The sequence below is a fragment of the Micrasema longulum genome, unplaced genomic scaffold, assembly GCF_059751315.1.
Source record: "Micrasema longulum isolate JH-2025_06_02 unplaced genomic scaffold, ASM5975131v1 h1tg000784l, whole genome shotgun sequence".
Classification (NCBI taxonomy): Eukaryota; Metazoa; Arthropoda; class Insecta; order Trichoptera; family Brachycentridae; genus Micrasema; species Micrasema longulum.
In genome coordinates this window covers 55,033-127,121 of record NW_028277977.1, presented here as the reverse complement: position 1 = coordinate 127,121, position 72,089 = coordinate 55,033, and the positions used below count along the sequence as shown (strand labels likewise).

Sequence of the window (72,089 nt, the reverse complement as noted above, 5' to 3'; positions counted from 1 at the left end):
TCAATCTACACCACGCTATTAAACTCACGCCCCTCCCTTCATCTCTTCCCTCTCTTTTTTCAACTATTTATCCCACAACATAAAATATTATCATGACCTAATCAGTACATGCGAGGGTTGCCTATTAAAATGCATGGCATGTTGGTTTTATATTTTTTTGCTTTTGCACATAGGTTTTGCTGTAGTCGGGCAAAACGCACGAAATATCATACGATTTCGTCATTTTAAACGATTAATTTTTTTTTAATCGCGCAATAATCAAAAATAAAAAACCTTAATTAGATGAGAGCAATTATTTTTTAAGGTATTTCTATTAAAATATATACTTAAAAGTCTTATATAACTAAAATGTAATTACTTTTCGATCAGTAGATAACGCCATTTCAAATTTAGAGATAACTTGGGTATCTCGTTTTTCATATAAAGACTAAATATTGAACTATTTTTTTTTCTAATGATTTGAAGATAATAAATTTAACATTAAAATAGCGAAAGCAAAATCCTTATTTTTTGTTTTTGAAAAGAAATACCACCATTTTAATTCACACAAATTTTGTGAAATTTTCCTTTATTTCTACGTAAAATTATGCCTTCGGTAATACTTAAAAAAAATGGTATTTGAAATCTTTTAGTTGAAACCTTTATTTTTAGAATTATATTCTCTTTTTTTATTCTGATAATTCTGGTTAAAATATTTAATTTCTAACAATATCTTATTTGGGTTTTTATTACCTTCATACCGGCCCTTAGCGGTATTAGTGTGAACGTTATTTAAAATGCTGGTATTTCTTTTCAAAAACAAAAAAATAAGATTTTACTTCCGCTTTTTTATATTTAATTTATTTTCTTCAAATCATTGGAACAAATTTCAGTTCAATACTAGTCCTTATATGAGAATCGAGATACCAAATTTAGTCTAAATTTGAAATGAACGAAGTTATGTACAAGGCAGCCAGCCATAGAAAAAAGAAACTGAGATAATAGAACTTTTTATGAAAAGAGTGAATACTCAAATCTGCACAATAGGTAGTTGCAATGTTTGACTTTGACAAATGATAACAATTAAAACATTCATTTTTTTAAATATTACAAACAATAATCTAATTATGTATTTGACCATTTTCAATAATTTTTCAAGTAACCTTAGATTTTTCTAGTATTTCGGGTGTTTTCTGTAAATTGAGAAATGTTTTTCTAGTTATCGACACTATTTTCAGAAGGTGATTATTATAGTTTTTTGTATGAAAGCGGTCTGGCTGTTTTAGCAGAACATAAAATCAATCTTACTGCACCCGATAACACCATTTTCGGATTTTTTCAAAATTGTGGACTGGCTGCTTTCTGCATAAGTACGTTCAAATGGCATGGCGTAATCTGCCGGTCGAAAAGTAATTATATTTTAGTTATATAAAACTTTTAATAGAAATACCTTTAAAAAATATTGCTTTTATCTAATTTATGTTTTTTTTTTTGTTTTTTTTTGTTTTTATTATTGCGCGATTTTTAAAAAAAACATTTGTTTGAAAAATTATTTATTTATTTATTAACGGACATTACAACAAAAGAATAGTTTAAAACATTTTTAAAAAAGAAAAGAAGCATTGACAAACATAAGGGACATCGATACAAGATTTAGTGCTCGTTTAAACCGTTGTAAACTTAAACAAAAAAGTCCAGATCTTGTCTTGAGTTAACAATACGACAAAGACGGGTCATTGGAGAATTAAGGCCATAGTTTGTTCTATGCTGATCGATGAACAGTACTTCATTGTTTTCAATCTACAAGTCGAAATATTGAACTTTACTTGTTCCAGTAATGATGGAACATCGATTATACCATTTAGTATGCCGAACATATATATGGAGTCAATATTAGTTCTACGTTTTTGTAGACTAGAAATATTTAAAATTGACTCTATTTCAGCATAACAATAATTATCTCTCTCTAGTCCGAGCATCCACGTTATTTTTCGAAGCAAGCGATGTTGGACTGATTCAATGGGATTTATGTGAAAATGGCGAAATCGTATGATTTCCTCATTTTTCGTGCGTTTTACCCGACTACAGCCTTAATCGGTGACCTGACGAAACCGGTAGACATAGAAAAGTCGGTAAGTGGTTATGTTATGATATACAAATATGTAATAACTTTTAGTAAATAGGAATTAATTATAAATAAGTACTGCACTCGTTGAAAACTAAGACAAAACCACTCTCAGTACGTGAGAGCATAGTAACCTTGTATTTTCTCAGTGGGTCTCTGAATAGTGCCAAAATAAACGACACGAGATTTACATAATATAAACATTCCCCTGGAAAAAATGCATATCTACTTGTCAGTTAATTGCACGTAATGAAATGTTTATTATTTATTTGTATATTCTTCTTTTTCCACGTACGCTCCTAAGTGGAGCGTGTGGATATCACCAGACGCCTCCAGGGCCCCGATTACAATGAAAAGTTAACAAAGTTATCTTCGACTGTCTAAAAAGAAAAACCGATATTTGTGTACGAAAATGAATATATTTGCATGAACATTAAAAGTATTTTCATCGGTAGCCTATAATTTAACATGTTAGAAGAAAAAATTGTATGCATATTCAGAAAACTTAATTTTACTCTGTAGATAAAATTGAAGTTAAATGGTAAGGCTGTAGTCCGGTAAAACGCACGCTAAACGAGAAAATTATACGATTTTGCCATTTTAAAACAAATGTTTTTTTAATCGCGCAATAATAAAAATAATAAAAAACTAAAATCACATAAAAAACATAATTTTTAAAGGTATTTCTGTTAAAAAATATACTTAAAAGATTTATGTAACTAAAATATAATTACTTTTAGACCGGCAGATTACGCCATTTCAAATTTAGACTAAAGTTAGGTGTCTGGGATCTCAATAGACTAAGTATTGAACTAAAAATTATTGTAATCATTTACACAAATAGTAGTTACAAAAGTTATAAGCTTAAATCAGCCAATGACAGGTCGTAGGCCCTGTAAATGCCTAGACTTCCATATTCTGTTCTCCATCTTTGTTGTAATTTATTAATTTTATGACTCCCTAGAGGGTGAAATCTAGTATTTTGTGTACAAACATTTGGACAAACTCAAAATATTGTAATTATATCCATAATAATTTTTTATCGCGTCGGTAATTACCGTCAAATGCAGCTATTGTGATTGAGCTGCAGGAAACCCTATCGCTAGCCAGCACTCTCGCCTCCTTCCGCGTCAATTTCACAACCCTTAATTCCACCGAAAAAGCCGAAAGATCGTCATCGGCGGCCTTTCCGGGAGCAAGAGCCCGCAGATGTAAAGAAGGGGCAATTTGGGTTAGGATTCTCTTAAGGCATCCATAGCACGTGTCCAAACCTGGCTTACCGTTGCACTTTCAAAACGCTCGTTATTGGAAGCTGCTGCGTCCGTTCTCGGACTTCAATGTTAGGAATGAAATCGAACCTTCTTATACCTAATATTCCCCCCAAGCCCTTATCCTCAAAACTCAGAAGTTTGGTGTTTTGAGTTTTGGTAAAGTGCCAGGATTGGCATTTACATAGGAGTACTGATATTATAGAAATTTACAAGGCATAAGGTTTTCGACGTTCTGGACGTCAGCTGCTTACTTTTCGTCGGTAGTTTATATTAGAACTCCGGGACGCTAGCCTGACTCGGGAGGACGCACATGAGCTAGCAGCCAATAGAGATGCATGGTGGCTCTTTGTGGACACCACATGCTCCAACTAGGAAGCGGACATGGAATGGATTGGATGGATGCAAGAATACTAGGCATTTCGTTTTGACGGAGAGATTAGTAGCTGTCACATCCGAAACCACGATGATCAGTATGAGCAAGAAGACATATTGGCACATTAAAATACATTTTTAGAACGAATAAATTTTTTAAAAATAAAATATCAAAAAATGCAAATGGTTGCTAACTTCTGCAGGGGAGAAACGAGGAGTGGGGGGGTGTCCGATACACTGCCGACCGTCCGGCCACGCCCCCTCGCTTCATCCCTGCAGAAGTAAGCAACCATTTGTTTTTTTAAATATTTTGTTTAAAAAAAATATTTGTTTTAAATATTTTTTTTAAATATGCTAATATGTCTTCTTGCCCATACTGATCATAGTCATTTCGGATGTGACAGGGTTTAAAGAACACCCGATGTATATTTTTTTATTTTGGCTTAGATTGATAAATAATCTATTAAGAATTATTATTTTTCAAACACTGAACTTTCTTATTCTTCTAAAATCGACTACAGATTTCACAAAATTCGTGTATTGCACGACACAATATTTTTTGATTGGGTCAAATCTTGTACCATTTTCTGTCTCATATAATACGAGCTTTAGTCCCATGGAGTTGGAACTTGTGTCCACAAAACGTATTTAACTAAATTTGGAAATTGATGAAATTAAATAAAAAATGAAACATCTCCAATCACCCGAAAAGCGTGTGTATTTTGTTTATTTTTCTGGATACTCCCATTTGGCCAGGGACTGTTTGTTCAGCATATTTTGAATAACAATTGAACAGAAAACAATGGACAATTCACCGGGGCGTGCAGAAAGAAGAGGATAAACTGCGAAGATAAGAATAAACAGAGGAAGTGAAAAATAATACATAAAACACGATAAAGAAAACAGAAGACGCTTTAGCTTGAGATGGTCTGGGTATTGTAATGTGTGTGAAAGGTTAACTCAAAATTTGATTAATGACAGCAAAAAACATGGCAGAAAATTGTCGAAACAAAAGTAAATTCGCAAACTGAAGTAATGAAAATAATAATGGCGAGGTGGTCAGCAACCAACACTTGGGACATAATAATAATATCTGTACCTCAGAGGCAGACGGATGCAAATCCAAACATCAAATTTTCAAAACCAACCTAAAGAATCTACGTTATCTAAATAATTTCAAGTATTAACATATTACAACAGAGATGAAGAACATTTAAGAGAAGGCAATATAGAAGTCTAGGCATCTACCGGGCTTACGACCTGTCAATGGCTAGTTTAAGTGGCCACTTTACAAACTGTGTAACATTCACAATTCTGCCCATATTTGAACATCTACGAGTATATTCCTTCAATTCTTTCATATCTTGGTGTTAGTGAAGTTAAAGAGTTGAAACCTTTATTTATGCGGGCGAGATTCATCTAATTGAATTATTTCACCTACATACTAGGCAACGCCTGAAAATGCTATTTTTTCAATTTCTATACTTCTTCATGGACCAGGTGGATTTATCAACAATATTTTAAGTTTGTCATTTATGTTGTAATCTGTTTATATAAACAGCTCCCCAGGGAGTTGAATCCAGTTCTTGTCTACAAAAATTTGGACAAACTCAAAATACTGTTGATAATTTCTAATAATTTAAAGCATTGATTTGTATTTTCAGTATCTTAATACATTGGTTCTTTCATTTATTATATTTCTTTAATTAGATTTAGAATCAATTTTTTCATTAACAATAAAATACCTCTACTATAGTTTGGTTTCAACTAACTTAAATATAAAGCCTTCCTTTCTTCAAAATCAATGGACATGATCATAAACTGGATACGAAAATCGAAATATAATTTCACCAAATTCTTTTTTTTTAACTGGCGGGAATCGAACCCGCGACGCCAGTTTAACAGTTGGCAGTTTAACCAACTGAGTCACAACGCCTGTCACATAGTTTCTAATTTATATTTATGTTTCATTTTTCAACTATTAATGGTATACTTTTTAATTTAAACTTATGTTTCAATTCTTTTTATTACCGGAACGCTTTCTTATTTTGAATTTATATTTCATATTTTTATATTATAATTGTTATTTTATTTTTTTAAGCATCATAAAAGGGAAAAAAAAACACATGTAAAAAAATAAGCTCCTGCCTATACATGGGAATTTTCTAGCTAGTCGGGACCTAAAACAAAGAACCTATATACAAATTTATTTCAACAGAGAGGGAAAAAGTTTTCGAGAAGGGAATATGGAAGTCTAGGCATTTACAGGGCTTATGCCCTGTCATTGGCTGGTTTGAGTGGCCACTTTACACACTGTGTAACATTCACCATTCTGCCCATGTTTGAACATCCACATTTCCTCAACTTTTCCATCTGTTGACTTTTGTGAAGTAAAAGAGCTGAAACCTTTATCACGTGGGTGAGATTCATCCGGCTGAACCAAATCACCTACTAGGCAACGCCTGGAAACAATTTTCCAATTTTTATACTTCTTCTTTTACCAGGTAGTAATTCAACAATGTTTGATTATGTCCAAATGGAATCTCACCCACGTGATAAAGGTTTCAGCTCTTTTACTTCACAAAAGTCAACAGATGGAAGAGTTGAGGAAATGTGGATGTTCAAACATGGGCAGAATGGTGAATGTTACACAGTGTGTAAAGTGGCCACTCAAACCAGCCAATGACAGGTCATAAGCCCTGTAAATGCCTAGACTTCCATATTCCCTTCTCGAAAACTTTTTCCCTCTCTGTTGAAATAAATTTAAATACGAACAACTCCCTAGGGAGGAAATCCAGCCAGTCTGCAAGCATTTGGACATAATCAAACATTGTTGAACCTGTATACATTTTAAAACTGTGAAATAAATCATTCATCGGCTTCAAACTTTTCTGGTTGGCCAGAGAGTTTATAATCTGGCCAACCAACATCAAAATCATGATTTTTTGAGGGTCGAAACCAATCCCCTCATGTTGTTTCCGAAAAAGCATGGTCACCGTAAGTCTTCCACGAGAATAGGAAAATAACACATACTACGAATACCGATAAAAATATATGAAATGTATTTAGAATAATTCATTGTATTTTCAAAATCAATAGAGATATAGTGAAGAAATGTTTTCATACATAACTTTAAAAAAGAAACCGTAAAAAAAATACGTCACTAGAAAACCGCGACATGTTTGGCATTGATAATTGTGACGGCGAGATTCGTGACGATGTTCTATAAAAAATTCAACGGTTAGGAATAAAGTTGAAAATTAACACGAATCGTGACGTACTAGGTGCGTGGCCAATGCATTGACCGTTTTTGCGGGAATTCGAAATTACAAATTAAAAAAAATGATTAAGCCACTAAAGCTAGGGTTTCCTAGGACAGCGGTGCCCGTATCTTAACGGCCGTAGTGAACGGTGATGCGGTGAATAGCCGTCGTAACGTCGTCTAGAGAGTGGTTTCCTAGGGAAACAGTGTTAAATGGTATTGATAACACCGTTTTCCTAAGAAACCACACTCTAGTCACCGTTACGATGATTATTCACCGCATCACCGTTCACTACGGTCGTTAAAATACGGGCACCGCTGTCCTTGGAAACCCTAGCTTAATAGGTAGCGTAAAATTATTTTTTTACTTGACAGTATTTCATAGATCCTTCATACTTGAAAAATGTAATGAAACAAAACGCAATATTTCCCTATTTTACGTGCTTCAACTACAGATTTTTTTTGAAAAAAAATAATGCAGTAAATTCCACGCAAATACTATTTTTTGGCACGAAATTCGACATGTTAGCGATATGAAAAAATATTTTGTTTGCACTTCGGCGGAATAACATATTATACTGCCATTTCAAGTCTAATGATGGATCTTTACGATAAAGTTGGCTGTAGCATTGCCAGATATAAAAAAATGTTAAGATAACACCATCTGTTGGGAAACAGCTAGAAATTGTTAAAATTTTAAAACTAAGAAAACAAATTTAACACAATTAAATTGAAAAATTGCAAAACGGCTTAATACAGGAAAAAAGGATACAAAATAATTATGGCGGTCTCATCAAAACAAATTTAAATTGTGTGTTCTCACCGGGAATCGAACCCGGAACCTTCCGTGTATGCGTCAAGCGTCTCAACCACTACACCGCGGAGCACTGCGGAGTAACATTTGCAATAAATAATAAAACTAACCCGTACCCCGAAGAAAAGAGAAGCAATCTCTTGTGCTTGCTGTGGGATTACAATATTAATAATTTGAGTACAAAATACACATTTTTTTCAAAAAATAAATCAAGAACATTTTACAACAGAGATGAAGAACATTAAAGAGAAGGTAATATGGAAGTCTAGGCATCTACAGGGCTTATGACCTGTCAATGGCTGGTTTAAGTGGCCACTTTACACACTGTGTAACATTCATCATTCTGCCTAAATTTGAACATCTATATTCCTTCAATTATTTCATCTGTTAATGTTTGTGAAGTTAAAGAGCTAAAACCTTTATTTATAAGGGTGAGATTCAACTAATTGAATTATTTCACCTACATACTAGGCAACGCCTGAAAATATTATTTTTTCAATTTCTATACTTCATCATGGACCAGGTAATTTATCAACAATATTTTGAGTTTGTCCAAATTTTTGTTGACAAGGACTGGATTCAACTCCCTGGGGAGCTGTTTATATTAACATTTTACAACAGAGATGGAGAACATTTAAGAGAAGGTAATATAGAAGTCTAGGTATCTACAGGGCTTATGACCTGTAAGTTATTTATAACATTTTTTCATTAATAAGTGCATATACATATGCATGCAAATGAGCATACGTGCGCACGAATGTATAATTATACACACATATACACGCACACGCACACTCACTCACACGCACATACACATTCACCCACATACACAATATAACATGGTGAAGAAAATTATTTTAAAAAGTTACTTAACATTCAAGTACTGTAGAAAAAACATTGAAGAAAAAAAACATGTACAAATACAAATGTAAAAATAAAATAAAATTTGACATTAATTTGACAAGAGACAGATTAATTATTATCAATGGAATGTTCTGACAAAAAAATTCCCGTTATTACTGTACATCGGTATAATTTTCACCGCCTGCAAAACGGGTCCCTGTCCTCAGTTGTTCAACTACGGCCTTAAACATTAATAATTAATGATGGGAACGTCCATAGATCTAAAATCGGATGTTTTTGTGTTTCAAAATGGCGTCGGTAAAAGTAAAAACAACAACAACTGACACTTGGCATTTCACGGAGACGCAGCCGTGGGTCGTTGCAAGATGGGAAACATTGTGTGGAGATGACGAACAGACGAACGAAAAAAGATTTTGCAATTGGTGGCATTCAGAAGTGGAGTAATCATAACATTCATAACGCTGTCTTGCCTAAAGACGGCATTGCTGCCATTCGCCATTTGTTTAGACATAGAATTAAGAATAGTCCAGAAGGAGCGTAGAATCATATTTGAATACATGGGACTGTGTCCGAAAATCTCCCCACTATGCCCCACTTTCGCCGCGCGCATTCGTGATGTCGCCGCGTAATGTTGCACGATGGGAAAAAATATAATCATAACACAAATGTAAGGTTAAAAAAAAAAGCAATCTCTTAATTTCTCTAAAAGTTTATTGTGCACGGGAAATATTGATTGACACGACAGATTAGATAAGTAAAGGGTCATTTAATAAGAATAATTGAATTAATTAACTTTGAACTTATTTATTTTAGATAAAACGGATATTTTTATGTTATGTTAAATAATATTTTATGTTTTAAAGATAATGTCGGTCAAATGTCCACCACAGAGTTGTTTAATCCGAGGTCCAATTTTCATAAGTTCTCTCATTAGATGAGAAAAGTAGGGTAAAAAATTTACTGCTAACGAAATGTCCATTTTGATTTCTTCGACAATCTGACAGATGGAAAAATAATTCAATTTTTAAGTAATGTATTTGCTACTTACACATTCATTTGATAATTACACATGAAATGCGATCCCATCCTGTTTCTTTAAGATGCTAGCAGTATTTCTACACTTTAAAAGGACACAACACGGCATAGTTAAATTCAAATGAGGAGTTGCGTACTGAGCGACGTCTACAAAGCATCTAATGGGTCAAAACGTAAAACTACTCATTTATGAGAAGTTTAGTCGCGTCAAATATTGCTTGAATTAGTAAATCGCGTGCAATCGAACATTTTCTACGGTAATTTTAGGAATTGTTAATAAAAAAATACATACTATTTCTTTCAAATATCAAGGGATGCGCCGCATCCACAGTATGTATGGACGGAACGCGCCTGATACAGACATCAATCAAAAATTAAAACCTAGGAGTGCCAATACAGTTCCCTATGCACCACTGGGTGTGGATATGACGACGATTACAATGAAAGCATCCACCCCTTTCCCGAAACTGTTCATAAAGACTTGAGTCTTTCTTCAGTTTCGCATATCAATATCATTTTTTTTTTTTTTTTTTTTTAAACTAATTAAGCGAAAATTTAATATTTCTTTACAATCAAACCGCGAAAATAACAAAACAAATAAACTTTAAAAACTTTCATTGTACCCCTCACTGCAGTTTTGTCAGTTTGTGATCAATCAAATACACATGGTCAGCACAATCACCCTTTTCTAATTTCCCAGTATTACAGTGGAGGAATACAGTGTTAGTTCTAAATTGAGACCGCGGCCGTACGCTCCAGATCCCGCATCGGAAAGGAAGAAGAACGTAGTAATACAAACAAATCAATCAAACGACACGAAACCCAAATACATATGGGAAACATTAGAATAATTTGCCTATACAACATGCACTCAATCAACAGATCTATAACAAATCACAGTGGAACATCAAATCATCAAGACACTACCGGCAAAATCCTAACACAGATCCTAACACGATCCCTATCGAACTCAGGCGAAATTACTTTTCTTCATATGACGACGATTAACGTTAGTCTGAAACAGTTGACATGGCCTAGCTTGTACAACGTAATAGCAGCGGGAAAATGCGTCACATAATTACTAATTAGTAGGCATAATTAAATTTTGACATCAGTGTGTTACCACCAGTGACAGTTAAACTAAATTATGTTGGCATCCTACACATTATCAAGAGAAGTACCAAGCCGCACCTGTATCAATTAATTAATTATTATTACCTGACTATTTTGGGCGAGGTATCTTCTTCCTATAATCTAATGAAACAGGCGGAAATCAAATGGGGCTGAATCAGATACTTAATTATCTCGGATATCTAACTGCTTACCAAGCACCCTCGAGGAACATAAATTTATTTATTTATTTAATCGAATATAAATTACAAATACATAGTTTTAAAAAAAAATTATACAATAGGTAGGTACATTCAAAATATATTTTTTTTATTTATTTATTTTATTTTTTATTTATTAAGGAAAAACAACAGTTGTTATATAAGAATACAAAATATAAAAAATAGTACATACATCCAGTTAAAGTTTTGCACATATTATATATTGAGAGAACATGTTACACAGTAAAGAGAAAAATAATATATTATATAAGACATGAGAAAAAAAAAAGAGCTCTGAAAAAGATGAGGAAATACAGTGGAGGAGTGAAAGGGGGGGATTTTCATAATATAGTTGACCAATTCAAAATTTTGATATTATAATGAAATAAACAAAATTAAAGGAACATTAACTTATTACGCACTGACAAATGTTTTATTTTACAGTGTTTCAAAAAGTTTTTTTTTGAAGTCACAAAATTTTGTATTAAAAATATCTAAATGGGGACTAAGTAAATTAAATTTGGAGCAGCTACGATAAATAAACGAGTTTTGAACATAATTTTTTTCGGGCAGTAAATTTTTAAAAAATGAACTTGTCGTGTTGACTTTACGTGACAATTGATTGAATTACGCTCCAAGAGATATGGACTATCGATAAAATTGTTTAAAATTTTGAAGAGGAAAGACAGATCAGAAATGCTTCTACGTTTAGTAAGGGAAGTTACACTATGAAAGGAAGAGTCTTCATACGAGTCAAAATATGTAAGAGATTTACGATCCAAAAGTTTAAGGAATCTATTCTGTATCTATTATTTATGGATATAGACACTCCACTGGCCTACAGGCACGTTCCAGAGTGTCAGTGTATTATTTATTTATACATAATTGTACATAATTTCACATCAATTGTGTAAAAATTCAAAAGAAATAGAAAATAAAAAAAAATTAAAACATCAACAAAACGAAAAAGGATTTTCAAGAAAATAAAATTATATTCTTATATATATGAAACATATTCCTCAGCTTCCTGTCTAGTCTTTTTAGCAATCCATTTATGTACTCTAGCTTTGAAAATATTGTTTTTCATTTTGTTCGCCAATATGTCCTTGATTAAAAAGTTGTAGAGCTTAGGGGCCCGAAAAGTATAATGCTTTTGTCCGTAATTTGTTTTTTTCTTTGGGAGCTGAAGTATTGTCTTTTGTCTTTGCCTTGTGTCGTAAATATACACTTATTTTAATCAATGTTATTAAATATTTGTAAATAACGACGTACCGATGTCTACAGGTTTCGAGGCGTACCCGCTCCTTCACCGGGACATCAACTAAACCAACATGCAAAACCCACTATCCACCTTCACCATAGTTGCACAAAAATATAAAACCAACACGACATGCATTTTAAAAAGCAACTCTTACGTGCGCTGATTAGGTTATGAAAATATTTTATTTTGTGGGAGAAATGGTTTAAAAAAGAGGTAGAGGATGAGGGGAGGGGCGTGAGTTTAAAGGGTATAGGGCGACCATTACAATGGAACATCGTATAATGCGCTTAAAAGGTTGTTAGATTTATTTTTCATTATAAATATAATTCCTTTGTTCGTGTGATGTCGTGATTTACGTGCGGTTTTTAGAGAAATATAGATCTTTGCGCTGTGCGTGTTCGTAGATATTAAAATCTTCAATCTAATGTGTAAAAAAGAAGTAAGGAGCATAAATGTTTTATTCATCGATCTACTACGGTTGCATTCGAGGAGAATGCAAGTACAAAAAAATGGAAAGATGTTTTTTTGCAAATAAAAAAAGTTTGTTTTTGAATGTTTACAAACACCATTTGTTTTTTGTGGATCTCAGTCAGATTATTTTCTGAAATTCCTTTTAATTTCTACCCATTTATTTTTTTTACTGGATTTTTAGTAATACTAAAATAATATTAAATTTAGTACATTTTTTAATCGTATTCCTACATAAGTACACCCCTATGGTGGTGAGAAGATCGGAGTTTGACGTTTGCAAAAAGAATGCCGTATTTGAAAAAATATGTATTTTATGTTTTAGAAATCAACCATAAACGAGTACCTAGGTACTAGGTACCTATTTAAATTCAATATTTGAATATTAATAATTTTTAGTTTTTGAATTTAATCACAAACATGAACCTAGGTACCTTCTTATCAATGAAAAGTATTTTTCCAAGCTAATAGCAGGCAAGCCAACGTTCGGGCAAGATAACGTCTGACGGGTCCGCTAGTTTACGTATAAACGGTTTGATTTAAATTATTTTTTGACAATTCTAGATGGAATTCCATTGTAATGATATATGTGTATATCATCACTGTCATACGTATTATTATATAACTTTTGATTCCATTTTCGACATGTATTATACATTTTTATTATTTTAATTTTTCTATTATTATTTTGTATATTTTTCTATTATTATTTTGTTTATTGTTTTGATTATTTTGCATATTGTTTTGATTACCTGTATATTGTTTTAATATGTAAATAAATATTTTTGATTTATATATCGAAGAGTCCCGACTTAACACGGAATTTTCTAACAAGTCGGAACATAAAAACATATAATTGTGTATATGTAAAATTGTGTATTTTGTGAATTAAATAAATAAATAAATGATGTCATAACTTATATTTACATATACGATACTAATTAAAAATACTTGGTACACTTTTACTTATTTGTCAGGTCAATCAGCGCTTTCACTCTCTAATGGGCATTCTTAGACTGGTGAATATTATATTTAGTTTTATATAAATTACCCTTACACTGTATAATATTCACCAGTCTAAAGATGCCCATTAGAGGGTGAAAGCGCTAAATGGTCAAACGCTAAATGGTCAAGTATTTTTAATTAGTAATTTATATAATTGGATAAGATAATTGGATGGGGATGTGCAAATGACACACTGATCAAGAAAATAATAATTGCACAAAAAGCTTTAATAAAAATTATCTCATGAGTCCCAATCAGAACTAGCTCCCTCGGAATATTTGAAAATCTTAATGTCAAATCTATAAAACAAGTTTATGTAAAAACTTTGTTACTATACGCACGTACACATTATTCTCTACCTTTTGTTACAAATACAAGAGTTACTAGATACTCCACCCTGATGCTGCAAAAAAAAAATACAACCTTCGGTCAAAGAGGATTTACCTACTACTCGATTGAAGTGTACAATCTACTTCCATTATCCATAAAGACAATAAGTAAGTTCTAACAATATAAAATTGCTATTAAGAAATGGATGGTAACTTAATGTTCTTAAAATAAATATCAAAAAATTCTTTGATTATTGAAAAATATTTACGAGTACATGAAAATAACATTTTTATATGCATAAACTTATATATATTTATTTGATATGTAATATATTTTCTTTACTAACTTTGTATACTTTTATGGAAATCTGTTATTAGTTCTGAGTTTATACACTATATCTGTTTGTTTACTATAAATATGTATGTAGAACTGTTGATTTCCCAAATAAAATAAATAAATAAATTGAAAAACATATACGAGTACGTGAAAATAATTTTTTTATATGCATAAACTTATATGCATTTATATAATATGTAATATATTTTCTTTACTAACTTTGTATACTATGTTGAAATCTGTTATTAGTTCTGAGTTTATACACTATATCTGTTTGTTTACTATAAATATGTATGTAGAACTGTTGATTTCCCAAATAAAATAAATAAATAAATTGAAAAACATATACGAGTACGTGAAAATATTTTTTTTATATGCATAAACTTATATGTATTTATATAATATGTAATATATTTTCTTTACTAACTTTTTATACTATGTGGAAATCTGTTATTGGTTCTGAGTTTATACACTATATCTGTTTGTTTACTATAAATACGTATGTAGAACTGTTGGTTTTCTAAATAAAATAAATGCCACGTCTTCCTTGGGCGTCCTCATCTCACGTTACTTGTTTTTGCGTAGGAAATATTAAAAGTAGCGAGTAAGTAAGAATGGGGATTGTGTGTCTAATTTACACACATAACTGTATTCCTTTTTCCGTCAAGATACGGATTGCTTCCAACCGCAACAAAGACAATAAATAATATTATGACATTGTTAACTTACCCAAATTAACGGCACATTAATTCAAATGTAACGCACCTCACAAAACTGCGAGATCCTTTTTAAAATTAGTAGTGCTTGCGTTAAAATATTAAACCCATACCACATTCGATCAGATGCACATTAACACCTTCTCACCTTTTTTTAAAATTTGAATAATTATCAGAAACTACTTAATTATTTCAAACTTAAAATTTATAAATAGGGATTAGAATTCCAAACGTCTATGCGCTCTGTAGCTGCAGGATGTGTTGTAATCCAGCTCTTATTTGCTAATGATTTTGAAAAATAATCAGAAACACCAAAATTCAATTTTTAAATAATGTAAATGGACACTACGCTTCATACCGTCCATGCGCGCTGTATTTATTTAACTTTTTGTCCATAATGTTATTTGAACATTAGCGGGCTTATTGCCAAATGGCAATTTCTTCCAACCAACCAATAAAATTAAATATATATTTTTATAATTTAAGTTACAGAACATATTCAATAGAAAAAAAGATTAAAAAGCTAAAGATATATAAAAATATAAATAAACGTATTTGTTTATAAATTACCTTAAATAAAAACAATTACTAAATGGGAAAAAAGAGTAAAAAAAAAGAGATTAAGGAAGAGAAAGGAGATGTTTCTTCAGACGTGATTTAAACAGAGATAATGTAGTAACATCTTTGATGGTGGATGGGAGATGATTCCACAATCGAGCCGCATGGACACTATATGAGTTAGAGAAGAAAGAAGAATTGTGGATGGGTATTAAAAGAGTGCCTTGAGAATTAGAACGAAGAGGCAAACCATGAACTGATAAGCGTTGAAATTTTTCACGCAGGTATATACCTCCTTTATAGGAGCGTTAGGAATATGAAGTACATTGAACAGAAGTGAGAGGGAGTGATAGTCTCTCCGCTGTCTAATTTTGAGCCATTTCAGTCGCCTACGATAATCAGAAATGTGATCATATTTCCTAAGACCAAAAAACAACCAACAAATTTAGAACTGATTGGCTTCCTAGGGAGGGAAATCCAGCCTGTCTCCAAGCATTTGGACATACTCAAAACATTGTTGAACTATAAATATATAACCTTATCCCAGATTCATGGAAGTGGCGGGATCGCCAGGCTGAGGAAGGTGTTGACTGCATTTTTAATCCACATTGGTCGGAGGGAGTCAGATCAACTGTTTTTTTATTTTTTATTTATTTTTCAAAAATATTTACAAAATATTCTTAAATTAAAGTCCTGCTGAGTTGCATACATACAACTCGTCTGATTTCTAGATTTACTGGTAATGACTTAGGATTTAGGATATAGAGATTTTGGTATTATTTAGGTGTTCATGGTATATTTATTGTGTACTTAAATCTGGAAGTAGGACACATTATTATTTAAGCTCTAATAATAAGAATAAAATGTTATTAATTTTTAATATTATACTATTATAAAACACATTATTTACTGCCTTAGAACGGGGAAGCTATCCCTAATTAGGCAGTTTAGATAACTCACTAGCAAATGTATATATGTATATATATATATATATTTACGTATAGTTTTACTACTCAATTAATCTATTGTATTAATAATTCAATGTAAATTGCTGTAATAAATATGTAAAAAAATACATATATATACATAAATACATATTTAAATTAGGCTGAGGAAGGGTTAAAAGCATTTGACTGTGTTTTACATATACCTAACAGCTGTTTATAAAACAATCTACCTAAGATTATTTCCCGGTAAACATTATAATAATACTCAGTTTTTGTTTCAACATTAATGATTAATTATTTGTGATTAATTTTAGCATTATTCATAACACTATTGTTGAGAAACAGTTTTAATTTGCAATAACGATCGCTTTCAAAACAGTATTGTTCATTTTATTTTCACGTGAAAGAATCACGGGTTTTCACATTAGTTAAAGTGGCCACTTTAGACACTGTGTAACATTCCTTATTCTGCCCATAATTAAACATCTATATTCTTTCATCTGTCGATGTTCTAAAGTTAAAGAGCTGAAACCTTTATTTATGCGGGTGAGATTCATCTGCTTGAATTATATCACCTACATACTAGGCAACGCCTGAAATTTTTATTTTTCATTTTTATTACTTCTTCGTGGACCAGGTGGATTTATAAACAATATTTTTAGTTTGTCCAATTTTTTGTAGACAACTCCCTGGGGAGCTGTTAATATTAACATATTACAACTACGATGAAGAACATTTTAGAGAAGGTAATATAGAAGTCTAAGCAACTACAGGTCTTATGACCTGTCATTGGCTGGTAATATGTTAATATTAACAGCTCCCCAGGGAGTTGAATCCAGTCCTTGTCTACAAAAAAATGGATAAACTCAAAATGTTGTTTATAAACACAGGTTTGTTAAAATATAAGTTTTCTTTAATTTGTAAATTAGTAAGTACATAATATTATTTATGTTTAAATCATTAACTTTGTGGTCAAACAATTTAACCAATGTTAGTATATAACCACTAACCGACTTTTCATGACTACCAGTTTCGAGACGTGCCTACTCGTCTCTTCGTCGGGACACTCACAACACCAACACGCAAATACTAAAATACACTGTCATCTCCTCACCAACTCCTGTATTCTTATTTAACCCGTGATTTGAATTGATGAAAAAAATTAAAATGGAAAAAAAAAAGTGAATATTAAAGCTGCGTGACGTTCCTACAATATGGCTTGATGGACACGTGTTGCATTGTAGTTGATACACCCCTGAGTTGTCAAATATATTAATTTTATATTTAAAATTTATTAGTAATTTTTCAAAATTATTTTTTAAGTAGAAAAGCAGGTTTTATATTTTTCGGTAAGAATTTAGACATTTTAGTTGACGAATTATTTACATACGCAATTCTCCAGCCATAGAATAAATAATAGTTCAGGAGCGTAGAATCATATTTGAATACATCGGACTGTGTCCAAACCCCCCCCCCGACTTTCACCACGCGCATGCGTGAAGTCATCGCGAAATGTTGCCAGATCACGAAAAATATAATCATTACACAAATGTAAGAATTTTTTTATTTTTTTTAAAAAGCTATTTGTTGATTACTCTAGAATTTTATTGAACACGCGGATACATTGATTGACACAACATAGTAGACAAGTAAAGGGTAATTTAATAAGAGTAATTTAATTAACGAACTTTGAACTAAAAAAATTAAACAAATCTTATTTTACATAAAGCGGATATGTTTATGTCATGTTAAATAATATTTGATGCCATTATGTTTAAAAGATAATGTCGGTCAAATGTCCACAACGGCGTTGTTTAATCCGAGAGGTCCAATTTTCGTCAGTTCTCTAACACACTAAAAAATGTTAATTTTGTTTTCTTTGACAATCTGACAGATGGAAAAATAAATATTTTTTAAGTAGTGTATTTGCTACTTACACATGAAATGTGATCCCATCCTGTTTCTTTTTTTATCCCAGCAGTATTTCTCCACTTAAAAACGACACAACACAGCATAGTTGAATTCAAATCGGGAGTTGCGTACTGAGCGACGTCTACAAAGAAACTAACGGTCAAAACGTAAAACTATTCCTTAAAGAGTAGTTTAGTCGCCATCTGTTTGGTGCGCGTAAGCGGTTTCTGGACTATTCTTAATTCTATGACTCCAGCTAAGGCTACCCGATTACAGAGAGATCCTTTCGGCAGATTTTCTCGCTCAGAAACGAGCAATTTTTCAGTGTATGTGGGCACCGCCAAGGAGACTCATGTCCCCAGATGCGGTGTGCGGTATTTATTTATTTATTTGTGTACGGCATTTCTGCCATTTACATATATGTGGTATAAAGAGTGCTTAAAAATAAAAATATAAAAAAATCGAGTATGAAATATTAATATACTCGCACTGTACACATTATAAATTACTTGAAATACATATATATTTTAAAGAAATTATACAATAACAAAATACATTAATCAATCAAATTATAACTATTCCAACCCAATCTTCTGAAGTTGATTTGCTCTTTTTGATAAAAATATGTTGGTCACTTTATTTTCTAAGTTAGGCAGAGATAAACTAAATATATCAAAATATGGTGCATATTCATTCCCGGTATTCTGTAATCTAACAATAGGTGAGCTACCGTTCGAGAATTTTGACAATAAAATATTGTAGATGTTCTGCTTAATCTAGGTGGTACATAGAATGAAATCAATTTCAGTAGATTAGGGGTATCAAACATCGGTTTTATTATTTTATATAAAGTCGTAAGATCGGTCGATGTTCTTCGTTCGTGCAATTTAGTTAATTTAAGAGTCTTAAGTTTTGTTATAATTTAATTGATTACTAGAAAAACCCATCTTAAAATTAATACATGTAAGAAACTTATTCTGAATTCTCTGAATAGAATCTGAGAAAGTGATTTGATAAGGTGACCGTATTGGAGAATTATAATCTAGTTGGCTTCTAACTAGAGATGTGTAAAGATATTTAATTGTGTTTATATTGTTAAAATCTTTTCCGGTTCTAAGTACAAATCCTAATAATTTCGAATCGAACAAAACACCCAGAGCGCTCACGGTAGAAACATCAGTAATTTTAATTTGATTTAACATAGAATTAAATATAATAGGATTATTTATTTTATAGAATCTCATAGCTTGAGTATGTGGTGGGCGAGCTGTTGTTACGTAGATGTAGTAGAGGTATTTTAATATAAACTTATTTAAAGGGTTTAAATGCTTATAAATTATAATAATCCCAAGAATTTCATTTGTTTTTACGGTAATTCTATCGATATGTGGATAAAAAGCAATTTCCCTAATGACCAGCATAGCGTGGATATCCATCCCTGTCTGGCAATGGCCAGTGCCAGTAAACATGTCACTGAGTAACTGGAAACTGTTGTGGAACATGATACTTCCATCAAGTTCGCATAAAACGATATCAGAATACAGTAAAACCTCGATTTAACGAACTCAAGCGGGCGACGGTGAGAGGAAAAACGCATGTAATGAGGAAGTTCAGTGGTTTTTTAAAAAAAAAAATATTTGTTAATAGACGGTTAAACTAAGTCAAAAAATTTTTGTTTTAATTTTTATATATCGTATTATCGGCGCTACGATTTTTCAAAGTTTTGTATTTCTGAAATAACTCCGCGTGTAACGTCAGCGGTTCATTTCCGCTTATTCTCATTCAGTTCTTCCCATTGGTCCAGAAGCGACAAGCAGACCGGAAATCTTCCATAGCTCTCAGATCATAGGTTGATTCACATGGACCAGTGACGTCATTTAAAGTAGTGCGTTTTTATCAAAATATTTTTTCTGTACATTTTCAAGAAATTTAGCGTTACAATTTAATGCTCTAATTTTTACCCCGCGTAAGAAAACATTTTTTGTATCCAATTTCCCGTAGGGCTGAAGTTCCTCATTGTTATGGATAAGGGGGTACCTAATATTATACCGATAAACGTCGCTTTACGCCGGGGTTCCGTCCTGAGAGACACCGGTGTAAAAAAAATCGGCGTAAAATGAACACAATCATAGAGGTTAGGTTCCGTGTCAAAATTCTAAGAGCAATCTAACATGTTTATTTAATACTTTTTTATTTATTTATTAACGGACATTGTCCATGTATACAATTTATAAGGTTTAAATATTACAATAAAAGAATAGTTTAAAACATTCAAAAAAATTAAATAAAAGAAGCATTGACAAACATAAGGGACATCGAGACAAGATCTGGACTATTTATTTAGTGCTCGTTTAAATCGTTGTAAACTTAAACCAAAAAAGTCCAGATCTTGTCTTGAGTTAACGATACGACAAAGACGGGTCATTGGAGAATTTAGGCCATAGTTTGTTCTATGCTGATCGATGAACAGTACAATACAAATCCTATACAGCGTGTGATGAACCACGATGATCAGTAAGAGCAAGAAGACATATTGGCACATTAAAATATTATGATAATAAAAATACTTTATAGTTTTATTCCACTTTTATTTATAATTATTTTATTTATATATTTTTTTTTACCAGTGACCGGGTTTTGTCATGACCGACATCGTCAGACTGGCGATGTCGGTCACGACGAAACCCGGTGACTGGTAAAAAATTTATTAAATAATTATAAATAAAAGTGGAATAAAACTATAAAGTATTTTTATTATTAGAATTAAAATGCAGTTCCACCAAGAAATGTCAGTAGAAAAACTCAATACATTAAAAAAATTTTTTAGAACGACTAAAATCTTAAAAAATAAAATATTAAAAAATATATATGTAGACTTTTGTGACATAAAAAATCTGAAACCTTTATGGACTTAGGTGAGATTCATCTGGCGAAATTATTTCACCTACTAGGCAATGCCTTAAATATGTTTATACCAGTTAGTTTAATCAACACAAGGCCACTTAAACCAGCCAATGAAAGGTCATCAGCCCTGTAAATGCCAAGACTTTAATATTCCCTTCTCTAAAATGTTTTCCCTCTACGTTGCAATAAATTTCAATCTTAATATCTCCATAGGGAGTGAAATCCAGACATGTCTACAAACATTTGGACATACTCAAAATATTGTTGAATGAACAAATGATTTAGCTTTTGTGTATCTTAATATACTTACAACATTATATCAATACTAAGTGATTAGAATATAGAAGGACATAGTATTTTTATGAAGACCATTATTCTGATATGAGTATTACATTAGATTATAATATTACTGTAAGTATAAAACCCTCAAAATGATTATTGCCTATTTTGAGAAAAAAACATTTGAATGTTTGACTCGACACAAGTCTTTTCTGGTCTTCCTTATTTATATTTTGGACCTGCATAATGTACCCAAGGTGTTAATTATAAATGTAAATTATACACTTTATTTTTTAAAAACCTTTTCCAGGCCATTAAAAAACATAAATACATGTAAGGGGATACTTTGGAGGTTTTTATCAAAGCACAATATAGAACTGTGAGCTCGGAATGTCAAGCTAATAAAAGCCTCAAACGTCATTAGAGAATTTCAAATGAGTAAGGAGCTAGTTGATTCTTAATTCAGAGTCGGCTCGTGGTCCTGTGGCTAGTGTCGTGGACTCACGGATCAAAGGTCTGAGGTTCGCACCCCGCTCTACCACGACCGGATTCACATTTTCTAATAGTGAGTTATTTACAACTCATTGAAAAGGGCCAGCAAAATTAAAACATTTCGGTTAATCATAAGAGCCCAAATGTTAATTTAAAAAAATATGGGGTAAAACAAATTTATTTTAAAGTTGCTATAATGTGGTGGGAATGAAAAACTTTTTTTTAACAGTGGTGTTAACAAGTGAAACAAGTTTTAACAAATAAAATAGTCAAGTAGAGTGTTTTAACAGAAAACATTTCCACAAATGTTTTATGAACAAGTAAAAGTCGCTAACATCATTTTTACCTTTATTTGTTTCATTTTTAATTTTTTTTATTTTTATTTTCATTTCATTGTTACATATTTATTACAACAATTTACATTTAATTAATTATACAATAGGTTATTTGAGTAGTAAAAGTATGCATACATATAATTTGTTTTTGCTGTTGAGTCATCTAAACTGACTAACTAGGGATAGCTTCCCTGTTCCAAGGCAGTAAATAATGTATTTTTTAAAGTTATTTTTGTCATTATTTTCATTTACTTAAATAAAACATTTTTATCCACTTGATAGTTTTTCAAAGTTAAAGTTAATACAAAATACATATAAAATTATTTATAAATGAGATACACGTTTATACAGTATTATTACTAGAGCACGCATAATAATATGTTTGTGTGTGCCCTAATTCCAGATTAAAAAATAAATGATAAATATACCACAAATATCTAATTCCTTTTGTCATTACCAGTAAAACTGGAAATCAATTTATCTATCTATTTACATACATCTATTTCTTTTTGAAAAATAGTACTAAGCTGTCTAAACTGCCTGCTTCCCGTTTCAAGACGGTAAATATATTTTCATTTTAAATAAATATAATATAAGAAAATTAGAGCACACATAATTATTATATGGCACAATTGCCTGAAGAGATGATGAAGAGATGATTTGAATTCACAGATTATTGATCATCCTGACTCAGATACATACTTATGCATGAAATCATCTAAGTTCCCAAAAATTGTTTCAATGGTTTTTACAGGAACACGTTTGTAAAAAAAACTGTACGTTTAGTGGTTTTTTTTATTTATTTATTAATTTACACGCCCTACGGGCTTTTACATATATTGGAAATTACATTCATGTGCAGCAGTGAAACATAAGTAGGTAAATTTAGTTAAAATTAAATATAACACAAGAAAAACTAAAAGTTACAATAATAAGTAAAAATAAGGAAATGTACCAACATAGGTATATGGGTACATAGTTACATAGAAAAATATTTAATAAATTTACATATGAAAACATACACACACATGCATATGCATACATACACACACATATATACATACATGCATGTACATATATATATATATATATATAAATACACATACATGCACATACATATACAATATATACATACACATAAGTTATTATAGAGATACATGAGAAAAAAAATAGTAAATAAAGAACAATATTAAGAAATTTTGTATAAATTAATTTATAACCTTTTGAATACTTAACCTATATTTATATAAAGACAGATGAAATATATCAACTTCACCATACTCGTTACCTAGCCGGTGAGGTCTAGGTATTTATGCTGACTTTAACACAGAACCACGAGGATTAAGGGGGTTTTATCGGTCGATAAAGCCAAAAAAAATGGCATGTCGTTGTGCCTGCCACATCTGTTAAGTGGCATTTAAAAAAATAATTAAGGAGATAATTTAAACAATGAATTTATTGTTTTTCTACATATTTTTTTATTGATAACAAAAGGAACATTGTCATTTTATTATGAACAAATATTTAAGCTTATTTGTTGAAACAAAGTTGAGTAATCTTCATGAGAAATTAAAAATACTTTTGAAAAATAAATTTCACTCAAGGGATTTTGCAGGCTAAGGATGATACAAGTATAAATAAATTTTGACATTTAGAGGGTTTTATTAGTACACTGAGTATAGGTATTCCTAAATAGAATCAATTTCACAAATGCTATCATTTAAATCATACATAAAATTGATAAGAAACAATTAATACAACATAAAAAATCAATTAAACTGTCTAATTAAGCACTTAAGATAAGAAGTGTGTACTACTTGGAAATGTGCAAACAATCCATCATTCTCAACAAGTTGATACTGAGTCATTTTAATTCTACATTTTCATGGTGGCTATATTATTGCCGCGTTTTTCGGTCAAGATTAACAAATCTACGATTAAATCAAATCACGACTTAACAGATTTGACAGTTGTCCCGAAAATAATTGGCAGTAGTGACCTTTCGAGTTGTATAACAAATATAACTTTTAAAAAATCACTGTGGATTGATTAAAATGTTTGTTTAAAAAAAAAACAAAACAATCTATGGGAAATTATTTACTGCCAAGGATCGAGGAGTCGTCAAGAGATAAAATAACGATACAGGAAGTAAAATTTTGGACATGTGGGTCGGACATTCACTATAATTTAACGTTTGATTTGTCTTAAAGGACACAATATAATAACGATTAAATCGGGGAGCGGATGAAAAGTATCAGACATAATTTATTCGATGTTATTTTGGGCATTTATACACTTTAATTATATTTTTAAAACCAAAAATAGTTGGCTGTCACTCACCACAAAATATTTCAATGTCGATGCACATCTCTCCCGAAACGTATGCAGAGAAATCCACACTGTAAACACTTGAGAAATGCTGATTGTATCATATTATTTGTTTACATTTAAACAATCATGCCGCCACTCGCGCGATATATAACAAATTATTAGACCGTGGATCGAACCGACGAGGAATCTCCGCGGAACATGACGTCACGCACAGATGACAGAAGACAGGACCGCCCCCGACGAGACAACGCCGGCAACTGAATAAAACGAAATATCAGTCATAGCAACGTAAAAATTACAAATCAGAATTAGAAAATGGAGGGAGATGAAAAACCAATGAACCGGTATTTTATAAGCGTGCCATGTATTTGTATACAAATTGAAAATAGATAAACTCTAAACACTATGCGTAAATTAACTCTTAACATTTTACAATCGGTACTTAAATTTAATTTTCGAAATAATCGATTGTAGATTTGCATTACCTATCTAATTTCGTAAAATTACTTAGACTAAAAATGCTAAAATTTCAACAATTAGCATCTTTACATGTATGTTTTTTGTGCTATTATGGGTTTTAGTCATTTCGAAATTACCTTATTGATTTGATAAAAATATTGCTCTATTACAAAAAATTACCTTTGACTAATATTATTACTATCGATTAAATAATACAACTTTTAAAATAATAAAAAATTGATGTATTGGTAAAACTTTAGAGTGATAATTCGCTAGAGAAGCCAATTAGCTCTATTGCATAGAACAAAACTGTTTCAAAATTGTTGTTTGGTTTTAAGTTTACAGACGGTTTTGGTTTGAGCTTACAATTCTCGACCTGAGTACCTACGGCATTTCTCTTTATTGTGGCCGATTTCATGGTTGATAACCATAAAATAGTTTTTGTCCATATGGGCGACTCTATTAACCAGTGGCGTATTATTATTCTAAAGGTAAACCAGATTATGCTATGAAAAGTTATGTTTCGTAAGGTATAGTGGTAAGTGCATTTGACTACCATGCTTGAAGTAACAAGTGTGATTCCCGACATCATAATAATAATAATGTTTGACTGATTTATGAAGCGCTGTTTTTTGTGAAAAATCACTTCAAGGGCGCTATACGCCATTTTGTTTTTGTTTATTAATGGATTTTTTTTTTTTTCATTTTATAATTGTAAATTCCCGCGAAAATGGTTTATTGTATTGGCCACGCCCCTAGTACGTCACAGTTAGGTTAAATTTTGAACTTTGTTTGTGACCCTTTAAATTTAAATGGAACATCGTCACAAACCTTGACATCAGAATAATTGTCAATGTCAAAAAGGTTGCATTTTTAAAGACATAGTTTTTAACAATTTCATTTTAAAAATTATGGATGAAAATATTTTTCCATAATATAAAAATAGATATTTGTAATTATTTTTTTTAAATACCCATATTGATTTTAAAAATAAAATTAATATTTCTAAATCCATTTCACAATTTTTTATCCGTATTTGTAGAGTGAGATATTTATTTTTTGTCACTCAGCTATGGTCCCTAAGTTCTTTTATGGTTATGGGTTTGATTACAATATTTGTTTTTATTCCTTTTCATTGGCCCTTTATTGTCAAATTGATAATTATTTTTTTTCATTTATTTGACATTGGCGGGCTTATTGGCAAATGACAATTACTTCCAACCAACCTATAAAATAAGAGTTTTATTTTTATAGTTTAAGTTACAAAACATAAGTATTCAATAGAAGAAAAAAAATTTAAAGTTATATAAAAATATAAATAAATGTATTTGTGTATAAATTATTTTAAATCAATACCATTACTCAAAGGGAAAAGGGAAAAAAGAGGAAACCGGAAACAGGAAAGGAGGAGAGATTAAGGAAGAGAATGGAGATGTTTCTTCAGACGTGCTTTAAACAGAGATACTGTAGTAATATCTTCGATGGTGGATGGGAGATGATTCCACAGTCGAGCCCCATGGAGACTATATGAGTTGGAGAAGAAAGAGAAATTGTGGATGGGTATTAAGAGAGTGCTTTGAGAATTAGAATGAAGAGGTCAACCATGAACTGATAAGCGTTGAGGCATATAGGAGTGTTAGGACTATGAAGTAAATTGAACAGATGTGAGAGTGAGTGATAGTCTCTCCGCTGTCTAATTTTGAGCCATTTCAGTTGCCTAGGATAATCAGAAATGTGGTCATATTTCCTAAGACCAAAAATATATATTGTGTGCATATATTCTAAAGTCATTCAAGTTTATCGAGTTGCTCACAGCTTAAATCAGTCACTGAAAAATTATCTTAATCTAGAATGGGTAGTGGTGATTCTTGTACGAGAGTGCATTTAGAATTAATGGGTAAAAATTTTCGCAACCTTCTATGTGAGTGTCGACTGAAAAATATTTTGCTGCTTAATTCATTGGTATGAGCTGGCCAGTATAGATGTTCATCCATTAGTACTCCTAGATTTTTTATAGATTTCCTGTATTGGATATTGGTACCATTGACATGAGGAGGATTAAGTGAAGATACGTCTAACTTACTACACAGTCTTTGACTACCCGCAAACATAAATAGTGTTTTTTCATAGGTTTATAGGTAAACCATACTCTTTTGTCGTGTATGTTGTCACGCCATTTAATGTATTGGACATCGATTTTATTGCTTTGCTAGTACTTTCAGATCTGCAATAAAGATATAGTTGTTAATTATCTGCATAGAGATGATATGAAGAATTGAGACATTCTGCTATCGGATTGATAAACAGGGAAAATAGTAATGGTGATAAAATTTATTTAGGTGAGAACAATTAACTATGGCAGTTAATATTATTTTAATACTAAGAGTCTACGTTTTTATTTAATTTCATTTAAATAATATAATTATAAATATTTTCCATTTTCAAAATTTCAATTGTTATATTTTTACTAAAACTAAAATCCTACCAAGCCACTTTCTGTAGCTTGTTGGTGGAGATTATATTTGTACTAGCCTATATAACATTATCTACATTTATATAAACAATAAATAACAGATATAAATTAATAGCCGGAAAGATCTGAATATACATGTATAAACAAATAATAATATATATATTTTTTAAATACAAGAAAATATATAAAATATTAATTTTTTTTTTACACATAAGGCACTATTCGTATATTAACTTTTAAAGGAGTAGCCACTTTCTTATTTTGCTCTTGTTACATTGTGAGTTAAATTTAAGTTCTTTCGGCAATAAATAAAAAATGCTAGGCACTAAATATTTGAGAGTTCTATAACCATACTTATTACATACTTTTTTTATATTTTTTATTTTACTACCTTGGTACTACCAAACCAGCATTATACGTGAAGCGTGTATTACGGTTATGTTTGAGAGGAAATTTGAATGTATTACTATTAAATTGTTCTAAAGTGATGCAAAGCCACAGTAATCCTCGAACATGCAGAGTTTTAATTGTTATTGTGTTTTTTAATAGTTATTATGTGAGTAATAGAGTATAGTAATAGTAATAGTTCCAATAACATTATGTCAGCCTCGTGGAGTAATGGTCAGCGCGTTTGCCTACAGCGCAAGAGGTCTCGGGTTCGATTCCCGACATGGTTGATATTAAATATTTATTTAAAAGAGTGTTATCTCACTAGAATATTTTATAGTCCCTGAACTGGTGCCTGAAGAGTAAGACTGATCACCTCACCTTCTTGAAAAAAAATTGATCAAGATTCACTGCGATTAGTATACCAATCCAGTGCCTTATACACCATTAGGTCCGGAAAGGGAATACCATGCAAGCGAGGCTGCGGGTAAAAACTAGTACAAATAAAACAAACAAATGTTTGAGATGTAAAAATTGTAAGAAAATATTTTTAGCAGCTTCACCAGATACAAAAATACCTGTTCTAAGGCTACACATTATATTACTGTATACGTATATATATATATACATATGTATATATATATATATATATATATATATATATATATATATATATATATATATATATATATATATATATATATATATATATCTCTGTTGATAAAGTAAAGGGAGTTAAGTCAATAAATGTATTATACTATATTCGTTGGCTTATCTCCCTTTAGCTTATCAACACAGATATATTGACACTATAGTAATAGACTATAATTTATTTTATTTTATTTATTATGGTTCACAAACAATAAACAATACATACGACCTATAATCACAACTTGTAATGTTTAGATATTGTTCATCAATTATACCTATGTGAACACAACATGCACACATAGGAAAAAAAATGCTTTCAAAGTCGGCTAGCTTAATTAAATTCTAGAAACGTTATGAAAGTTATTACAATCAATTATACTAACAGGTTATAACAAATTATTTTACCTTACTATAAGGGAATATCTTCTTCTTCTTCTTCTGCAGCCTTATTCTCTCCACTGCTGGATAAAGGCCTCTTCCAAACGTCTTCATTCCTTCCTATCACCCGCTTTCATAATCCACGTTTTACTGGCAATAGAGACAATGTTGTCGACCCATCTTTTCTGTGGCCTTCCAACACTTCTTTTTTTTGCCCATGGTCTCCTCTTTATTATTCTGGGTGTCCACCTGCCATCATTTTGTCTCGCCAAGTGCCCTGCCTACGACATAAGGGACTATATGATTTTTTTAAATTGCTTTACAATTTTCCTATAACTATTCAATGTATCGTTAAAGATATTTATATAAATAAATATAAATATATTTGGATAATTTATATAACGCCATTTTTGTGAAAATCACCTCAAGGACGTTGTACAATAAAAAAATATCCCAGCACATCTTGCAGCTACAGAGCGCATGGACGATTGGGATTCTAGTACCTCGTCTCCAATTAATATATATTACAATTCTGATTTATAGGAGCTAGATTACATCACGTTTTGCAGCTACAGAGCTCAAGGACATTAAGTAATCTAGCCCTTTTTTGCATTTTTTATTTTTATTTTATGTGGCAATGAAGTTTAGAGTTTAAGTGATATTTTTAAACACTAACTTAAAAACAATTTGTCAAAATAGAAGTTAGATTACGAGAAGTCTTGCAGCTACTGAGCGCATGACGGTTGGAATTCTAGACCCCATTTACTAAATTAGGGTATTTAATAGTTGATAACATTTGCCTATTGAAGCAGCTACTATTATTGTGGATAATATGTATATAGTGCCATTTTTGTGAAAATCACCTCAAGAGTGTTTTACAATATCCAAACACGTCTTGCATCTACATAGCGCATTGACAGTTTGGATTTAGGTTCCTCGTTTAAAATTATAATTTAATTAAATAACAGATAACAGATAGGAGCTAGATTACTTCATGTCTTGCTGCTACAGAGCGCATGGACAGTATATGAAGCCTAGCCCCCATTTATATTATTTAAAAATTTAATTTTGGTTTTTCTTTTCAAAATCCATTACAAATAAGATCCGGATTACTACATTTTCTGCAGCTACAGAGCGCATAGACAGTTGAAATTCTAAACCCTATTTATAAATTTTAAGTTTGAAATAATTCAATAGTTTATGACAATGATTCAAATAAAAAAACACACATTAACAGAGTAGAAACTTAGTCAAGAGTTCACAATAAAAAGTAATCAATAAGGAACTAAATAAATAAAGCACTGTTTTCACATATTATGATATTATTGTTCACAAGATGAAGCAACTACAGATGTCCGAGGGGACCTGGTAACCGAATTAGCCACATCTTTCCGGGTAATTTCAGGTTGATGCAATGCACATGTGCACCAAGGGAGCAGACCTTTTGTTCCATCGGCCTTGTGTCCATTTTGAAACGCAACTTTAGAGTAGGTAGAATGTATTTAGTAAAGGACGCAAAATTCCCGGTCAAAATTTTCGAATGTATTTTTTTGCATTTTTGTCGAACGTTTGTATAAGGTTTGATATTTTTATCATTTTCTATAGTATATATTGCTAAATAAACGTATGATCACTTTAAGTAACACTGTTCGCGATATATGTATATGTACTGTTATAATAATTTATTATGACGGGTAGTTCTTTTGAAAGTTAAATTTAGCCACTTCCGAGTCACAAATAAATAGATTGTTTAACTTTTCTAAATTTATAATTTTTTATGATCTTGTTTTAGGAGCAAAATCATTGAATTATGTTTGAATATTACTATTAGTTTAGAATAAGTGTCCATAATAATAAATTGTCTAACACAATGCAATAAAATTATATCAATATCAATATCAGCATTACTTTCTACATATTCAAAATAAAATCATAACATATGTGATAATGCATTAAAATGCGCCATATTATTATTGAACGTTGGAAGATAAAATGCAGCGTACTATCTTAATCGCTAACTGGCGACATTCAGGGGTACATTCTTTAAACAAAATGTAGAATCAAAATTACAATGAATTATTTATAAAGATTAAAGATACATCAAGTCTAAAATCTGTCTCTTTAATTCCAACTTATCTAGACCATAATAATAATAACATTACCATATTGTAATAAAAATGAAGAGATTGGAGAAGTAAAATACTTTTAACATTTATGATAAAGTAAAAAAAATACTAACTAATAAGTTAAATTAAATTAAAATTAATGAATAATTTTAAATACTTAAAAATTGGCAACTAAAAATCGAATTCAAAAAAGAAAACTATAAATTATTAAAATAGTACAAGAACAAATGAAAAATAGACATTGGTTATTGAAAGCAGCATTAAAGTCTTTTTCTTGTGCTCCAGCTGACTTCTTCCAATTCTGAGGAGCCACTCTTTTACTTTATCATGAAGATAGGTTAGCCGTTTCCAAGGCAACACTTCTAGACATTGTGTTGTTTTCACTTAAAACTTTTAGCTGTTTGATAAACCGCAATCACCCATATTGCTTGTTTAAGGTCTCTCTATTGTATCATTTTGTTAAATTACAAACAAAACAACACCCTGTATTAAGCGTCTAATATTTATTCAGGTGATATAGAGTAACAACTGCCAACTATTATTTGTATTATTTAATACCTATTTGAGTATAATAAAAACCTTGGTTAACCCTATTGTGGTTGTTTAAACTATTAACTCTTAAAACAATGTGCTAAACAAATCATTTTCGTGCGGTGATATAACAGACTGCTGCATCAAGCAAAGGATGGAATATTTTTAAGTTGACATTTGAAAAAAAAACACGAAGACATGCTGTTATATAATTCTCCTGGCTCTTGCCAGAGCATAGAGGACATGCTCGACGGATGCACTCCAGATTCTAATGGGTGTGTACCCTTTGGATCTGGAGGTCCAGTGGCGATCTTCGAATTTCCTCGATTCTAGCGTTCTTCGACGTTGATTGCGTCCGTCTACTCCCAACTGAAGGAATATCTCAATCGTATGTATATATTTTTTCTTTAAATGCTCTTTTTGATGCTTGGCAATCGCGATGGGAATCTTTCTCTTTAGGGGTGGTTTTCTGAATTTTCTCTACCCCCTCTAGAGAGTGATTAATTCGAAGATTTTTATTTGCTTCATATAATGGCCACATTGATGATTAAATGTCAAACAAATACGAACACATGAAAATGTTTATTTAGACCATTATTGCGACGTTAAGCATTAAGTCGCATTTAATTAGGTTGAATTGACCAAACCATATTTGTTTTGTTCAGTTTTTGAATCAGTTTAAAACACCATTTGACGTTTAATATCACTGTGGCCATTATATGAAGCAAATAAAACAATAAAAATTATTCACTTTCTAGGGGGGGTAGAGAGGATTCAAAATACCACCGCAGGGAGGGTTACCTTTCTTTTTATTCCTTTAATCTGTCAGGGCTTATAATCTTTTCGGGTTATCTCGATCACTGGACGACGCAGTTTTTGTTGGGTCATGGTAAATTCAATGACAAATTATTTGTTTTCAATATTGTTGATTGCCCTTCCTGCTGCTACTGATATACTAATTAATCATCTTAACACATCGTGTGATCTTGTCCCTGTCTCCCTCTCTATGAATATTAAATGGAGCTTCTTGTTACTATTCATGGCCCTGTTATAGGTATCTGAAATACAGATCTCGTGACTTTAAAAAATAATTTCAAGGCTTTTTAAAAGTTTTCTTATCATTTCGGCGAATTGATCATGTCCAATCAATTTAATCCCAATCAGTGAAGAATTCACTTCCCTCTTTTCTCAATTCAATGAAGTGCATATTATGTACTTCTGGATTACCTTCTTTCAGGCTACCAGATTACGGAGAGCTCCGTCGAGCAGTTTTTCTTGTTTGGCAACGAACAACTTTTTCGTGTGTGTGTGCACCGCTAAGGAGACTTATGTCCTCAAATGCCGTGTGCGGTATGTGGTAGGCAAGTTGTTTAATATTTCTATAACTTATAAAAATAAAAATATAAATTTGGCCTGTTATAGCAAAATAATACTGAGAGAATCTGTAAAGAAAAAAATTGAAGCTTTCGAAATGTGGTGTTAGCCACGAGTGCTGCGGATTCCGTGGACAGGCAAACATACAAATATATCTACATTCCAGAAACTAGACATAAGAGAAATACTTACATCCAGGTGCAAGAAAAGAATCTTACAGTTCTCTTGACATATTTCTAGGGGGAACTCCCTGGGAAGTATCGAAGGAAAAAGTCGCTTGGATGTTAACCGAGAAAATTGAGCAGCTTGGTCACTGAATTATCAGCTTGGTCTCTGCTTACAGAAGAGCACACAACCGTTCCAGATAAAGGGAGACGGTCCACAGATGAGCCATGCCTGGAGTCAGGCGTAATCACCATCCTCAGACATGGGGCATGGATTGAAGAGAGAGATGGCAAAAATAAATTAAACATCATAAATACGCCGACCACAAAACAGCGTCTCTGTTTTGCTTGTTTCAAGTTCTATCTTTGTGCTCTCTGTTATACAGTTAAACAGATTTATTGTTGTATTTAAATAATTATTATTCTTCACATAGCAAGGATAAATATTGTTTTGCATCAAAATCTTGCATATTTATGCAAATTTTGCTTTTCAAATCAGGTGTGAAAATGTCTATTTGAAGATTTCACAAGATTTACAACTTCAGAATTTTAAAATATATATATCTTTATCAAGTCGCACCCACATGAGTTAATATTTAAAAAGTTGTCATATTGGTATTGTAAATCTGATATTTTCTGAGGAGCAATGTATTTTTAAAAAATGTTTAAAAATGAAATTTTGGTTGTAAAATATTACATTTGTTCAAAAATATTAATTACTAAACAGAGATGAAGAACATTTAAGAGAAGGGATATTAACGTCTAGGCATTTATGAGGCGTAACATTCACCATCCTTTGTCTCTGTCTATCTGTTAACTTTTGTGAAGTAAAGAACTGAAATGTTTATTGGTTTGGGTAAGATTCATCTGACAAAATTATTTGACCTACATACTAGGCAACGCCGGAAAAAAATTGTCAATTATTAATATTTTTAAGACCAGTTAAATACATCAATAAAAATTTCGACCACTGCAGGGTTAAACATAAGTTCTTGTCATAAACTTATGATTATTATTGACTGTTAACTTTAAGTGTGTCAATGTACCTCACAATCATACATATATCAGTTATGCAGAATCAAAGTTAGCTAAACTCTCAGTAGTTTCATTCGTAAAAGACATATTGTTGTGAAGTGAGAAGCTGCTTTCTGTTCCCACTTAGAAAATAATTATATTCAATTTAAAATGTTCGTATCAAATCTTTTATTGTGTACCTTTACAATATTTGTTTTATTACTCACAAATATTTACTGCCAGGACTGTATTGACTATGGACACAGAGTAAGTTATGAGTGGATTTTTTTCTTTAAAAAAAAATAATTTAAATTCTCCAGTATTGTATGTCTTTTTTTATAACATTTTGTTGTTTATTGATTTGTTTTTTTTTTTTACATAATGTTATTTGTACATTGGCGGGCTTATTGCCAAGTGGAAATTTCTTCCAACCAACCAATTTGGACAGACTCAAAATATTGTTGATAAATCCACCTGGTCCTTGGAGAAGTATAGAAATTGAAAAAATACAATTTTCAGGCGTTGCCTAGTATGTAGGTGAAATAATTCAATTAGATGAATCTCACCCGCATAAATAAAGGTTTCAGCTCTTTAACTTCACAAACATGAACAGATAAAAGAATTGAAAGAATATAGATGTGCAAATATGGGCAGAATGGTGAATGTTACACAGTGTGTAAAGTAGCCGTTTTAAACCTGCCAAAAAAAATCCAGATACTCTGCAATTGGTATACCAATGCAGTGCCCTATGCACCATTAGGCGCAGCTTTTCAATGTTTTAAATCTGTTTTTTTATTTTTTATAAATTATGGTGGAAAAAAATAAAATAATGGCAGGTATATTTTTAGTGTTTCTATTATGCATTTATTTTGTCTGAATAACAAGCCTGCTTGCATGAAAAGATGTATTAATGTAGAGGAAGGAACGAAGGAAGGTTTGTATACAAATACAGAGTGATATAGCGTTCTATCCTTTCTGTCTAACCCTAAGGAGAAATGGGGAAGTGGTTTGTTTGTTTGTTTTTTTTTGTCCGAGTGGAAGAAAAGTTGAGTTCTAATAATATATTGTCAAATTGGTAATCTGCGTCCAGGTGGGTGAAGAAGACAGTTTTGTGTGTGAAACAGAACCAGAACCCTGGATTAATGTTTTGACTACTACTGTATTACTCGTTACTTCAAAGCTGTTATCTTTTTTCATCATTATCAATGGAACCGTATTCTTCAATAGCCTTGATTGATTTTACATGGTTTTTTAGTGACCACTCAACTGAATTTTTTGTTAATGTTTTGGTTCCATTGTAACACTTAATTACATAGCCACTAAACTTTATCTTGATTTTATTTTTTATTTCGTTTTAAAAATAAATATGTAGTTACATTTCACTAAAAATGAAAGAAAAATTGATAAATAACTTTTGATCAAGTCAATGTTTTGAGTATGCCCAAGATTTATAGACAAGGACTGGATTCATCTCCTTGGGGAGCTGTTAATATTAATATATTACAACATAGATGAAGAACATTTCATAGAAGGGAATATAGATGTCTAGGCATCGACCGGGCTTATTATCTGTCATTGGCTGGTTTAAGTGGCCACTTTACACATTCTGTAACATTCACCATTCTGATTTTATTTTAACATCTACATTACTTAAATTCTTCCACAAGTTTGTAAAGTTAAAGAGTTGAAGCCTTTATTGTTGTGGGTGAGATCTATCTAATTGAATTATTTCACCCACGTACTAGGCAACGCCTGAAAATATTATTATTTTTTTACTTCTTGGACTAGGTGCATTTATCAACAGTGTTTTGAGTTTGTCCAAATGTTTGTATCAAGGACTGGACAACACCAGCAGATGGAAGAATGGTGAATTTTGCAGAGTCTGTAAAGTGGCCACTTAAACCAGCCAATGATAGGTCATAAGCACTGTGGATGCATAGACATCCATATTCCCTTCTCTAAAATGTTATTCATCTCTGTTGGAATATGTAAAGGATTTGATCATGATTTGATTTGGGACTATTTAAAAAGACTTCTAAACGGGAGCTAGGTATCCTGTTTGCGATCAGGACATAGTGCGTTTCTGAAATACTTTGAAGTGACATTGGATTTGTGTATGTATTGCCATAATATACAAAGTTCAATTGAGGAATTAGTCATTCCAGCCTATAACCCAACTGAATAGAGATTGTTCTTTGATATTTTATACAATTTGACTCATAAAAATAAAATAAAATTATTCTCTGTGAACAGTATGTTTTGTATTTTGTTCATTTATTTTATTAACATAATTGAAAAAAATAAGAAAAACAGATTTAAATATAAACTTTAACCACGATTCAAAAAAATAAGTTATTTAGTGTGCTAAAAATGTGTTATTTTTTTTTTTTAAAAGAAATATCTGCGTTTTTATAATATACCCAAATATTTTAATTTTGGTGACGATTTTCAACGAGTTGTGAATAATGTTGGAGTAGAGTGGGGTCCGAACCTCGGACCTCTGATTCGTGAGTCCGCAACACTAGCCACGGGACCACAATCCAATTTTATGAACATCATACAAGAGGGTTTCTTATCTAAACTCAAAAATTTACGCCTGATACCCATGAGTGTTGCTAATACGACACCACTTAAATTCTGAGAAAAGTGACACATATAAGTCAATTTTGGCTATAATCAACTACATGATCTTTTTGACATCATTGTGATATGGAGCAAAATATCCAAGTAAATACACTTATTTATGATATCTTGCTTAAGAGACTTAAGAGTCCTAATCAGACCTAGCTCCCTCGGTATATTCGTAAATCTTAATGTTACATCTGTAAAACAACTTTATGTAAAAGCTCTGTTACTGTACGCACACAAACATTATTCTCTACCTTCTATAACTCCTTTCACAAATATAAGAGTTACTAGATACTCCACCCTGATGCTGCAAAAAACAATTTAAAATTCATACAACCTTTGGTCAAAGAGGATTTGGCCTACTATTTTGTTAAACTGTACAATCAACTTCCATTGTACATAAGGACAATTAGTCAGTATTCACAATATAAAATTGCTATTAAGAAATGGATAGTGTGGGTGGTTGCGCACGGATCGATGAGTGGATCAAGCCAAATAGGTAAAAATTTGTGTTCTGTTTGTGACATTTGGTCTACAAGTCTATATGAATTTGTAAGGTTTGTATGATTATTTTGAGGCAACATTATTCTGTATAAAAAAAATAGTACAAACATTGTAAAAGCATAAATAAATATGATTATTTACACATTATTATGTAATAATTTTAGTGTTCTGAAACTGGTCAATGCTGTGGAGGCTGCTGTGCTGAAGGAATTTGTATTGATAGTAAGTATACTTCTAATAAAATTAAAATACTGATTTTCTTTTAGGATATATGATATGATCTTCAATATCCATGATAAAATATTATTTTTAACGCATAACAAGAAACAAAGGCAGCTGAATTCAACATTTTACAGAAGGGAATTTCAAAGTCCTAGCATCCACAGGGCTTATGACCTGTCATTGGCTGGTTTAAGTGGCCACTTTACTCACTGCGTAACATTCACCATTCTTCTTATATTTGAACATTTTCATTCCTTGGACTCTTCCATCTGTTGACGCTTTTTTTTTATTCTTCAAAACATTGTTGATGAATTCACCTAGTCCAAGAAGAGATATAAAAAATGAAAAAAAATTTCTGGGGTTGCCTAGTATATAGATGAAATAATTCAATCAGATGAATTTCACCCGCAACAATAAAAGTTTCAGCTCTTTTACTTCACAAGCGTCAACAGATGGAAGAGTCGAAGGAATGAAGATGTTCAAATATCGGCAGAATGGTGAATGTTACGCAGTGTGTAAAATTCCCACTGAAACCATTTAATGTCAGGTCGTAAGCCCTGTGGATGCCTGGACTTTGAAATTCTCTTCTGTAAAATGTTCTTCATGTCTGTTGTAATATGTTAATATTAACAGCTCCCAAGGGGGTTGAATCCAGTCCTGGTCTACAAAAGTTTGGACAAACTCAAAACATTGTTAACCGTAATAATGTTTTTTTTGTGAAATTAATCATCATGATTCCATGTCCGCTCCCTAGTTGGAGAGATCTTTACGAAGATCCTCTAGTCATCTCTGTCGGCTGCCAGCTTCAGTGCATCCTCCCAAGTCAGGTTTGCGTCCCGTAGTTCTGACATGAACTGCCGACAAACAGTCAGCAGTCCAGGACGTCGAGAACCTGATGCCTTGTAAAGTAGGCAAGCATGGTTAAGGCTCTCGGGAGGCATCCGCAGTACATGGCCAAGCCAACCGTATCGCCTCCGCTTGATGACAGCTGTTACTGGAGTTTACTGCGTTCGTTCTCTTATTACTTCATTCCGCACAAAGTCAAACCACCGCACACCCAAGATTCTTCTGAGACACCTATTCTCAAAACTCAATATTTTGCGGTTTTGGGCCTTAGTGAGGTGCCGCAATTCGAATCCATAGAGGAGAATAGGTGTTATGCAGGCGTTATGTAGGCAGCATTTGGTTTCCACTGAGTAAATATCCGATCTCCAGACAGCTTTCATACTGTTGAATGTGGCGCCTGCTACTTCTAGTCGCACTCCCAGTTCTTTATGCTGCCATTTTTCATAACATATACCCCCAGGTATTTGAAACTCTCGACCCTTTCAATGATTTGGTTTGACAGATTCAGGGGATTTTAGATTTAGAAAATTAATAGAGGGCGTAAAATTGTTTTACGGTAACTCCCCACCCTACAACTATTCTATACTGTAAAATAGATAGTATTATGGTAGAATACAAAATACCTATATATTTCATACTTTATACAAATAGCATATTTCTAAACCTAATAAATATGTGCGTAAGTTTTTTACGGTTATTAAAAACCTGATTGTTTTATATTTCAGCCTACAGACCTTGCTATGACTTATCACACCTCTGTAGAGACCATTACTGCCCGGCTGGAATGAGCTGCAGGCTTTTCAAACCTGAAGATTGCCCAGAATGTGAAGTGCAACCAATTTGTGAATAACCACTGCCTTTCACATATCTGAAAATGGTTTTTAACGCCTTCCTATTGGTTTCGCTCATACTTTAAACAGTTTTCTTGCTGAAAAAAAATGTTTCTTTTGAAATTCCAATTTCATAAACTGCAAATACAATGAGGAAGTTCAGTGTCTTTTTAAAAAAAAAAATATTTGTTGATAGAATATTAAACTCAGATTTTTTTTTTATTTTAATTTTTATATATCGTGTTATCAGGGCTTTGATTTTTTAATGTTTTGTATTTCTGAAATAACTCCTGGTGTGACATCAGAGGTTGTTCACTGACAGTTCTTCCGATTGGTTCGTTTACGGTGACCAAACCGGATATCCTTCAAAGCTCTCATATCATTGGATGGTTCATATGAATCAGTGACGTCATTCAAAGTAGTGCCTTTTCATTAAAATATTTTTTTTTTTTTTTTTCGTACATTTTCAAGAAATTTTGCATTTCAATTTAATGTTCTAATTTGTACCGCGCACAAGAAAACATTTTTTGTTTCCAATTTCCCGTAGGGCTGGAGTTCCTCATTAAAAAAAGTAATACTGCTTTCACTGACCTTCTGTCTATGAGTTTGGCAATTTGTATGGAAGGTTTATGATAGATATCGTCATTCTTCCTGATAACTGTTTTGAAATAAAGTACACAAATGGTAGAAAAAGCTTGATTTGTACACTTGTATAATCCCGTTATAAAAACCTAAAGAAAATTTAATTGCGTTATTCCAAGGTTGTTCAATGATCTCCCACAAACCATCATTAACATGAAAGATCTTCAAATGAAAAAAATAGAACTGAAGAAATATCTTCTAAATACTTTATTGTACCTTTTAATAAATACATTTGTATAATATGTACCTTTTAAATTTATTCAAAATTGTAAATTCAATATGGGATTGCCTTGAACTATTATCTCTCATCAACTTCAAGGTGCCTAGAAGAATGAGTAGACAGGTGCTACTGTTTTGTAGCAACAATTCACGGACAGTGTATACTTGTAATGCCGTATTAAACAAACTTCATGAGCTCGGCCATAGTTATTCCCAAGTATCTGATATATTTAGTGTGGGGTATTTTTCCAATAGAACAAACCTTTTGAACTTTTTCAAAGATGGTGAATGGTAATTATATTTATTTATTTATGCATTTCATAGTATATACAATTGTTTGTTCGCTTTGCCCAGCTGTATGAAACAGTACTTATTTTTTTTCTTGTTATATTACTTATTTTCTTGTTATATTACTTTAAAATATTTTATTATTTAATTTGTTTTTTACATTTCTTCTTGAATTATTTAAACTTTCTACTGAATATGTTGTATAATTTTTAGGTTAGGTTAATTTTTTTTAAATGTAAATATTGTATAATTTTGTTTATAAATCTTGGGTAAAAGGAAATTTATGTTTTTAAAATATATATACATACATATATTATGCCAAATATGTTAGTATTATAAATGTTTTTAAAAGGCAGATTTGCCGTTTATGGTAATAAAATAAAAATAATATAAAATAATGTAAAATTAAACTGTAATAAAAAAAAAATTTGTCCCACCGAAAAGTCTTTAGGCTTAGTGGGTAACAAATTGTGATATGTATTTTAAAATATCAAATAAACGCTATTTTGCAGCACTGAAAACTAAAAAAAAGTGAAAATCCTGAATAAGGAAATCAATTAGAGGTCAGTGGGTGTCATTATGTAGTAGTTGACACATTCAACTTCTATTCTTGAGGACTTGGGGTCCACACTTGAAGGATAGACATGAAATATTGATTTTAAAAGTGGTTTCTGCTGTATTTTATTGTTCCCGGACTGGAATCTGAACCGTAAAACTTTACTGATCACCTTACCTTCATGCAATAAATGATAGAAATACACTGCATTTGGTTCGCTAACGCAGTTCTGCATGTACCACTGGGTTGGAAAGAGGAATAATATATGTTGTGATTGGCTTTGGCAGTAAAAAACAAAATATAAATAAAAAGGTAATTTACAGGAATTTTATTTATTTAATAAACATACCTCATATTTAAAGATTAAAGATAGTACAATGAACATTGCGAGATATGTAATAAATACATATAATTGAATAGTTGTTATTTTAGTGACAGTTGTTAAACCTGACTCTTTGAATTTGAAGACCTGGTCTTTGAGTAGGAGATTTAGTGTCAGATATGATGTAACTCGCCCTTCAGTAGCACAACTCTAAAGACCTAGTCTTGAAGGGCGAGAATCAACTTACAGGGGCCCGTCAGAATAGATCTACATAGATTACAGTGACACCAAGAGTTTTTTTTAGCAATGACCGCCATAAATAGGAATTAGATGGTTTTTAACATTTTTTCAATGCATTGGATGTATATTTCGATATATATGGAGCTATAACCCGTAGAATAAGAAATTAAGAAATTTGGTGCCGAACTGGAGTCGTAGATATCATGGATCAAGCAGCAATATTATAATGGCAGTGGGCAAGAAACTCTGTGGGACAAAATGATGACAGGTGGACACCCAAAATAATCAAGTGGAGACCATGGCCAAACAAAAGAGGTGTTAGAAGGGCACAAAAAAGGTGGGGCAATGACATTGCCTAGATAGCTGGTAGAACATGGATGATAAAAGCGGGTAATAAAAATGAGTGGGAACGTTTGGAAAAGGTCTTTCTCCAGCAGCGGAGAGAACAGGGCTGAAGTCGAAGATAAAGAAGATATGGAGCTACTCACATAGGCCATATAAAGCAGTGCAATAGGCTCTCTTTTTCTATCTTGCTTCTGCCTTGCTGCCTAGCTCCCGAAACAAAAAGTAATAATTGGTCTCCATTTTGGCAGGTTCCTGGAGTACCAAAGCCCTCCTGCTTTAAACTTTAATCTTCTAAGAATAACTTTCTACAGATAAGCTTTGCGTTTTATTACAGTCTACAGATATAGTAATATAAATAGGAACCTTTTAAGCTAGGTAACACCGAAATTAAAACAGATTGTGGTGCCCTGGGTAGTGTCGTGGACTCCGGATGAGATAGTCTGAGGTTTGTACCTTGCTCTACCGCAACTTCATACATAATTAGAATTTTTAACAACTATCCAGAGTGACAAATTTAACAGGAGAAAACTTCATATACATTTATTGCATTTGAAAATGTTATTAAAAATTTGACTTATTATGCGAAAAAGAAATGATAAATTAGCTGGACACATTAGGAACATTCAGATAATTTCAGTAACATTATTAGATAATCTAACAAACATAACCATATTAAATAGGTATACTTAATTAAATTAAGTATTGTGGTTTACTCGTACGTAGTTCCATAAGAAGACATGCTAATGGCTTGGTTCAAATTTTCACAATCACTGCTGTGAGAATCCAGTAGCCGTGTACTCTGAAAATGAAAATAAAGTTCAATATTTTAAATATTTACAAATCTTCTTTAGCAAAGATTAACCTCTTTGAGTGTACCACCTCAGCTGTGGGGCGATATAGAAAATTCCTATCAAACAGCGTATGGCCCCACAATTAGGACATGGTTTTCATGGACATGGATCAGGTAATGATTTAGACTGTCAATGACACATATTGATGATACTACACAGAAAAAACTATTATTTTATTGATTAACCGATTTTTCTACAACCATTTTTAAATGTCTCATCAGAAGACCTTAACATTTAGTCGTCAAATACTTAAGACGTGACATGATCAGATAAACCATATTCTCAAGTTGTTTGGTCATGTCAAAAGCAGTCACAGTCGAAGCGGATGTATGACAAGATATTTGAATGTAGAAGAAGTTAGGAGAGAATGTCAGGATAGATGTGTGAGGCAGTCCATCCACTCCGACTACCCCTACGGAAACTCCGTGAAGCAAGTAGTAGTAGTAGAAAATAACTCACTCTGAAAAGCACGACTCTTTCACCAAGAGGTTAAAAATATTTTTGAGAGGTCATGGTATATACGAGGCTTGTGACCTGTTATTGGCTTGTTAAAATTACTTTACTCTGTGTAACATTCACCATTCTGCCATATTTAAAAACAAACATTCTTAGGGTGATTCTAAATGAAAATATGAAACTAATTATTCATAGATGGCGCTTTTATAATTTTTTATTGAAAAATGCCATTTTTACGTTTATTTTCGATGGAAATTTAACAAAACTTGGTTTGCGGAAACATTACACTATATTCATTGCAACGAACACCATAAAAATACAATTTCGTTCCTTTTCACAAAATGGTGTACAAAACAAAAAATTGCTTATCTTTTTTTTTTGTTTTTAAAGGACCGAAATTATATTGTATTATTATATTGTATTTGTTACAATCAATAAAGTGAAATGTTTCCGCAATCCAAGTTTTGTAAAGTTTGCATTGAAAACAAACATAAAAATGTCATTTATCAATAAAAAATTATAAAAGCGATCTATGAATAATTGGTTTCATATTTTTGTTTAGAATCACCTTAAACCAACCATTCTTTAACCATGCCTAGACTTTCGTATTTCCTTTTAAAAAAACCATCTCATTTTGTTCAAATATATACAGGGTGTTCTTTAAACCCTGTCACATCCGAAACCACGATGATCAGTATGGGCAAGAAGACATATTGGCATATTTAAAAAAATATTTAGAACTAAGGAAATTTGTAAAAATAAAATATTAAAAAGAACAAATGGTTGCTTACTTCTGCAGGGGAGAAGCGAGGGGGGCGCGGACGCGCGGTTAACGGTGTGTCAGACTCCCCCTTCTCCCTCCTCGTTTCTCAGAAGTTAGCAACCATTTGTTTTTTTAAATATTTTATTTTAAAAAAAATTTACCTTTTAAAAAAATATTTTAATGTGCCAATATGTCTTCTTGCTCATACTGATCATCGTGGTGTTGGATGTGACACGGTTTAAAGAACACCCTGTATAAATGAAGTGTCAAATAGTTTAAATGTTTGTAAATAATATGTTATCTATTTGATTCTTTATTATTGTTTGGTTTACTCACTTGTATACAAGAGTTTAGCTTCCATGCCAAAGCTGCAAGAAGTGGACTATACAGGATGTTCATCATTCCTAGTCCGCACAAAGTCCAGCCAAATCCAATTCCCCTTGCCAAGGCTCCCCCAACCAATGGCGCTTAAAAAACAATCACCATTTGTAACATTATATTTTTAGTAATCTTTAAGTAGTTATGTTAATGTTAGGACATTCATAAATTATGCATGTATCAGTTTAAGATGAAATAAATAAATAACACAGGCAATCACAAATAATTGTCAAAAAAAACTTATAAAACTGAAACGTCAAAAGGTTTCTTGGTTTTCTAACCAACTGAGTAAGCCAAGCTGACAGCAGTTTGTTGTAGGGAGAATACAGCCCCATAGCATGCTCCATGTCTGGTTTCCACAAGAGTGGCCAGTAGAGGTACAAGTGCTGCGTCCAGTGCACCAATACCAAGCCCGAGGCTGAAGTGAGGAAGAAGAAGCTGGCCAAGAGAGGTGGCCGTTGGAATCTTTAAAAAAATAACAACAACGCTTAAGTGAATTTTTATGTACCAATGGATAAATAGTAACACCAGGGCCCCGATTACAATTTATCTTCAATTTTATGTACAAAATAAAACTAAGTTTTCTTTATGAAAAGCAGAATATGCAAACATTTTTTTCTTTTAAACATGTTCAATTGTGGGTTACCGGTGAAGATACTTTAAATGTTCATGCAAATATTCTAATTTTCGTACACAAATATCGATTTTTCTTTATAGACAGTCAAAGATAACTCTGTTAACTACCCATTATAATCCCCAGTACTTAAAGACTATTTAGGTTATCCATGATCTTATATTCTACTTCTAAAGGGGTACTCCCAAAATTGAATAAACAGATCGAATAAATATCTAGAACTCTAGAATGAACCTTTCAGAAACTTCTGATGTAGGTTTTGCAATGTAAATAATAAAACACATTCTATGTGAATTTAATGCTTTATATCACAAAAGAAGCATCCTCGGAGGGCCACTGGTTAAACTTGAGAATGTAAAAACGCTCACCTCTTACTTAGTAGCCCGATACTTTAAGGATATTTAAGAGAAGATTTAGCAATATAAGAACACTCGCCCTTTTTTCAGTAGCTTGAGAAATTAAAAACCTGGGCTTGGAGAGCGGGAAGTAATTTAATGGGACCCGTCACAGTATTATATCCACACAGGTTGCAGTGAAATCAGGAGTTTATATAGCACTGTACCCCACTTTTTAGGATTAGAATATCATTGATCACTAGACGAACCAGTTTTTATTTAGTCGTGGTAAATTTAATTAACAAATGTTTATTTAGAATTTTGTTGATTCCTATTCAAATGTGAATAATATTAAAATAAACACATTTTGTGGTATTGTCTCGTCCCTTTCCCTGTCTTAATGAATGCTCAATGGAGCTTCTCACTACTTTCTGGGGCCATTTTATTGGACCTGTTGGATTTACAGATCTGGTGGCTTCCAAAAAGAATTTCAAGGCTTTTGATAGGTTTTGGAATCATTTCGGTAAATTGATCATCTCCAATCAATTTAAATCCCAGTTAGGGATAATCCAATGTCACTCATTAGATTATTGAGAGCTCTTTCAAGCAGCTTTTTTAATTTTGCAATAAGCTATTTTTCCTCGTACGTATATAGTGTAACTTGTGTACTCCATTAGACGAGTATTACTGAACTAATATTATGAATGTAGAGTTCTATTCATAATGAAACACCGAAATAATTAATAGGTATGTCGAAGAGCAAACAGGTGTAAGGTTGGGAATGTTAGCATAAGAAAGTTAATTGATATACAATAATTTATCATAAAGTAGTATAAAACTAATAACGGTAATTTAATCAACAAAAAATTATATTTAAAAAATTCTTACAATAATGGCAGCTATTCCTATGGTAAGAAGAGCCGTGACTGACACTTTCCATTGTCCTACTTTACATGCCACTGCTCCAAACAAATTAGTTCCCAGCAAGTACCCCAAGCTGTCTGGAATGAAGACTGTTCCAACTTGCCATTTCTGTGGATTTCAATTAATATTCATTTATACAAAAGACGAGTGTCCGTATAATCCAATTTAAGGGCCAATCACTGACCCCAAATGTGAGAAATCTCGCAGGGCAAATATCTTTCCTAGAAATAAATTTTATGATAATAGAGAGGAGACTGGAGAGGTGTTTGGCTGTCAGGTAAAAATCCTGAACAAGGAAATTGAAAGAAGATAAATCATAGGTTTGATTCCTAGTAAGATGGAATATAGATTTCATTTTTATAAAAGCAAAAATATTGGTAACCACAAAATCACCCTTTTTTCCCAGGACGAACTGTTTTGTAAAACCATATGGTCTCAGAAGACTTTTACAAATCATGGTTTAAATAGTGAACATCTGTGAACAGCTGTGTATTTGCCGGTCCGTCTTCCAGATACTATACGAGTAGTAGTCTGCAGGAACATTAATGTTTTTATTTTTTAAACATCTCAATTCTACGTTCTGCTAAAAACAGAGATACTGCTTTCAAACAAAAAACTGTAATAATCACCTTCTAAAAATGGTGTCGATCACAAAAACGGTATTTCTCAATTTGCAGAAAACACCCACAGCACTAAAAACATCTTATGGCACTTTAAAAATCATTAAAACCGGTCAAAAACATAATTAAATTCTCGTTTGTAATATTAAAAAAACTAATGTATTTATTCTTTATCATTTGTCAAAGCCAAAAACATTCTAACTGTTGTGTAGATTTAATTATTCACACATTTCACAAAGGTGCTATTATCTCAGTTCAACTTTTTTTATAGATGGCTGATTTCTACACAACTACGTTCATCTGTTCTTTTATAATCGCTCATAGGTTAAATGATATTATAATGATGAAAGAATAATATGTAGGTAATGTTATGTAACATAAAGAACTTACCTCTGGTTTCAAATGTGTCATAAGCCATATTGGCAGGCAGGGTTCTAAGATTGCCATTGCAGAAGTTGAAATAAAAATAGCTCCGGTAACAATAATAATTACCCCGTCTGACATTAGGGGCCACCAAACTGTGTTAGTCTCGGACTCTATTATCTGGAAAGTTTAGTTAATGGCTTTAAATGACAACAAACACATAATAACTTGCATTTGATGAAATTAGCATGGATTCATTAAATTAAAAACTTCAATCGATAATATTTTGAGCTTGTCCAAGTTTTTGTATACAAGAATGATGAAATCAAGCAAGATTGTAAATCTGAGCCAGGTATAATTGATAAGATTAAGAAAGGGTCTCCGAGATGGTTTGGTCATGTATTCAATTCAATTTTATTTATTCATATATATGTACATTACAAAATGGAATATCTTAATTTATACATATAGAAATAATTATAATAATAAGGTAAAATTAGGTATATATAAAAATAACACATAAGTATACATATTATCCAGAGAATAATATGTTAAAAAAGTAAGAGAACTTTGTAACGAAAAACTCAGTCAATGTCCAAAGTAATATTGTTCAACATAGAGATGGCCCTTCCAACAGGCATAACCATCGGCAGGTTGGTCCTGTATATTGGAATGTGAAACAGTATATGCTGACGCTGTCTGAGGTAATTATCCAGAACATAAAAGCTAATGCTCCGCATAATTTCAGGGTTGTTAATAATACCGCGCAACAATGGAAAAAAGTGCGTAGTTAAATACACATTCCTTCTGGTCTTCAAACTGCTGTAACCGAGCATACCCTGGAGGAACTCAGTGGGATAAAGCCATGGATAATATCCGCACTCCCTCATGTAGAAAAAAAAGAAATTTCTTCTGAACCCCTCCACCATGCAGAACGATGGATGACGAAAGAATGGTAAATAGGTATGTCTGACAAGAATGTGGGACTAGGACGACCAAGGAAGACGTGGCATGATCAGATAAACCAAAATCTAAAGTCTGGTCTTGTCAAAGGCAGGCAGAACCAAAGGAAGATAGAGAAATGACAAGATGTAAGAATGTGGAAGAAGCCAGAAATGTATGCCAGGATAGACGTGTGTGGTGTTCCATTATCTCTGCCTACCCCTACGGGAAAATGGCGTGATGGTAGAAGTAGTAATAGTAGTAGAAGAGAAATGTGAATTTTGTTTCTATACCTCTCATATCCATTTTAGAAGTACAGTATTTTGCATAGATCCATCTAAAGGTCTTACCTCATAGGATGCATTGAAGTCAAAGAACAACAGTTGAAGTACTGAAACAAACAAAGTTATATTAAACTCTTTGAATTACAAAATGGTTTGTTAAAGTCCTTTGGGCGTGTAAAGTGTATACGTAAAAAACTAATAATTATTATTATTGTTACCAAGTGTCAAGAGTACTAGAACTGCTATGATGAAGAAAGGCGCAGTTTTCCCAACAAATTCATACAGAAATCCTCCAATCGGGTAGCCGGTAGTTACTCCAAGAGCACCTCCTCCAAGAAGGATGCCCATTGCTTTGGATCTATTTAAAAATATCATTCATAATTAATATAATGCGATTCTTGTCTTTGAATTTTGATATTTATTTATTTATTTACATACATAAGTTTATTGTACATTATTTGAGACATAAGTCCCAACTCCATGGGACTAAAAGTCCTGTGTTGAGACGGGGCTAGCGATTAGTTGACACAGACACATGAGGCACATCAATATGGTACATCAACATTTGTATTAAAGAACATGAGGTGTCTTCACAATAACAATTTCTCCGAATTTATAAATCACCGAATTAATATTTTGATCATGATTTTAATAAAGACATAGGAGTTAAAATCATACATTTAAATAATAAAGGGGTAAGTGTTAATTATATAGAAACGACAATGTTTTGAGTATATCCAAATGCTTGGAGACTGGCTAGATTTCCTCCCTAGGGAGTTATTCATATTTAAATTTGTAGAGGTCGTAAGTCCTGTAAATGCCTAGACTTCCATATTCCCTTCTCTAAAAATTTTTCCCTCTCTGTTGCAACAAATTTAAATATGAATAACTCCCTAGGGAGGAAATCCAGCCAGTCTGCTAGCATTTGGACATACTCAAAACATTGTTGAATTAACTACCTGGTAAAAGAAGCAGTATAAAAATTGGAAAGTTGTTTTCAGGCGTTGCCTAGTAAGTGAATTAGTTCAGCCGGATGAATCTCACCTACATGATAAAGGTTTCAGCTCTTTTATTTAATTTATTTATTTATTCATATTTCACTCTTACAAATTATAAACAATAATAAAAAAAATATGCCCTCACTGTTACCCGTGCCGAGGACACTTAACAATATATATATTTTTAAAATGTTTTTACATTTGAGAATAAACAAAGTAGAATAACTTAATAAATAGAGATAATTAACAAAATATTCATACTGTTTTAAAACTAGGTATAAATATACATCTTTATTATTTATATTACAAAAACACACAATGAAAATAACAAATACCTAACATAAACTATACACTTGTGGAGCAGTTAATTCAATATTGGTTCGGGCAAATGAGACAATACATTTTACTTCTACCTAGTTCCACTATCCATTTTTTAATAGCCTTTTTAAACATTTTCTCGTTACTAATTGTTTTAATAGACAGTGGAAGAATGTTTTAGATTTTAATTGAATAATACTCTAAATCTCTTTGTCCAAAAGTGGTGTTAGTTTCTATTTGTTTAATTTGTCTTTGTGTTGAGAATCTAGTGATTATATTCTAATATTTTACTTCGCAAAGGTCAACAGATGGAAGAGTTGAGGAAATGTGGATGTTAAACATAGGCAGAATAATGAATGTTACACTGTGTGTAAAGTGGCCACTTAAACCAGCCAATGACAATCATAAGCCCTGTAAATACCTAGACTTCCATATTCCCCTCTCAAAACTGTTTTCCCTCTCTGTTCCACATCAGGAAAGCTTTAAGAAATAATGTTCCTTTGATCGATAATCAAACAACCTTTCAATATAGTCCATTATACGATGTTCCATTGTAATGGTCACTCCATACCTATGAAACTCACGCCCCTCCCTCTCTTTTCAACTATTTTATTGTTTATCAGTTCATGTGAGGGTTACATGGCATGTAGGGAGGAATTAAAATCTGATGATATTTTTTCAGTTTTCTGGTGCATCTCGCTAGAACCTTAAAATAAAGTTTTATGCGATTAATATTTTTTACCTTTGTCCAGAATCTGTTCTGAATGTGGAAGCAGCCAAGCACATCCCAGATACACCGATGCAAGCTGATGATACTCCTTGTATAGATCTTGCCAGCAACATTGACATGTACGATTCTCCATATGCGAACACTAAAATCAGAACTCCAAGTGTAAATTAAATAATATTGTAAATAAAAATAAACAAACCATCACGGCGTTTCCCCATAGGAGTAGGCAGAGAGGATAGAACGCCACCTTGGTCTATCTTTGAAAAAAAAAACTGTGTTGGTGGAGTTCACATAGTGACTGCAGTGTAAAAGATGTGTTAGCGTAGGCATTATTATCTAGCGACTACTTTGCTACATATTTTTTAATGCAAATTTTTTTTTAAGAGTCCTCTTAGGAATACCTCTTCTATGTAGGATTGTACAGGTACTGTGTTGAAAATTGAATGAAAAATATTTCACATGTCACTCATATATTTTTAAGCTTAAGGCTTAAAGCTTAAGTCAGATATGTCTGATCCGTGACAAAAACGATCTCACGTATTCTAGTTACAAAAATCCACATTCGACAAAGAAATTATTTGTAAAAGTTATTTAAAAAAGTGTCCACTCTTCCGTTTTAGATATAAAATTGTTATATAAAAATTATTGTTTGCTTCAAATACATAAAGACAAAATAAATAGTAGTGTTTCTACGTCGGAAAACCTAAGTACGCGACCTAAAACAGGTGGTAATATCTTAATTCCCAAATTAAAAACAACTACAGCTCAACAACATTATACTTACATAGGATTTTTTTTTTTAATGAAATGAACAAAGAAAAAACAAAAAGTACACCCAGGAATACAACATATTTAAGAAAGAAGTGAAAATTATATTTTAAAATCTTTTTTGTGTAGCACTGATTAAAAACCCCGTTTGTTTATTTTTTGTAATTTGTATGTTATCCTAAAAATGTTCATAATTAAAAATAAAATTACCAAACTATTGTAAAACGTCACTCCCCATTATGTACACAAGAATTGTTGTTTTTTTTACCCAATGGGAAACGTTAATGTAAATATATGTGGTTACGCCACATTTCCTTTGTTGGATTTATTTGCTGCCTACTGGGCCCTGGTTAAGATGTTGCGATTCTTACCGTGGGTAGGTACCACAATTTTGTCTTATATTCGATATTCAAAATTATTCAAATGCATATAACAAGAGGACAATAGTTAATAACCGAACTGTCAGTATTAATGTGCTTCGATAATTCTCACTTCTCACCGCGATCACGAATCAATTACTTTTGCGATTAATAGTAAATTTAATCCTCTGTATCGTGTAATAATAATAATCAAGAAACCACGTCAAATCCTCACGATCTGATCTGATCCTGACTGCCGCGAGACAAGCTACAAACAATAAGGTACAGAACCCCAGTGCAAGGTAGGAATTGCATTCATTGTATTAGGGTTTAGTGGCAAAGCATAAAGATAACACATTCCGCGAACCAGACAATTCAGAGCTTTCATCTACCAACAGGTAAGTGGCGCGATCAATATGTTTTAAATTAATATATACATATTTTGTATTTAGTAGTAATATTGTATGCTTATATTTGTTATCTGAATAAAAAATTAAAAATGGGCATGGTATTTTTGTAAATAAACTTTGGAATTAAAAGCTTACGCAAAGACGCCAGAAGTAAATTTGCACTGCCAAAGAATATTGGCACCTTATATCCAACTTTGGTGGTCCATATTCCAACAACTGGATTCAGGAATAACTGAACAAGCGCTTTGGAAGAGAGAAGAACTCCTACCGGACCATTCTCTCTCTCGATTTCTTCATTATCATTTTCAATTTCAGTTTTGTCTTTCACCAGATTTTTTTCATTGATAGTTTCCACTACTTTAGTTATTTTAGGAATTGGCTCGTCCTTTAATTTACTGGTCCCTTTCATTGTTTGGTACAAGAAGAGGTCTTGCGTAAGTGATATGTTTTTCGGTTGATATTTTTCGGTTATAAATTCTGCCGTTGGTAGTTTTTGACTATCTGTCAAAAGGTTTTCAATGTTGTCATAAAACGCCGATTTTGGAAGGAGTTTTATATTAGTAGTGTGAAGAAAATCCGGTATTATTGGAACTGAAAAAAGGAAAGCGCATAAAATAAAATCTTTTTATTACGATAAAGAATGAAAAATATCATTTATTTAGAAACATAAAAAAAAGTCGTTTAACAAAAAAAGCTAAAAAGATCTGAAAAGGTGAATAAACGTCGAAAATAAACAACCGAATAAATAGCTTCGCCACAAAAAAAAACGGAAAAATTCATTAACTCATAAAAGACTGTGGTAAATAATCCCTTTGCGCGCTGTGATGTAACATCGTGTTATCACAAGCAAAAGACGGAATATTCTAAAGTTTAGACATTTGAAAAAAAACCATAGAGACACACTGTTTTATTAATACTTTTCAAAATAAAATAAATAAATTTAGCTCCATTTATGCAAAATTAATTAAAAATCATAAATACGCTGCTCATATTACGCGCGTGCGTATCATCACTGTTATCAACCGACTGAAGACTGAATCTATTTTATTTTACACAACAACTGCCACAGAATAGCGTCTCTGTCTTTTTTGTTATGAGTTCTATCTTCGTGCTCTCTTTTATACAGGTGTGTTGCTGAATTAGCGGACATTCATTCTTCGCGCAGCGAGGATAAATATTTTTTGTATTAACATCCAGCCTAGTTATACAAATTTTACTTTCTAAATCCGGTGTAAAAATAAGTCTATTTGAAGATTATAAAAAATACGAGTTCATCATTTAAAAAAGTAAGAGAGATATATCAAGTCTTGTATCGTATGTCAATTTGTGTGACATCACTGCCACACAAGAGTTAAGATATCGATCTCAGAAAGTTCTTTAATTGTAGTTTTAAATGTACTTGATGTTTTTCAATATAAAATGGATATCATATTCATCATCGTCATCATCCCCTTTCCGCACCTAATGGTGCATAGGGAACAGTATTGGTACATCAATCGTAGCGTATCTTGATCTTTTTTTACATGACGGTAAGGATGATCCAGTGGCGTCTTTGATATCAAATTTCTGGTGAAGCTCAGATTTTAAGGATAAGTTTAATATGCGTAAATGTTAAGTAGGTACCTACAGTAAATAACACAGTACGGACCATGTTTGTAGGCATCTTTGAGCATTTTTATATTGGTTGTTAGTTTTTTATCTTCATAATGCGTTGATATAATGCGAATTAAAATACAAATTAGGTACTGGTGAAGAGCAATGATTTCTTAGTGAGGCTCAGCCTCACTTGCTTCATATGCTCCTTTGTCCCTGGGATGATCAGTTTTACGCTTCAGGTACCAGTCCAGGGACTATAAAATATTCTGGTATGAAAACACACTTTTTAAATAAATATTTCATATCAACCGTGGCGGGAATCGAATCCGAGACCTCTTGTATGATAGGCAAAGGTGCTGACTATTATACGTAGTTATCCCTGAAGAAGGCAGAGTGTTTTGCCGAAACCAGTTGGTTATTAAATTATTTTCTATTTCAATTTTAAAATTGTATTTATTACTCATAAAAATGTACATTACAAAATGGAATATCTTAATTCTAAGTGTAGCTGACGCGCTACCGACGAGTTAGCGGGTCCACCACTCTTCAATAGGTCGTGCCTTTCGCTGTTTGTAAGGCAGCGGAAACCGAAGAACGAAGCACACACTTAAATTCACTGGCGGCGGGAACCGAAGGGCGAAGCGCTGGCACCGGTTCACTGCAGCGAAAAGCCGATTTGACTAGTAGTCCTGAAAAGGACTTTTATTTCCAAGAGAGCGCCGCGGTCGGGATCCGTAAGGTGAGAAGTTCAGAAGTCGAATCCAAAGGCAGGCGAAGGTCTTGTAGCGTAGTCGGTATCGGCGGAGAGTAGAGCGGGAGATGATTCTAAAGCTAGGGTTTCCTAGGACAGCGGTGCCCGTATTTTAACGGCCGTAGTGAACGGTGATGCGGTGGACAGCCGTCGTAACGGTGACTAGAGTGTGGTTTTCTAGGAAAACGGTGTTATCAACACCATTTAACACCGTTTTCCTAAGAAACCACTCTCTAGTCGACGTTACGACGGCTGTCTACTGCATCACCGTTCACTACGGCCGTTAAAATACGGGCACCGCTGTCCTAGGAAACCCTAGCTTAACACGAGTAAAAGGTTGACACTGATTTATTTTTGCGCTGCGGCGTTTTATGCATAACAAATCCGCGCGGCTGACATAGGCCAGCCAATGGCAGGCGGGAGTAGGCCGACCAATCCTGTCGCGAGAGAGATAGCGCGCTGTCGCCCGCTCTGTCTATCTCTCTCTCGCCACGTATAAAGCTACCTCCCCCCGCCACACGCCCGCACTCGGGTGCAGACCGCGCGCGGTAAGAAACATGTACAGGGAAAATATTATTATTAAATAAGGGCAATGCAATATATTTATAAATTTTAATAATAAATCCTAATTCTATAGGCCTCGGTATAACGAAAGCCACCCCCGAAGGTAACAAATTAAAGTTTTTATTGGGGAGGCAGCATTTCATGTTTACATATACCGAGGCTTCTACACTAGCTATTCAAAAGGCCCCAGGAAGGGCTGCTGAGTCTACACGACGTCCGTAACATTTAGACATAGAAATAATTAAAACAATAAGGTAAAATTAGGTGTATATAAAAATAACGCATAAGTATACATAATATCCAGATAATAATATGTTATAAAGTAAGAGAATCTTGTAACGAAAAACTCCTTGAAAGACGTGAAAAATTAGAATGTCCAAAGTAATGTTGTTCAACATAGAGATAGCCCTTCTAACAGGCATAACCGTTGGCAGGTTGGTCCTGTATATTGGAATGTGAAACACTCTTTGCTGACGCTGTCTAAGGTAATTATCAATTAAATTAATTAATTTTTAAAAAAAGCGGTACATTAAAATAAACAATGTTATTCAATTGTAGTATATTTGATAAAATATTGTTTAACGACACGACTTATATGACAAAAATAATAATAAAATAATATAAATAACGTCATGAACATTAAAAAAATGAAACAGAAATTGATAATTTAAGCAAATAAATTCAATTAGAAAAATAAATTAAATTGTTTCATTAACTTACCAACAACTGTAAGCAACATGTTGTCCAGGAAAAATGCGAGGTAGATGATAGCGAGAACTGTATATTTGCTTTCTCTAATATGCCCAAGGAACGCGGAGACGGAAATCATCATTTTTGTGATTACTTCTTAAGTATTATTCGGATCTGTAACAAAATGCGAAGTTTTAAAGAAAATCTTCGTATAAAGCATCATTATCATCATACTCTTAATGCACACGTGCTGGTGCATAGGACACTGCATTACAGTGAAGAGCAGTGTTTTTTTTATAGGTCATCTACAATCTTTTATAGGTGTCGTATAGGTGGTGTAGAGGTCAGCGCGTTTGCCTGCCATGCGAGAGGTCTCGAATTCGATTCCCGACATGGTTGACATGAAATATTTAGTATTGAGTCCCTGGACTGGCACCTGGAACGTAAGACTGTTCATGAGTTTGAATGAATGGACTATAGAACATAATGAAAAAAACCCAATTGATATTATCTATCTAGACTTCAAAATGGCTTTTGACAGAGTACCAACTAAAAGATTGTAGGCCAAACTGTACCATATAGGAATCCGGGGAAAGGTTTACGACTGGATTGAAGACTTCTTAACAGGATAAACCTACCAAGTTAGAGTTGGTGATGGACTATCGCGTGAAGAACCGGTATTAAGCGGCGTTCCACAGGGATCCGTACTTGGTCCGGTTCTCTTCATACTCTATACAAGCAATCGTACAATCAAAGTGCAATTTTTTTGCAGATGATACAAAGCTGTATGCAAACCCTCTCACCCACTCAACTCAACTACAGCAAGACCCTGGCAGTATTCATGAATGAACCAAGAAATGGCTTCTCACACTCCTTGTTGGCTCGAAAAATCCCAAACATAAATATAGTCTAAATGGTGTAGATTTGAAAACTGTGAAACAACAAAAAGACCTTGGATTAACAATAACAGATGATTTGAAATGGGAATGTCACATATTAAACATAACAAAAAAATCAATTAAATTATCTCATATATAACATCGAATATGCTACTTAAAATATACGAAACCTATATCAGACCTACTCTCGAATACGGGTTTCAGATATGGAATTCCTATTTTGTTAAGGGTACCAACTTGTTGGAAGGAATCCAAAGACGAGCCACAAAGTTGTCGCCGGGCCTAAAACGGCTTCCATCTCCAACGGTCCAACGGTCTCACAACGATGCAGGAACGGCGAGAAAGGGGTGACCTGATAGAGACATACAAGATACTCAACAGTCACTATAGCTGCCCAAATTTGGATCCCATGTTCAAGCTTTAACCAGATGCTCGTCTTCGAGGCCACAGTGTCAGGCTGGAGAAAACGAGATTCAATCTAAATCCACGGAAGCATTTTCTGAGCAATAGGGTTGTTGATGGTTGGAATAAGCTGCCACAAGAGCTGATCTCAATGTGTAGTCTCAATGGGTTCAAAAATGGACTAGATTTGTTTCGGAAAAGTTAAAGTGCGCCAGCAACTAACTTTCGTTTAAATAGATTTAAGCATATCAGCTTTAAGCTGCTCGCTTAAAATTAATGATAATAATCCTCCTTTTTTTAACGATCAAGATACGCTGCATTGGTGTACCAATGCAGTGCCCTATGCACCATTAGGTAAGGGAATGATGATGATGATGAATCTGTGAAAAATGTTAATTAATTTGTACCTACATATAAGTAATATGTAAATGGCTATTTTCTGTGGTTCTGTGAACATTATCTCTCTGCTTAAACTGTTGACAACAGAAGACTATTACCAATTATTTATCAAATCAACTCAAACAACATTGTTAGTTACTTCGCGATATATGCATGGAGCTATTTTCTACACTATTTTATTACAACATTTGTATAAAAGTTTATTAAAAATACCATAATGGCATTCAGAAGGTATTATTTTCATTATAATTGAAATGTCAACACGACGCACCGCACCGAGTCCTTCTACTAACGATTGATGCCAAAAGGGTCCACGTCAAGCGCCACATGTCCTATATCATATGTCAATTGTTAAATATGAAAGAAAAACAAGCATAAGGAAATCATTTTCAAAAAAAAAAACTTTAAAATTTATCTGTAATCTGCAAGTTTACTCAAGTATGAAAAACACCGACTGATTTTAAAAATTTAAATACAGTATACGTATTTGTATGCAGAAATTAGCTGATGTAATTTGCTAGTTTCTTCGTTCACTGATATTTATATTTATTTTTAGAGGAACATAGTTATACACGGTGACGGTAATTTATAATAAATAACTTCTTTTTTAAAAAATATATTTTATATTTGAAGCACTAACATTGTGGTTATTTATAATAAAAAAAATAATAAAACTACTTTGTTTTCAACCACTGTTTTTTTTCCTACAGGTTTCAAACCAAATAAGCTTCTTTGTCAAGGTTTACGTAACTTAATTATTTCCTATTTTATTTTATCCATGTTTACTAAATACTACACGTGGAGCTAATAAATCAAGTATATATGTATGATTTGGGTTATGGTCCCGTGGCTAGTGTTGCGGTCACACGGATCAGAGGTCCGAGATTCGAACCCCACTCTGCCCCAACTTGATTTCCATTTTCTAAAACTGAGTTATTTACAACTCGTTGAAAATGGTAACCAAAATTGAAATATTTGGGTAGATTATAAGAACGCCATTATTTCTTTTCAATTAAAAAAAAATGTTGGTAAAAATTGTTGCTATTTTCGCAAAATATATAAACAAATCTATTTACACATTTCAAGAAATCTATTTCGTGTATGTATTTGTGTGCGTCAGAGGCTTGTTTTTTAGGATAAGTTTAATGATCATGGAACTGCTCGGACACGCTAGAAAAATTAAGTTTGAGAGAATTTTTTTATTTATTTTAATTTTTGGTACATGATGTTAATTGTAATCAATAAAACCAATAAAATAAAATTTTTATTGGTATAATTTAAGTTACAAAACACATTCGATAGAAAAAAAAAATAGAATAGAATTAACTTTATTTGTACATAAATAACCTTAAATCAATACTATTACTCGTTGGAAAAAAAGGATATAAAAAGGAAAGAGGAAAGGAGGAGATATTAAGGAAGAGAAAGGAAACGTTTCTTCAGACGTAATAACAAAGATTATGTAGTAGCATCTTTGATAGTGGATGGGAGATAATTCCACAGTTGAGCCGCATGGACACTATGTGAGTAAGAGAAGAAAGAGGAATTGTGGATGCGTATTAAGAGGGTACTTTGAGAATTATTAGAACAAAGAGGTAAACCATGAACTGAAAAGCGTTTAAATTGTTCATGGAGGTGTATAAGAGTGTTAGGACTACAGTGAACAGAAGTAAGAGGGACGCTGTCTAATTACTAGGTCCTAATCATATGAGGCCCGAAGGGCCGATCAACTGAGTGATAAAACAAATTTTCTAGCTTTTAACAGTTAGACAGACATCCGTTTCCTGCTAGTGAACTATTATTAATCGCGACACGCTACAATTAGCATTCCAATACAGTGCCCTATGTACCATTAGGAAGCTATAATAAAAGGCAGAAGACTTAAAATGGTGTATACATACCTGACAATAATTTGTAATCGGATAATTCGCTCTTCAGTTTGAAGATAATAAACAGCTAAAAATTCTTCATTGTGTACGGTATTGGAAGAAAACAGCCCTAGTGATTTTTGATATGTTCAAATAAAAAAAATCACTTCAAAATTAAGTGAAAATTATACAACAGTTGATAATACAATGGATTATTTACAAATTTTCAAGAAAATCAATACTGATTATTCTTGAAAAATTGAGATAGCGGAAAATTTCATGAAAAAATATACAAGTTATTTTACAATATTGTATGAAATATTTTAGTGATTTGAAAATTGCATTAAAATTCGCTCGGAACACGGAAAATTTCAGTTAAAATTAACAAGATGTTTTACAATATTGCAATAAAGTTACTTGAGTTATTTATAAATTTAGTTAACATTCGCTGAAACAACTAAATTTTTTACTAAACATAATTTATAATGATCAGTGATTTAAAAAAAATATGATTTGATGGTTTTTTGACGAGCAATATGTCACTGTTGAGGGTGGAAGTATACTAAAGGCTGTTCGGAAAAATCTGCTGCCACTTGAACAAGTGGGTGTGGAAAACAGGGAGTTAAAGGGGATAATCAGGAAAAAGAGTTAGTTACAGGGTGTTACAATTAAATCAAGTAATAATTCCGTGTCTTTATTCTTTAGTTTGGTTTAGTTTATAGTTTACTTATTTATTTATTTATGACAAAATACAAGGATTTTTAAACTTAACGTATTACATTCCAAATTTTATTTTAACGAAACCCAACCAGCAAAAGTGCTGGTATGAGAGGATATGTTATATAATAACAAAATAGTTTTAATAAAAAGTCTATAAAAAAAACATCTCATATCACTCGTAACACGGGCTGTTAAAACTTTTTTATTTAGGTGTTTTTTAGGTACGTATATGTTTTGTATATTTTTTAGGTCATTAGAAAGTGAATTGTAAAAATTTATTGCTGTATACACAAAACTGTTTCATTTTCTGTTAGTCCTAGGTTTTTCAGAAGTTAAATTCATTGACGCTCTTGTATTATAAACTTCAACAAATCTGTGCCTTAAAGCCGAAAGGCTGGAAGTCACATTTTTTTGCAAAATTCAATTTTGAATGTCATTTTATTTATTTATTTATTTTACTGAAATAAACAGTCGACAATGATATAATAACATAAAAAATATACGGTTTAAGGACAGACCAGCGAAGTATCTAAATAAAAATCATACATATTAAATTGTGGTACAACTAAAGGGTGTGTTTATGTGTATTTGTATGAGAGTATTTTTTAATTTTTCTAAATTTTCTTTTATTTAGGAAACATACAGTACAGTTACAAAGTTTAAAATTTAACACAATTAGACTTAATTCTAATGTACCAGTGAAGTTTCCATATTATAAAGCAATTATATGTAAGGTGTGAAAGTATAAAAAAGAGAAGGAAAAAGAAAAACTAAAATTTAAGTGAAAAAAAGATATTTTAAAGTTTGTAGTTTGTAGTGAGTATTTACAAATGGAAATAATATTAAAAATGAAGAAAATTTGCAAGAGTAATTTAAAATTAAGAATTGAAATAAAGAATGAAAAACATGCTCAGATGTAAAAATAAAATAAAATAGTAATATTTAAAAAAAAAAAAGGAAAAACATAAATATACACATATTTATTTTAAGGTGCATAGGTATGTTTGTGTGTATGTGGGAGTAAGTTTTCGTGTGTGTGTAAGTATGAGCATCATTAAATAGCAAGTGGGATCGTATCGCAGCCAGTAAGAATCATTCTCATTTATTTGTAAATAAATTAAGGGTCGTGTTAAATATTTAATTAATATATTCAGGTTCTATTAATGCTAAAAATATTGGAGTCCTCCGGTATACCACTACTGAAATTGCTTATTTTAAAACACCAGTAGTTTAGTAATAATGTTCATGCTTTCAACAAAATTCAACGGTTGCTGGTATTAAAGCAGTGGATACCAAATAAATTCCACAATTTTTATAACCAACTACCTCTGACGCAGCGAGGGATTTTGCACAAAATTAAGTCTTATTGTCATAATCAACCATACTTTAACATTATGTCATTTCTTTTGCCGTTAATTTCATTATTTTACGTTGCTTTTGTTCACATACTGTTAACTTTCAATTACTGTTTTATTGCGATTAATATCACGTAATTAAATTAATATTTACCTGTTATTTTCACAAATAATTAATGTTTAAATAATGGCACGTAATTTAATGTTCTGGCCTAAAGAAAATTTTATAAATATTTATTTAACTTTTGTACATAATGTTATTTGTACATTGGCGGGCTTATTGCCAAATGGCAATTTCTTCCAACCAACCAATAAAATAAAAGTTTTATTTTTATAATTCAAGTTACAGAACATATTCAATAGAAAAAAAAAGATTAAAAAGTTAAAAATATATAAAAATAGAAATAAACGTATTTGTTTATAAATTATCTTAAATCAAAAATATTACTCAATGGGAAAAAGGAAAAAAGAGGAAAGAGGAAAAGGGAAAGGAGGAGAGATTAAGGAAGAGAAAGGAGATGTTTCTTCAGACGTGATTTAAACAGAGATAATGTAGTAACATCTTTGATGGTGGATGGGAGATGATTCCACAGTCGAGCCGCATGGACATATGAGTTAGAGAAGAAAGAGGAATTGTGTATGGGTATTAAAAGAGTGCCTTGAGAATGAGAACGAAGAGGTAAACCATGAACTGATAAGAGTTGAAATTTTTCACACAGGTATATAGGAGCGTTAGGACTATGAAGTACATTGAACAGAAGTGAGAGGGAGTGATACATTGTTTTTCAATAAATATTCTACATTACTTTTTAAACCGAGGAGGAATTAGAGCGCGAGCCGGGCGGTTAGAACAAAAAACATTGAAGTCCCATAGTCATTTGATGGCCATACTTTCAATGTTTTTTTCTTAATTATTTTTATCAAAAGCGTATAAATCAATAAAAAAATAGTGAAATTCAGGAAGTTCAGGATTCTAAGGATATGTAATAATCAACAATATTTTGAGTTTGTCCAAACTTTTGTAGACAAGGACTGGATTCAACTTCCTGGAGAGCTGTTTATATTAACATATTACAACAGAGACGAAGAACATTTAAGAGAAGGTAATATAGAAGTCTAGTAAGTCCTGTAGATGCGTAGACTTCTATATTACCTTCTTTTCTATGTTCTTCATCTCTGTTGTAATATGTTAATATAAACAGCTCCCCGGGGAGTTGAATCTAGTCCTTGTCTACAAAAATTTATACAAACTCAAAATATTTTTGATAAATCCACCTGGTCCATGGAAAAGTATAGAAATTGTAAAAATAACGTTTTCAGGCGTTGCCTAGTATGTAGGTGAAATAATTCAATTAGATGAATCTCACCAGCATAAATAAAGGTTTTAGCTCTTAAATTCACAAACATCAACAGATGAAAGAATCGAAGGAATATAGATGTTCAAATATGGGCAGAATGGTGAATGTTACACAGTGTGTAAAGAGGCCACTTAGACCAGCCATTGACAGGTCATAAGCCCTGTAGATGCCTAGACTTCTATATTACCTTCTCTTAAATGTTTTTCATCTCTGTTGTAATATGATAATATGTAATAATGTTTCAGGCGTTTCTTGAAGGTAGGTAGAGAAGGTGCATTTTTTATATGAAGAGGTAGTTCATTCCAAAGTCTAGCATTTTGATTGACGTTTGACGTTTGATTGAGTAGATCTTGGAGTGAGTTTCCGAGATCAACAAACCCCTGAAACCGGTCAATGACTATTATTTCATGTTTATTCTGTATAATCTCCAGTCCTAGTACCTTGCTATAATTTTCAACACGTTTAAGGAGATTTATTTAAAATTTCACATATTTTTAAGGCACAGAGACACAACATAAAAAGGGTCTTCCAATATTGATGATACAATTTTAAATGGCTATAATGGCAACACTGCATATCATTTTTTATCATTCCTTATGTCGTTTGTGTTCAGTATAGTATGCCATTTAATCATGGAAAGATACACGCTTCAACAACGTTTCGAAATTATTAAATTGTTTTATCAAAATCCGTGTTCATATGTGAGTACTGAAAGAAATTTAAGAATAATTCATGGACGACATTATTCAGCCACTATTCGTCGTGTTGTAGACAATTTTGAAAATGAATTTACTTTACACGATACAAGAGTACCGGTTACCAGTACGATAAAGAAATGCACGTGCACAGGAGAATATGGATGCAGTAGCAGCAAGTGTAAGTGATAATTTAAATTTATCAATTGAACGTCGTCCTCAAGAATGAAATATTTCTCAAACATCAACATGGAGAATTTTAAGAAAAGATTTGAGTTTACACCCTTACAAAACTCAGTTGGTTCAAAAATTAAAGCCAGCAGACCACCACAGACGTCGTTTATTTGCTGATTTTGCTTTAGAACAAATCTATACAGATCCATTTTTTGCCGTTCATTAATGTTAAGTGATGAAGCTTATTTTTGGACAAACAGAATTGCAGAATTCGGAGAAACGTGTTATTGGTGAAATAACACCAAATTTATGTGAAAAGGTGATGGAAAATTGGGTTGACAGAATGCGGTATGTACAGAGAAGTCGTGGTGCTCACATGAACGATATATTTTTTTTCATAATTAATGGCATTATGTAAACTTTCCAATAAAATTTAAAAAATGTGTCTCACTGAATAATTTATGTGTTTTTTTTATTTTTTAAGACCCTTAGTTACATAACCAGGAACGAATATCTGCTGCCTGTTTATCTGAGAGAGCTCTTCCAACCTCTATCACAACATGGTCTATATCTTCTTTCTAGTAACGAGAGAAACCTTTTAATACCCTTAACCGCTCTTATTTTCTTGCCTCCTCTTTTACAGTAGTACCTGCTCGATTGTGGAATAATCAACCAACAAATTTTAGAGACCCCCTTCTATATTTACATTTAAATCAATATTGAAATATCACTTTCTAAATATCCGAGTTGTTCCTTTTTCTTTTTTCTTTCACTCCCATCTCCTCTCCTCTCTTCATAGTATAGGTTTAATTTTTTTTATTTAATTTTCGTTTTTAATTTTGTATACAATTATAGACTCAGCATAATTCCTTGGAATATGTCCATGTACTTGTAATTTTCTCAAACTGAACGGTTTGGGTTGGTAGGAAGAAATTACCTTAAGGAAATATGCCCGCCCTTATATGTTTATACATACAGGGTGTTCTTTAAACCCTGTCACATCCGAAACCACGATGATCAGTATGGGCAAGAAGACATATTGGCATATTTAAAAAATATATTTAGAAAATTTGAAAAAATAAAATATTAAAAATAACAAATTGTTGCTTACTTCTGCAGGGGAGAAGCGAGGGGGGCGCGGGCGCGTGGTTAACGGTGTTTCAGACTCCCCTCCCCTCGTTTCTCTCCTGCAAAAGTTAGCAACCATTTGTTTTTTTAAATTTTATTCGTTCCAAAAAAATATTTTAATGTGCCAATATGTCTTCTTGCTCATACTGATCATCGTGGTTTCGGGTGTGACAGGGTTTAAAGAACACCCTGTTTATTGTGAATGTATATAAAGTGCAAATAAATAAAAAAATAAAAATTAAATGAACCATATAAGTGAATATGCCTTTATTTTAAATTGTTAAGGCCAACACCATACTTTGCAATACTACTAAATACGAGATGCAGTTTCAATGATAATAACGTGTATATACTACATATTTATCATGATTTATACAAAATAAAAACAAATTTTATGTGTAATAAAATAAACGTTTTTCTTTGTCGCCTTCTATGCAAAATAAAACCACCGTTCACCTGTTGAAATTTCAGTGCCGACAAAAACGGTGTGCATTCATATTATATATTTATATACACCGTTCATATTTATATATTCACTCAACATATTTATTATCAGAAAAACGTATGCAGCTTACTTCATTTTTTGCAACATCTTTTTAAATATATATTATAATTCTTATGTACGTGTGGTGCCACTGAACTCCTTCTAAACGGCTTTACCGTTTTAAGTGCGGTTTTCAGCGAAATGTAGATCTTTGTGCTGCGCGTGTTCGTAAAAATTGTTTGAAGTAAAAAAAATATTGCGTTTTCATCGAGATTTATTTATTTGTATTTATAAGTTTAGTTTGTTAATTATCAAGGTTACTTAAATTTACTTACTTAGAATACTAAATAATTCAAGAATTGGTTGGATCAAATAAGTATGACTGAATAACAAATTTCCCCGTTTTGACAAAAACACAGAAATTATGCAAGAATCGGGATTTGGTCCCATGGCTAGTGCGCGAACTTGCGGATCAGAAGTCCGAGGTTCGAACTTCACTCTACCCCAAAATAAATAACGATTTTCTAACAGTGAGTTATTCACAACCCGTAAAATTTCAATGTTTCGGTAAACTACGAGAACGCACGCATTTATTTTCTAAGAAAAAACTAACATTAAACCATAAAATTAAGAATAGTCCAAAAACCGCATACGCACATCAAACAGAAGGCGACTAAACTATTCATAAATGAGTAGGTTTACGTTTTGACCCATTAGTTTCTTTGTAGACGTCGCTCAGTACGTAACTCCTGATTTGAATTAAACTATGCCGTGTTGTGTCCTTTCCAAATGTAGAAATACTACTAGGATCTTAGAGAAACAGGATGCCATCACGTTTCATGTGTAATAAGCAAATGAATGTGTATGTAACAAATGCATTACTTAAAAGTTTAATTATTTTTACATCTGTCAGATTGTCAAAGAAACAAAATGAACATTTCGTTAGTGTCGCCAGGGTAGTATTTTTTTTTACCCTACTTTGCTCATCTAATGAGAGAACTTATGAGAATTGGACCTCGGATTAAACAACTCTGTGGTGGACATTTGACCGACATTATCTTTAAAACATAAAACGTTATTTAACATGATATAAAAATATGCGTTTTACGTAAAATAAAATGTGTTTAATGTTTAAAATTCATTAATTCAATTACTCTTATTAAATGACCCTTTACTTATCTTCTTTGTTGTGTCAATCAATATTTCCGCGTGCATAATACATTTTAGAGAAATTAACAGATTGCCTTTTTTTACCTTCCATTTGTTTTATGATTATATTTTTTCCCATCGTGCAACATTACGCAGCCGCATCACGAATGCGCGCGGCGAAAGTGCGGCATAGTGGGGGAATTATTGGACACAGTCAGATGTATTCAAATATGATTCTACGCTTCTTCTGGACTATTCTGAATTCTATGCATTGAACATAACTTTTTAAAGTGCAACTGACCCTAACTATACTAATGCTAACAGTACCTACCGAAGAAATAATTCTCTCGGGGTGAAACGGAACGAGGGTGAATAAATAGGTGACAAGGTGTTCAAAGGGGAAAAGTATTGGATAGGAGAAAGCGGAGCGGAAGGAAGTCACGCTACGGTGGATTGACAAATTGAACAGTGTTGCCAGGATTTAAAAAAACATTTAGATTTAATCATCATCATCGTAGCAAGTTGGAATTTGGAAGTATTGTTTGGTCACCTCATTATGTGATTTACAAAAATATAATTGAAACTGTACAGAAAAAATTTCTTCGTTCTTTGTCGTTTAAGTGTAACATGGGCAGATTACTTCAATGTTATGAAGAGCGCTTGGAGTATTTTAAAATTGAAAAGTTAGAAACTAGGAGACAAATTATAGATATGATGTACTTGTATAATATAATTCACAATAATGTTGATTCAGTGTTTTGTGTTCAAAATGTGTCATTGTACGTTCCCCGTGGGCGTCTGAGATCACCTGATACATTTTACCTTCCAATTTTTACAAACAATATGGCACATTTTAACCCTCTTGCAAGTATGTTAAGACTCTATAACAAAATGAAAAAAAAAGTTAACATTGACATTTATCACGATAGAGCAAATGATTATAAAAAAAATATTACTATGTACCTTAAATCAAATGCCTAATCCTTATTTTTGTGTATGTAAATTAATTTTAGTCTTTTTTGTTATATCTTATATGTTTTTAATTTCTCTTTTCTTTTCTTAAGAAAAAAAAAATGTAGTATCTAATGTTTAACTGAATTTTATTTCTTTAACTCAATCTTTATTCTTATCTTTCACTAAACTTAATCTTTATTATTACTTAAATTGATTTTACACACTATTTTATATAATTTATGAAAGATGGTGGAGTTCTATAATTGAGAATATATATAAAGAACGTTAGTAATGCTAACTTAAAAAATGTATGTATTTTGTGTATTCTTGTTGAACTTCCAAATAAATAAAAAAAAACAATAATAATAATTTCCCTTTCCGCACCCAGTCGCGCACAGGGCACTGCATTAGAACAATGCAGCGTATCTCAATATATTATTTATTCCTATCGACGGCTTACGCCTTTGACAAAGTATAAAATAATATTGAAAAACAAAACACGTGAACACAGTATAAACAATATAGATACCTGAAATAAAATCAGCTGAAAATAAGGAAATTAATTAATTAATCCAAATTCGAATACTGGGTAGGTGCACTAGAAGCACAAAATTATTTTATTGTAACAATTCTCGTACCGACTTCAAAATGCATTCACCTATATCCAGAATACATTCGATATGGAAATAAGTTCAAAAAAATATTTGATATTTTCAATACTAACTCTGTTAATACATTAAAATGTAATCTCACTCGTTATTTTTTAGAAAAAGGATGAATTTATTTAAAAATATATTATTAAACTCAACTTTGTTTTCATGGATACGTATTTTTGTTTATTTCTTTATATATAAATTATACATTTGTGGATTTATTGCCAAATTCCAACTGATAAAATAAAGGTGTTCTTAAGATTACTTAAGCTTTCATATTGATCTAAAAAACGTATTATTTATAAAGTATTATTGTGGCATTATTTTTCGTTTTCCACTTTATGTTTATGTAAAATTATTCTTAATTTTACTTTGTCATATTTATATTTAGAGCATAAGAATTTCTAACTTTAATTGTTATCTTTTAGTCGTAGTCTTGAATATTTTTTGTTTCTTTTTTACTTTTTTGTAGTTTTAAAAAAAAAAAAAATTACTTTAACTAAATTGTTTAGTTTGAATTATTCAGTTGAATTATATAGTTATATTTCATATCATATATTACATAATGAATTGTTTACTGCTGTGATTATTTCTGGACAACTTTTTATTGTAAAAGGTTCCTTGAACCGTTAATATAAAAATAAATAAATAACAAATAAATATAATAATGAAAAATTAAATAAGAAATTATAACACAGGTATGCAGCAAATTAACAATAAATAAAGAAGTTTAAATAAAAAGTATTAAGTATTGAAGTAACAGAGGCGATGTATCATAGCATAAACAGTAAAACAAGTACAACACTTAGTACATTTTTATAATTTAGAAAAGAAGTGATTAAAAAGTAATGATTTTAATTAGTACAAAGATAAATTAAATAAACTTAAGTTTCCATGTTTGTTTGCTAACAGGTGGAACCGTGGAATAGGTGAGTATTTAGCATAGTTTGAACTATGCAAATCGACAGCAAAAGAAGTATTTTGTCTCGTCCCACGCTGTCTCATATAAAAATTCACACAATTTAAAAGTTCGGGATTGTCAAGAACATTTTTTAATAACTTGAAAAGCAGCACTAAATCTGAAATTTCCCTTCTATCACTAATACATATTAATTTTAACTGCTTCATTAAACATGTATAGTTAAGCTTTTCAATTGAAATGTTTAATTTGAAATTCATAAGTCTTAAAAACTTATGTAAATAGTCTTTAAGAAAAACGAATGAACTTCTTGATTGATTTCGAAGAAAACTGTGAAGTTTGTGGTATATGTCGTTATTAAAAATCGTAGAGATGTGTCAGTTTACTCTTAAAACACTTAAAACAGTCAAATTAAGACTTGTTTCAGAGATTTTGGGGGTACGAAAGGAGCATACAGCCAGACACACTAATCACTACACCAACGATTTTAAAAACTTACGGTGCACCGATTCAATTCGCGTTATATGAATGTTATCATTAGGAGACCACATTATCGAATTAAATTCAAGCAAGCCACGAACAAATGATTTATGCAAGTGCAATTTTGGTGCTTTTGAATGGCTTAGATATTCGCAAAATAAATCCACCGGTTTTGGACGCTTTCTTGGAAATGTGTGATGGTTGAATTTAAGTTTGTTTTCAAAAAGTATCCCAAGATCTCAAATTGTCTCGACGTTCATTAAAATTGTGTTGTCGATTGAATAATTGAAAACGATTTTATTTATTTTTCTCGTGAATTTAATAGACATACATTTATTTATATTAAAATATTTGTCGTTTCATGACACCAAGATAACAAAGAATGTATGTCAAATTATAGTTTATGAATGTCATCAATTGATTTTATAATTTTGAATATTTTAAGGTCATCCGCAAAAAAAAGATATTTGGATAATTTAATTTTTAAAGTAATATCATTTTACATTTTAATTTGATTTGATTAATAATCCTGTTATTTATTTATTTACGGACTTTGTCCATTTCCACAATTCATGGGGTATTCATATTACAATATCAGAATAGTAAAAAAAACATTTAAAAAAAAGAAAAAAAGCATTGACAGACATAAGGGTCATCGAGACAAGATCTGGACTATTTATTTGGTGCTCGTTTAAATCGCTATAAACTTAAACCAAGAAAAGTCCAGATCTTGCCTTCAGTCAATTGGAGAATAAAGGCAATAGTTTTTTCTATGCTGATCGATGAACAGTACTTCATTGTTTCTCAACCTACGAGTCGGAATATGGAATTTTACTTGTCCCAGTAATAATGGCACATCGGTTATACTATTTATTATCCCGAACATATATTTAGAGTCAATATTACAGACTAGAAATATTTAACATTGACTATATCAGCATATGAATAGTTACCTCTCTCTAGTCCAATCGTCCACGCTACTTTTCGAAGCAAGCAATGTTGGACTGATTCAATGAGATGTTTGCGATTCACATAGAATGGAGACTAGCCACAGAGGCATATTCTAGAAGAGGGCGAACAGTTGAGCATTGGAGAGTTTTGATAGTGCGGACATTAGTAAAATCAGAGGATATTCTAATTTCAGTGATTTACTTACTATATTATCTATATGCTCGTTGTATGTCAGTTTAAAATCCAGAACAACGTCTTGATTATCATTTCAATTACGTTTCTGTATTATTTTCTATTGATTTCAATGATTATATTATTTTGTATATTTGTATTATTTAAAAAAAATATTTATTATTTATATTGGATTATTTAGTGTTATTTTCATTATTGTTTTATTCCTATGCTTTATTATTTACACTATTTTTCTGGATAGTTTTTTTTACTATACCACATGTTATTACAATTTTTTTCATTACTTCTTGTTATTTATTATGGTTCGTGAATTCGTAAACAAATGTAATATTAAACGAAAAAAAATGAAAATTGATATTTAAATGTGTGTAAAGTGGCCACTTTTCACAGCTAATAACAAGCCCTGTAAACTTAAATTGCTTTTATTTTGATACCGATAATTTCTTAAATTGTTTTTATTTTGATACCGATAATGTACTTAATCAATAGCTTACACCACTGTGAAAAATTTATATTGACTGTTTTCACAATTTTCGTTTATATATATTCTTATTTTCTGTTTACAATATATGGAAAAACTGTTGTTTTTTCCCAAATAAATAATTAAACGCTAAAAGACTTACAAATTCCCTTATCAAAAAGGTTTTTTTCTGTCTCTTTTGCAATAAATTTCAAAAATAAACCTGGCTACCCTTTCGACCTGTTGCTCGCTGGTGTGAGAAGCAGATAAGTTAATTTGTTCTATCTGCGGGGGCACAGCCTTCCATAGTAATTGGAATACCTCCCACCTCCTTCCGCCCTTAGCCACCGCGCCCGGCGCCCCCCTTCGAGGGATTTTTAAACGTTGAAAAACAAATCTGATCCTTGAAACATGACCAAAAGTAACATTCTGTTTTATTTTTTTGGACAATGAGTATGTTCTGTGCAACGAGAAATTTGATTTAAAAAACGTTTTCTTACTCGCGATAAAAATTAGATAATTTATTAAGGCTTAATACGGGCAAAGCTTAGAAAGCCATAATAAGTTCATGAATTTGTTAACAATGGATGTTACACAGTGCGTAAGGTGGCCGCTTTAAACAGCCAATAACGTCTTGAGCCCTGCAAACGCCAAGACTTACAAATTGAAAATATTTTTTTATTATTATTTATAGATGCTTTGGCTAACTATATATATATGTATAAATATATAGTTTGATAATTTATATAGCGCCATTTTTTGTGAAAATCACCTCAAGGGCGCTGTACAATTAATAAATATCCCAGTACGTCTTGCAGCTACAGAGCGCATGGACGGTTGGGATTCTAGTTCCTCGTTTTCAATTAAAATCAATCAAAAATTATAACTGATAGGAGCTAGATTGCAGGACGTCTTGCAGCTACAGAGCGCATAGACAGTTAGAAATTTAGCCCCCATTTACACATTTTAAAAATTGAAAAATAAATTTAG

The 72,089-nt window shown here is 32.0% G+C and overlaps 1 protein-coding gene and 1 long non-coding RNA gene across 2 annotated transcripts; one reads left to right on the top strand and one right to left on the bottom strand.

Annotated features, from left to right (window-relative positions):
* The first annotated feature begins 34,486 nt into the window (after positions 1-34,486).
* LOC148279010 (uncharacterized) lies at positions 34,487-40,206 on the top strand. Its single transcript, XR_015823009.1, has 3 exons — positions 34,487-34,750; positions 37,780-37,837; positions 39,409-40,206. It is a non-coding gene; the product is annotated as an uncharacterized LOC148279010 (long non-coding RNA).
* Positions 40,207-42,672: 2,466 nt separating this feature from the next.
* On the bottom strand, positions 42,673-59,515 carry LOC148279009 (synaptic vesicular amine transporter-like). The gene is made up of 12 exons (XM_088230576.1): positions 59,461-59,515; positions 55,890-56,033; positions 52,702-52,849; positions 52,394-52,605; positions 50,734-50,863; positions 48,894-49,033; positions 48,742-48,782; positions 47,477-47,629; positions 46,431-46,574; positions 44,855-45,038; positions 44,532-44,662; positions 42,673-42,924 (listed from the first exon to the last, which is right to left on the bottom strand). The coding sequence occupies exons 2-12, from the start codon at positions 55,999-56,001 to the stop codon at positions 42,835-42,837; spliced, it is 1,485 nt and encodes a 494-aa protein (XP_088086702.1). The 5' UTR covers positions 56,002-56,033; positions 59,461-59,515; the 3' UTR covers positions 42,673-42,834.
* Between the last annotated feature and the right edge of the window lie 12,574 nt (positions 59,516-72,089).

Coding starts and splice junctions, on each gene's coding strand:
- LOC148279009 (XM_088230576.1), bottom strand. CDS start 56,001: ATGATGATTTCCGTCTCCGCGTTCCTTGGGCATATTAGAGAAAGCAAA. Junction 47,630..48,741: donor ACTTCAATGCATCCTATGAG/GTAAGACCTTTA, acceptor TAAACTTTCCAG/ATAATAGAGTCCGAGACTAA. Junction 45,039..46,430: donor TAGGAATAGCTGCCATTATT/GTAAGAATTTTT, acceptor ATTTTTTTAAAG/ATTCCAACGGCCACCTCTCT.